At 34.8% G+C, this 60,948-nt stretch overlaps 2 protein-coding genes across 2 annotated transcripts; one reads left to right on the forward strand and one right to left on the reverse strand.

Annotated features, from left to right (window-relative positions):
* Positions 1–9,114: 9,114 nt before the first annotated feature.
* Positions 9,115–23,955, reverse strand: LOC137401601 (hepatic sodium/bile acid cotransporter-like). Its single transcript, XM_068088031.1, has 10 exons — positions 23,822–23,955; positions 22,986–23,161; positions 17,856–17,991; positions 16,983–17,134; positions 16,301–16,420; positions 15,891–16,062; positions 15,036–15,223; positions 13,631–13,807; positions 11,043–11,225; positions 9,115–10,018 (listed from the first exon to the last, which is right to left on the reverse strand). The coding sequence occupies exons 1-10, from the start codon at positions 23,895–23,897 to the stop codon at positions 9,866–9,868; spliced, it is 1,533 nt and encodes a 510-aa protein (XP_067944132.1). The 5' UTR covers positions 23,898–23,955; the 3' UTR covers positions 9,115–9,865.
* Positions 23,956–34,502: 10,547 nt separating this feature from the next.
* LOC137402807 (RNA-binding protein 25-like) lies at positions 34,503–57,977 on the forward strand. The gene is made up of 3 exons (XM_068089314.1): positions 34,503–34,613; positions 45,853–45,990; positions 57,699–57,977. Exons 1-3 carry the CDS (start codon positions 34,503–34,505, stop codon positions 57,975–57,977), a joined length of 528 nt encoding a protein of 175 aa, XP_067945415.1.
* Positions 57,978–60,948: the final 2,971 nt, after the last annotated feature.

A 60,948-nucleotide genomic window follows, 5' to 3' on the forward strand; every position in this document is an offset into this window, starting at 1 on the left:
TAGAACAATCAACTTTTGTTAGCTTTGTTCAAAGCAAGGGTTCAATATAATTCGAAAGTTTCAAGTTCACTAAATTAATATTTTTTGAAATATCGTCAAAATACCAAGAGCCCTTTTGACCGACCGATAAATTAAAAATGGCTGCTGACAGAACATCAGTTGCCAATGGCATACAGATTGAAATTCATAGTCTTGAAGGATAAAACATAAACAAAGCTAAAAAGTTTCTCATTGTCAGCAACAAGAGCTTTACATTAAAACTATTAGTTTTTCTGTTTATTACAAATATACACACTCTATCAGACTTGGGGTACTGCAACCATTTTGTTTATTCGGTTATCTCTAAAATATCACATCTTTGAAAGAGTGTGAAAAAATATTAACTTTACTTGATTTTTTTTCTCATGGTATTCCACAAACTTGTAGCTTTAAATTGATATTCAGTTCCAAAAGAATTGTATTATTCTAAGTGATCACATCCAATTCTAAGTATTAACAGTAGATGGAAAGTTGCTAATACAGTCTAGAATCACTGGGCCTGCTTCTATAAACAAGACAAGGTTTCAAAGTGTTAAGCTAAGTCACATTACCTGTTACAACTTATTAATTTCAAAAATGAAATCAGTCAGTGACCAGTTACTCAAACATAGTTGTTAGGCTGGATACTTGGCCACTTATTTGCGAAGGATTTTTCTCATGGCTTTAAAAATCCACACATGTTCTCTGTTTATACTGCCAATTTTTCTTCAAATCATCAAAATCCTATAATTCAGTCGAATTATGTTATATAAAAAAAATTAGGCGTCGTTATATATTTATCTAAAAATAAAATTTTATTAAAGATTGTCTGCAGTTGGGAATCTATAGCTCTTACTCATTTTACATATTACAGGCACTTAATTAATGCAGCATGTTTAGGTTCTAGATAGCAGTATTTTGTTAATTTCCAGGTTTTTCTGGTCGAAATGCTAAATTATTAATTTGGGCGCTTTTATGGAACTATCTGACTTTCCCTTGAGTAAATAATTAAAACGATACAATAGTAAACCATAAGTGATCTTACATCTATTCAGCACGCAGCCATAATTTTCAAAAAACCAACTGTTAGTTTTTAAGTAGTTGAAATTTTTTTGCACTTTGAAAATAAATAAAAACAACTACCCTAGCTAAGTGTTAGGCTAACAACAGATTAGATAGCCACTTAAACATGATTTAACTATGCTCTGTGACTTTCTAGACACTAGAAAAATATCTCAACAATTTGAAGCTTTTTCCTTTCCACAAAAACGTTAAAGCTGACTTTAGTACAAGTGGTCAAACAGCATCACCTGAGAGTTAATAGGCGGCTTGCAGTGTGCGCAATCAACACAATGAAACTTCCCAACATTTCAAAAATATTTTAACATCGTATCATTTTATCCATTCTAAAGCAGATTTCAAAATTCTGTTCAAACAAATTCACTATAGTACTTTGTTTGCTGCTCAACAAAAAGTGCAATATATCATGTGGTACTTTGAAAAAAAACTGCAAGTGCAAGCAGCATAATCAATTAAAACAGTTTACAGTTTTGTAAAATTGTCCCTCCCTCTCTCTCCCTCTCCCTCACTCTCTCTCTTTCTCTCTCCCTCTCTTTTTCTCTCTCCCTCTCTCTCCCTCTCTCCCTCTTTCCCTCTCTCCATCTCCCTCTCTTTCTCCCTCTCACTCCCCCTCTCTCTCTCACTCTCTCTCCCTCTCTCTCTCTCTCCTTCTCTCTCTCTCTCCCTCGCTCCCTCTCTCTCCCTCTCTTCCCCTCTCTCTCTCTCTCTCTCTCTCTCTCTTTCTCTCCCTCTCTCCCTCTCTCCCTCTCTCCCTCTCTCCCTCTCTCCCTTTCTCCCTCTCTCCCTCCCTCCCTCCCTCCCTCCCTCCCTCTCTCTCTCTCTCTCTCTCTTCCTCTATCTTTTTCTCTCTCCCTCTCCCCATCTCTCTCCCTCTCTCTCCCTCTATCTCCCCCTCTCTCTCTCGCTTTCTCTACCTCTCTCTCTCTCCCTCTCTCCTTCTCTCTCTCTCTCTCTCTCTCTCTCTCTCTCTCTCTCTCTCTCTCTCTCTCTCTCTTTCTCTCTCTTTCTCTCTCTCCTCCTCTCTCCTTCTCTCTCTCCCTCTCTTTCCCCATCTTTCTACCTCTCTCTCTCTCTCCCTCTTTCTCTCCCTCTCTCCTTCTCTCTCTCCCTCTCGCTCTCCCTCTCGCTCTTTTTCTCTCTCTCTCTCTCTCTTCCTCTGTCTGTTTCTCTTTCTACCTTTATTTCTCTCTCTTTCTTTCTCTCTCTTTTTCTTTATTTTGCTCTTCTTTCTCTCTTTCTCTTCTCTTTCTTTTGCTCGCAGCCAACCAGTCGCTTGAACAATGGCAGTCTTATGGTTTAGGCTTCATCACAGACTTCCACACATCCCTGTTTTCTACCTTCTCTGGCCATTTGTTTGTGTCTGTTTCCCTCAACTTCATGTTTTGCTTAGCTACATCTGTTTATCTCAGCCTGAGTATACCCTGTTTCCTTTTTTTTTGTAGAGCTGTGAATATATTAATTGTATTGGCAATCATCTTGCTCATTTTTGCATATATGCCTCAGCCATCTTAAGCTATCAAAATGGCCACCATGAAGGAGAAGCAAGCCTGTCTTAGGATTACGGTGTTCTTGACATTATCTTTCTAGGTGAGATTCATTATGCTGCGTAGTAGTAATTTGTAACAATGCTGCAGTTTTTATTATTAGTTAACAATATTATCACCTGACAATAAAATTAAAACATGAATAACAGATCTGTAACTTCTGAGTGAGTTTTTAATTATGTATCACACTGATATTGAGATAGGAATGACTGTACAAGATTCTATTGTCTGCTAGTGATAGTGTTGCCAGTACTATTAGCCTGCTGGTAGCACAAAACTGTGTTAATTAATTGGGTTAATTGTGTACTCTCTTGCAGCTGACAACAATTTTAGGTAGTTTATCACAATGTAGGTGCTTGTAGCTACTTTGGATATGTGTATAGTTTTTAAGATAAAACGATACCATTTATCAAAAGTTTGCAAAGATCTCTACTTTATGTTTGACATCTTATAGTAAGCTTATCTATATATATTTCAAAATTTCTTGTCATATGTGTATTTGTAGAATTGATAGTGCAGCTATAGATCTTAAAATTTTGGAATAAGGTTTCCGTACTGAAAAAGATTTGATCCCAGGCCCTGCTGTTGACCAGTCTAACACCCTACCCACTAGACTACAGAAATCTAATATAAGTCATTGTATTAGAGTAAATACCTAACTGCTTTGCGTACGATGCAGGTCATAGCATAGGTGTTCGCTCACATTATTAAACATACTGGCTAACAGCACAGGCCAATAGCAAAAACTCTCACTACTTCTCATTGTTTATAAGAAAAAACACTTTTCTCTTGATGTGTAGTTTGATAGTTAGAATGGCAAATGTTGTTATATATTAAATACAAATCTGTTTTCTGTCCAAAGACTTTTCTGTTACCCGGGCAACGCCGGGTAGCACAGCTAGTTTATTTATATATTGATAGACATCTGTGAGGGCAGTCCATAAAACTGAACTTCTAAAAAAGTTTAATGAGTTTTATCAGAAATTATTGAAATTTTCTATCCTTTTCAGGGTATTTTGATGTTTAAAGTGATCTGATGATGAGGATGTTTTGAGATTGGAGTTGACAAAGCTTGATTGCCATTAAAATGCACAGAAGAAAAATGCATTCAAACTGACATAACCAATTGCTAATTTTGCTATGGTTGATATCGGTTACTACATCCAAATTGCAACTGTATGCATGTCTATTATGTCAGTCTCGTGCAACTATACACTAGATGTCATAACCACACTTTTGCTAGATCTAAGCATTTAACCGGCATCAAGTTTTGATGGTTTTAATCTTAAATATCCTGGCAGTCAGATTACCCCAAACATTTGAATATCTCAACTGCTTGGTGAAAAAGGGGCTGTGCACGTTTTAATAGCATTGTTACACAAATATTGACCTTGTAATTTTGGCTTGACTTGTATGAGTCCGGTGGAATAAGAGCTCTCACAATTGGAGATAGGCCCAGTTGCAGGCAGCACTTAAGGATGACTGTTAATCCTGTCTACAGAGGCAGACATTTCTGAGAATCAAACTTCAAAAATCTGTCCTGAGGTCAGCTGACGAAAATTTATGCGGTATAATTTTTAGTTTAAAAAGTTCAGTTAAATTTTTAGTTTTATGCGTTGCACATTATGGTAGCCTAAGTTATTTATGCTTTCAATGTCGTCTGTGAGCAGCAATTAATAAACAAACTTTGGCTTTCAAAACTTAAAAAAAAATGTTTTTGTTCCTGTTAGCTTTATTAGTGACTTTTTTTTCAAAAATAAAGACTTCTCTTAAGATGCTGTTTAAGATTGCACTCACATATTGTGCAAATACAAAATTGGGCAAAACTTTTGTACACAGAGAAGACAACTTCTAAGATAGAATAATACTATTTTCCAATGTAGCCTTGATTGAACATTTGTTAGTACTCATAATAACTGCAAAACTAGATTGTTTCAGCGTAACAGAATCTTGAACCTTGAGCATATGAAAGAGAATTCTATACTTGAAGAATATCAGGCAAATCTGCTACATGTTTCTCTGTTCTAAAGTAATGCCTGCTTAAAAGGGTTTTATTGGACAGAAGGGGATGACTCTTTAAACTGTATTTTGCCCTCTGTAGCTACCATAATCAAAACATGGACTGTAACAAATAGTCTTTTGCATGTGAAGTTTGCTAGTTATTCTGTGAAACCTTAGCCTAGCAACAATGATATGACAAACAACATTAAATAAAATTGACCAACCGCTGGGTTACTACAAACAGCTGTGCACAGAGAAACAGATTATGTTTGCATCTTTACACTAGCCAAATCATCTCTCTTTGTGTAAATTTTGGTTTTTAACCTTTCACGTGACTGCTTCTATGAACATTAATAAAATATGATTTCTTAACAAATGCAAAAGTCAAGGAGCGAAAGCTATTAAACTGGTTTCTGGCATACCAGAACATTCTGAAAACCATATTTTTGAACTCTCTCTGGTAAGCAACAAATTGCTTGAAAGCCACTTTTAATACTTTTTTCGCATTCAATATTCTAACTAATGACAAAAATAGTTGGTAGCAAAACCAACAATTTTAAATTTATGTTAACGCTATGATTAGATATTAATATTATGTTCCTCCTTAATGAGGTCATGTACTTAAAATGGTGGTGAATACATATAAGTGAGTACATATCCTACACTTATATGTATTCATCAGTTCTTATATCAGTTGCTACATATTATGTAGCAACTGATATTTGCTAAATGGTTTCTCTGAAGCTTTATACTGACCTAGAAATTAACATCCGGGATTGGAAAGGAGCTGTTGACTGGATTAATCCCTAGTATGGGAATGGTTCAACATTATTTTATGTTATTTTGTTCTTTTGTCTTCTACATTCTTTTGGAAACACAAAAGTTTCCAAACTCTTTAAACTTTAACATTAAAACATTAAAGTATTAAAGCAACAGTTGATGTGTGAAAAATATACTAAATGGATTCAGTAAAGTTGGGTTTGGTACCTATGCCTAAAGCTTTGCACCAAAATTTTGATGATTTTGTTCAATGCTGAACTTTTGCTTTTTGCGTACCTAAAATGTTGCAGCAACTTTACACTGATCTCAAAAATGCCAAATTAGCTAAATTCTATAAATGACTGCGAAGGTCTCATTATGATTACATGAAGCAATGGATTTGTCATGATTCTTTTGCTCTATCAACTCGCTCTACGATCTGTGTATGTTTTCTACATACAACAAGACTAAACAACGCCTCTCGACTTAGAGCCACCTGGCAGTTGGAGTCAGAGGTCAAAACTTGTTAATCAGTTTTCCCAAAAGTTCAAAGAGATGCCAGATACACTATTTTTACGCTTGCATTCTTTGTCTATTTTGCTCATACGCGCTTTTATGTAAATATTTATTGTACCGCGCAGAATTCATTCATTATATTTAAGGTTGATGACCACTGAGAGAAATACTATTCAAAATTGTATACATTATCTAAAACTATAAAGACATCTAGGCCAAAATCATTCCTGTTGCAATTGAATTAGTACAATTTATTCCAGTCAAAAGTTTTCATGTTGGAGCCGACAAAAAGCAAACTAAAATCAAATACATTCAGAGCAAGCTAAAATAAAATACATTTAGAATAAATAGTCAGAAAGTTTGCATTGTGTGACTTGACTTCAGTCTATCTTAATTCTATCTAACCGTTTCTTGGTCAAAATTAAATGTATAGGGGTTCCCCGATGCCGATAAAACAAATCATGCCAAATGGAAGAAGAATAACATGAAAAATGCAGTCACGTGGTCTCTGCATCTAGTATAGATGACAATGAAAGTTGCGAGTCCCCAGTGCAATTCTCTAAATATGCAATTATTTTATTTTTATGTAAATTTAATGCCGAACAAAAGGCACTTGATTTCAGCCGGATCTGCATAACTTATCATGACAGTTACCAGCATGTGACCACAGCCTGTTTTCAGCCACATGACAAACTATAAATCAGGCTGTTTTGATGGACTGCTGTGTGAACCTAAGGCTAAAAGATCACAAAACAGAACATTTTGTTAAACCGATGTTGATGGTATGCAAAACTTCTGGCATTCAAGACAGGTATATATACAAATGCGTATTTGAAAACTAATTTGTAAACATTCTCTTAATTGTCACAGCTCTTTTTTGTCCCAGTCAGTAACGGCAAAGATTAGTGTACAGTTTATGACCATTATGACCCTTTGCTCACATCATAACATTAAAAGTGATATTCATTTTAGAGTGTGGTTGTATTAGAAGGCCTGATCAAAGTATATAGTTCTCAGAGGCTGCTCGCTTACATCCAATTAAACTTTAAAGATAAACTTGCAGAGGATTTTATTAGATTTCATCAGAAAGCATCGGTATTTTTCCATCATTTTTGGTTTTTAGATCTTTGAAGTGATCTAGCGGTCAGAATGTTTCAAGGTTAAAACTAATCACAAAAGATTATAACTCAATCGCGGTTAAAATGCTAAGAAGAAAAAGACACGCTCAGACTTTTTTAAAAATAATGTCACAGTTGTGGTGCATATCACCTATAAGTGAGAAATCTACAGTCTCATCCGCTTCCGGTACTTATATGTAGTCGATGCAGATGAGACCAGCATTTAGAGAGAAAAGTTGGCTTTTGTTGGCTTTAATCTTGAAATATCCTGTCAGCCAGATCACCATGAAATCAAAAACAATCGCAGATGATAAAAACGCTGTTACTTTCTGATAAAAATGTACAAAAATTTGGGCGAGTTCATTTTAACTATTTAGCGTAAGCTGAACTTTTTCTTAAAAATGTCCTTCCTCAATGGAGTTGTCTGCACAACTTAAGTATATTTTTACTGTTTTTATACATATAGCGTTTTGATGATTTGTAAGTTCAATATCATAGTGTCTTCAAAAATTGGTTGGATATCAAATAATTGATAAATATTTGATCTATAAACATGTAGCAAGTTTTCGTTTGATCTTTTTTATTATAAGTAGCATCAAAGTCAGTTTCTGGCGACCAAATTCTGAAAAATTGTTTTGCTAGTTGATGCAAAGTAGATTTGACGTAAGCTTCAGCAACTACATCTGTTTATTAAACTTTGTGAATTCCTGTCAATAAAACTTTATACATTAAGAATTCTTCCTTTTCAGGCTTTGGTTTACACTTGGTCAAGACATTTCGTGATATTCGTGTGAGTTGGTGTGAATGCTTTTGTGATTCACAAAACAACTGAACACCTATATGCATGAGCTAATGTTTCATAGATGTGAATGACCAGTTGTACTTTTGTGTTGATGCAAATGCCTGCTGCTTCTGGCATCCAAGTTTGTACAAGACTTGGTGCATGTTGTGTAAATTTGTTAAAAACAAATTTACACAAAAATTTTGTAGATTTTTTCAGAAAGTATTGTTATTTTTTATCATTTGCAATTGTTTTTGATATTTGAGATGGTCTGACTGCTAGTAGAACAATAACATTGAGTGAATTGACTGCTAATCAAATCAGGCCTGCTAATCATGCATATTTACCGATGAACTCGTATTGTTGTGAATTTTTATGAGCTGGAAGGAAGATTTGTAATTGGTAAATTTATAAAAATGACAGTCGGTGACAGCGGTGAATAGCCCATCACATTTCAATCACCTCTTGTAGCCCAATTCTTCAATGAGGTCAGCCAATTTCAAGTACGCATATGTATAGTAGTTTGGATGGGCGCCATGAGTACAGACAATTTTCATTAATTTTTCTTTTACAGGATTTCAAATGCAACAAATCTATGCAGGCACCAACGAGATTAGCTTATAAGTGGTGTGCACCCCTTCTCTTTCTTCATAGAGAGAGATAGTGTGCATCCTTGGCTTCCTTCAGAGGATATACTGCTTACAGCTGAGTTACCCTAGCCTTGGCACTACATAGCATTTCACTAGTTCAAGTGTTGCATGAACCCAACCCAAGTGTTACATGAACCCAATGCATCAACATGATATTCTCTTCTACCTTTATCCACGCCTGAGCAACTACCACATAAAAAACCTGGCTCACTACAGACTGTTGCCAGCTAGACGTCATTAATCACCCCGCTCTATTTAAAGCTAAAAAATGGGTAAACACTTTTTGCTACAAGTTATAAAAAACAATTCCTAAATTGATTGATGGTGGATTGGCAAAATCACCTGTCTGACTATCGACTACAAGTTCTTGTTCAAAAAAACTAGGCGACTGCTCAACGACAAGTAGCCGAAGCAATCAGAACATATTTAGGTTGGGCTGTAGTTCTTGTTCAGGGAAACTAGGCGACTGCTCAACGACAAGCAGCCAATGCAATCAGAACATATTCAGGTTGGGCTGTAATTTCTGTCCTAATTTCCCCGTGTCACTTATGAAAGAACTCTTTGAGATAGATAGTTGACTTACTCGTGCAAAGCTCAATCAAACTATGCAAGCAGCATACATACAAAGCATAAAAGGATGCCTCTGCTTTTACGAAATAGGTATATTTTTAAAATCATAAAAATGCTATCTGTTTAAATTTATTTTAATTGCAGTTCGCAAAAAGCAATAATATTTGTTTATGAAAAAACTGCTAAATGGCTACACAGAATAGTTGTCACTCATGGTACTGTGGAGTTGCTTCCCTTTACAACTAATCCGCAAGCTTGAGGTTAGCTCCATACTGGACACTTCTGATAAAAAAGTCGATAAAATGTAAAGTCTATATGCAATTGTTAAAAAACCTATATGAAAAGTTGATCAACTGTACAAAAAGATTTAGTCGTCTACTGTTGTCTAAACGCTCTAAAATTTTGCTGCAAGAAAATAAGATTAAAATTCTATTGTACAATGCTTCTGGACGAGTTATATGATGCAAATACAAATAAATACTTTCATATTTCACTTGCGCGGTGAATTTTAAGCTGTAATAAGGATAAAATATAAAAATATTGCGTAATGAATCCGATTTTACTTGCGGATCAGCAAAGAAGCTGAAGTAGAGGTGAGCTATAGAAGTTTATAACTGAAAAAGCTTGGCACATGCTGCCGAACAGATGATAATCAGCGGCAGCTATTGTCCGACTTTGCTATCTACTTGTTGCTGTACATGATAACTCTATGTACATGATAGCTCTATGCTCCAACTCTAGCCCGTTGTAAGTGTATGTACATAGATTATAACAAGGCTGTAGATAAGTATCCTATTGCTGATTTAGCGAAACTGAGGGTAGCTCTTCTCATTGGTTTAACAACTTCAGTTCAACGGCAGCGTTGCCACGACTACTGGATTCACTCTCAGTGCTGCCAAGATCTTCAATTGGAGTCTTGCTTTTTTTTTCCCCAATGAAGCTTTCGCTGTCTAGAGCTCTTTTTTCTAGTTTAGCTTTTCTCTAAAACATTACGAAATAAGGTCAGAGAGCGTGTCAATGGGCATGTTATCATAAATCACTAAAACACTAGGATTTGGCTTGCCAGCTTTTGAAAAGCTGAAAGGAAGTTACAGTTTATAAAGTCCTGCAACAGTGACACTGTTATCGTACCCTATAGTGGCGAGAATTATCATGTCAAGAAATTAGTTCTTTTTTACCAGCCATCTGATTTGGGACCAGCAAATCAGATGTTAAGATTTGTGATTGGTTACCACAAATTTTAACATCTAAGATTTAAGACATTTTGGGAGTATTTAGCAGGTTTTAAAGTCACAGTTTGTTACACATTGCATAAAAAATCTTTTTTGAGAATTTTTACAAAATTCAAGCAAGTAAATTTTTCAAACTTACAAGAAACATAAACAACGAAATTTTCTAGAGCGTTAGTTGCAAAAAGAAGATTACGTTAATAGATTTTAACAATGCTAAAGAATTGAAATTTTATTATTGCTTTAATAGGTGTTATTTTTAGTAATGCCAGGTAGAGCTTTATCATCTTATTTTAAGTTACAAAGAGAACTTTTAGCAGTAAGCAATAAAGTAATATAACCACAAAAAGTTTCTTGTAGGTTTGCAACTATTTTGTCATGACAGAATCATAAAAAAGTGGTGACGTTTGTCATTCATATGCTTGGTCAGCAAGGAGTGCTTAGTTTAATCATCTCTTAGCTTGGCCGCTTTAAGTTTGAAGGTAAATTAAAACTACTTGAGCTTTACAAGAAATAGAATTCCTATTTGCTCATGGGCTGACAACTTCAAATTTGAGCTGGAAACAACCAGTTGAAATAATTAAGATTATTACTGTCAACCGCAAAGGATAAAAAATAACAATACTTTCTAATGAAAGCTACAAAAATTGTGTGCAGGTTCATCTTTAAACCATAGTTGAAAGTTTATTAACTAAAAGTGGTCAATTGAAAGTTCAAATTTTACCCTTTGCAAAATCTGCCTAAAAAGTAAAACTGTTGTTTAAAAAAGTGATTACCTTTTTTATTATTCTCTGTCTGAGCATGTATATGGGTAGTAGGATGTAGAATGGCCATCCGGCTACTATGGTAGACGCTGTAGGTAGAATTAGTGCAAGATCCATATCTGGCTGTCCTGAGACCGACATCACAACGAGTATGCACACTGCAGCACTCTGCAGTCCTGTTTCTATTGAAATTGTCTGCAAAAAATATTGTTAATGTATCCTCAATAATACTGTATGGCATGAAAACGGAAGGTATATCTTGCACATGTTTGCCATAGCTGCTACATAGCTAGCAGAAATATAATCAAGTCTTTAAAACTAGGATAGAAAGTTGTTCGGTATTGTAATTCAATAAAACAAAATCTACAATTAGTTTTACAGGATTATGGTTGGTATTGATTGATATTTAAGGTATTGATTGATATTTAAGGTATTGATTGATATTTAAGGTAATGATTGATATTTAAGGTATTGATTGATATTTAAGGCATTGATTGATACTTAAGGTATTGATTGATACTTAAGGTATTGATTGATATTTAAGCTAAAGATTGATACTCACTCTCTCTCACTCTCTCTCACTCACTCTCTCTCATTCTCTCTCACTCTCTATCACTCTCTCTCTCTCTCTCTCTTTCTCTCTCTCTCTCTCTCTCTCTCTCTCTCTCTCTCCTCTCTCTCACTCTCTCACTCTCTCTTTCTCTCTTACTCTCTCTCACTCTCTCTCACTCTCTCTCACTCTCTCTCACTCTCTCTCACTCTCTCTCACTCTCTCTCACTCTTTCTCTCACTCTCTCTCTCTCTCACTCTCTCTCTCTCTCGCTCTCCTCGTTCCTCTCTCCTCCCTCCTCTCTCCTCTGTCCTCTCTCCTCTCTCCTCTCTCTCCCTCTCTCTCTCTCTCTCTCTCTCTCTCTCTCTCTCTCTCTCTCTCTCTCTCTCTCTCTCTCTCTCGCTCTCTCCCCCTCTCTCTCCCTCTCTCTCCCTCTCTTTCTGTCTCACCCTCTCTTTCTGCCTCACCCTCTATCTATTTTTCTCTGTCCCTATTTCTCTTCAGCTAATCTCTTCCCTCCCTTTCTTTTTCCCTCAATTACAAGCAGTAATCTGCCGTGAGTTTGTATTGATCATTTGTTGACAATGGTTGATAAAAATCCACTAAATCAAAATATGTCAACTCAAAAGCAGCTGGGCAGTCATGTGATGTGACCATGGACAGCTACTGCATGCATACCTAATTGACAATGTCTACGCATTCCACTCAACTGTTTCAAAATGTTCCACTTTTTGTCAAAGATATCTTTGTTCCCGCTTGCGTGTGGTTATTAGGTAGAATAATTGAAACCTTTCAACAAAAGCTGAAAGCTTTGTTTGCAAAAAAAACTTTATTAGATTTTATCAGAAAGTGTTGTATTTTTTTATTATTGTCAATTTCGTTTGGTGGTTGGGGTTGCCACTCATCATAACTACTAACAGATACTACTAGGTGAAAATGTGCTTTCTTACGTAAGGAATTTATAAGCTGGTAGTAAGCTCCTTTCATAAAATATTTCAAGGATGCTAATAACAACAGCTCAGAAGTAATACATGTCAAATTCACATTCACCTTGGCAGGGCGGCTATTTTCAAAAGCTGTATCCCATGACAACATCAATGTGTTTTCATTTAATGAAAGAAAAAATCTATTATGCAATAATTGAAATAATGTTGGACACGCGATTAATCAACCATCTAGCGACCAGTGACCAGCGACCATCAGCAGGCAGAGTTCGTTGATAACATATATGGACAGTGGCATAACTAAACTTTCAAATTTCTTGCTAAGGCTGATCTTACCAAGGAATTAGATCAGAATTAAAAGTACAAGTAGTCATAGTTTAACTGTGGTAAATCTTTCAAAAAATTTCGCCAATAACCAAATTTGTTGCCCATACAGGTGCAGCTATTTCATCACCATTCAGTATTATGTTATCGTTCAATTTTTCCTCCTTTATACATTAAAGCCTCGTCTGCTTATTTTGTAGCATATTATGTAAGTCTTACTTAATGTTGAAGTTATAAATTTTAAGCTTTTAAGAACCTTAGCTAGACTAAAATATTGGAATCGAACATCTAGCCATTTTGTCGTCCTTCGACAATATTCACGGTAGTTTCCTACCGTACATATTTTCGAAAGAAGCTACACTATTTTCTACTTTCTTTTATGTAATTAAATAATAAAAATTATTGACTTACATATATTATAGATTGAGTAATCATTGATACATAGCACTAGTACTATTTTCCCTAATATTCTGAAGAGACATTAGAGTATTGAACATCAAACCCAACACTTCAGAAAAATATAATCTTAGAAACCATATGACTAATGTGGGAAGATAAAGAACAAAAGATGGCATGAGGGTAGTGTGTTACCATAGCCTTCAAACTTATCGTATGTATGCGACTAGACTATCGTAGTTAAAATTGAATTGCATTAAACAAATATTGAAGCAGCTTCATCATTTCTCCAAGTTCTAGTTAAACAAAGACTACCTGCACATTAGGTTCTGACATTTGCCGTTAAACTAGTTAATGTCAAGGCTAAATTAGAATAACCAAGTTACCTTAATCAAGGGCCAGTCAAACCGGCAGATCCATGCCAAAAGGCCACCCAGCACAAATCCTCCGAATGGTAGCGAGCTTGCTGCCAAGATGAGTTCAGCATCAAATTCATAGAATATGTAAAACTTCACATAGATTCCGAGAGTGAGGAATGTGATAAGGGTGAGAATAAAGAGAACCTGCAAGAGAAACTCATCGTGATACACTTATGCTTTCTCATTCTAACTCATGTAACCTCATAGCAGCAATTATAATATAATATTATTACCCTATATTTTAATTAGGATTATATAGTTTTTTGTGTTTTATTGAATAATCCATCATAATACACAATTGTAGCTGAATTATTGTAACTGAGTTTGATATTATCAAAGTTTTGTTGAACTGGTGCTTAACAAAAACAAATTGAAACTAGAAATGATTATGCTCCTTTGACGTGTTAATTCTAGCAGCAATGGCCTGCCACAGTTGACCACTTGCTATGTTTGTCAATTATGAGAAATGTAATTTTTTGTAATGGTTGTGAGAGACTTGGGTGGAGGCATGCTTCATATTTATGCTAATATTCTGGTTCAGAAGAATAGTAAAATTTAATTAACATATTATTAGTAACGTTGGTTTAGCGTTTACTGAGTAGTAGAAAAAAGTAGCATCTTTTATCACAAACTTAGTAGAGAATCTATATAGCAGTTCTGATAAAATTTACTAGCTCAGCTTGCAGTGACCCTTGGGGTCATTTCAAAAACCTCTTAACCCATTGATCCTTTTCTAAGGCTGAAGCCTTGAGAACCTATGGCCTACTAATGGTTGTAGTTGCTGTAATAACAAATACAATCATGTCTGTGATTATCCATTGTCGGAACAATCATAAGTACAATTGAAATCAAAATCCCTTAAACCAAAATCTGATCTATTGTATTCAACTCTGTTCATAAGCTTGTCTATACCCTGATATGAAACACTAAAAGGTTTTTGACAAGCGATTAGCATTCTCACTTCAGGAACGGTGTATAAAGTAGCGTAACTCTGTTTGTAAGCTTGTCTATACTCTGATATGAAACACTAAAAAGTTTTTGACAAGCGAATAGCATTCTCACTTCAAGAACGACGTATAAAGTACTAGCACATGAGCAAGAAGCAATTTTTATTGCTTGCCAAAACTCATTTTCAAACTTCAAAGTTTTTCAGTGTTTATTCAAAACTTGTAAAGTAACACAATCGAGATGAGTAACAATTTCATTGGTCTAATAGTCCTTGTTTGATTAAGTCTGATGCTTCAAGTTAACTTTAGCATTAACTTTTTAAACCAACTATTCCATAGACTTATTATTAAAATTTAGTATGCTTAAAATAGGTTTATTGCATTGCTGAGGTTGTCACTCAGAATAATAAATACACTGAACTAACCTTGAGGCATTTCTTTATGAGCAAAGCTACCCGAGGCAGCTTGTATTTCATCAATGCTCCGATTGCTAGTGGGAAGACGATAAGTGCTAGACTCTGTAGTATATTCATGAATGGTAGCTCCACATTATCAACTCCTTCATCAGCAGGTATTGTTGCTCCGAGAGTATACAACCACAAGGGCAGCATTCCTGTAAGTTAACAATCAACAGCCACATTATTAAGCTTTTCAATGTTTTTAAACTTGGCAGAGCTTCAATGAATGGCACATTTGTTATGGTGGTGTTTTAATGTGGTACTAGTTATATTTGAATTAATTCTAGTTTATAAATATGCACTAACACTTTTGGCATTTCATCTCTGGGTTATGTAACAAAAGTCTAGCCTCTTTTTTGGCATAGGTTCAAACACCATTTAAGGCTACGTAAACTATTATAGAAGTCAATCACCCATGACCTATGACAGGAAACGCACATATGCAAGTTATTACATAAACGTGGCAGGCCTTTACGGATCATTTACGTTCTCACTGACTCTTGTTTGTAAGACACTAGCACCCTGGCAGTCTAGTGTACTAGCACCCTGGCAGTCCAGTGTGTTGGAAGAAATCATCAGGTGTAATACTTATATGTACAGCTATTTCAAAATTCAGGAAGATGGTAGCGTTGCACATATGTAAGTGCTTTTGGCTGCCAAACCAAAAGTATAGGTTTGAATATCATACGACCCAATATTGTATGCCAACATCCAGCAATGGTTTTGGGCAGATGAATGAATGGAAAGAATGATGGACACGACTCTTATTATATCAAAACTTGGCTTCTATAGCTGTATGCAAATCACTTTGACAATTCTTACCTAAACATGCAATAGTGCTTAGTGTAGTCATCGTTACACTGAGAGACAAATCTCCATTGAATAGCTTTGAGTACATGTTGCTGGTTCCACCTCCAGGAGAACAGCCCAATGTAAAGAATCCAAGAGCTTTACCTCCTGTGTAGCCCATCAGCCATATTATTCCATAGGCTATCTAAAAATAGAGACATTAATTCGGTTTTCAATTACTGCCATTTTATGAAAAGTTTGGTTAATTTGTCTTGGTTATGTATAAATCGCTATAATAACTTACATAAATATGTGAACAGGTAAATTCATTTTGTGAATTCAATTGTTGAAAGGTTTATTTACACACTGAAAGTATTCTTTGAGTATCTAAAGATCACACATAAAGAAGAAGATTGTCTATAAGCGGAGTTGAAGGCACTTACCAAAGGCATTATGGTAAACTGTGAGATCAAGGCTATAATTGGGGCTTTTGGCTTCTTTAAGTGTTCTTTGATAGTTTCAAACTCTAGATTGTTCCCTGTGGCCAGCATGACAACTGCAACCTAAAATAAATTTATATGTCATCAGAACAAATTTTTTTGTTTGAATTGAAAACTGTCTGAAATTTTCAGATATTTTGTCAAGGGAAAAAAAGTCTAGGGTCGCTGAAGCAGCTTTAGCAAGGCTAAAAAAGATCAAATACCTTTTATCATTTTTGTTCAAATGAAACCAATTTTTATGCGCTAAAAAGTCATTAATAAAACAAGTAGTTTTACTAAGACATTCACTTATTATACTTGTGTGTATATAACATACTTTAGAGCCTTGAAGAGTTTTTTGGTAAAAGGTTCATAGTAGCAATTTACTTGCAACAATTTGCGTTAAAATTCAATTATGTCAAGATACTTTTAGTCAAAAATGAAAATTGAAGCTCTTGTTTTGATAAAAACAACAATGGCTCACTGTTTTGCATTAGCATCCTGCAGTGGTACTGTCTGCGGCAATTAGCAATTAGTTGAGTGCAATGTTTCGTTAGCCAAATTATAAAGTAAAGCAAGCACACTCAGTCAAGATGATTTAAAGGTGGTGACATCTTTGATACTTGAAGCGGGAAAGAAAGCTTACCAAAACCATAATAGAGATGTTGTAGGCGCTGTCTAGTGGTCTGTATGGTCGTATAGATCGAAGCAAAACAGATTGCACATAGAGGACTTCCGAGCTTTCATTGACCGAAGCATAAAATTTCAGAGTTGAGTAACCAATATAGACTGCCTCCGCTGTAGAAAATACAAAAAATAATCAATAAGTGTGTACTTTTAAATTTGCTGGGTTTTACAGAAAACTTGAGTGTAGTTAACTCAAAATTCTAAGAAAGCAGGTGTTTTTAGAACCCATATAAATGTTTAACAAACAGAGAATCTGAGAAAATAGATCAATTTTGCAAAAGGTTTACCGGTAAGGTTAAAGGTTAAAGATAAACTTGCACAAAAACTTAGTAGATTTTATCAGAAACTGCTGGTATTTTTTTTTCATTTGCAACTGTTTCTTTATGTTTGAGGGGATCTGACTGCCAGAATGTTTCAAGATTCAAATCAACTAAAATTGATCACGGTTAAAACGCTCAGATCAAGGAAAAATGTGATTATGGCATTTACTGTCGCAGAGACCAAAAGAATAGAGACGCGCAACACTGTAACTTGAATACCAAGGCAGATATCAGGTATAGCGGTGACAGAGGCAAGTGACATAATTTGGCATGCATTCTTCTGCTAGCAATTTTACTGGCAATCAGATCATCTCAAGCATCAAAAACAACTGCAAACGATAGAAAAATACAGATAATGTTTAAAAAAATCAACTAAAATTCTGTGCAAATCCATCTTTAAGTGCACATTATATGTTGAGGTATTATTTATGCACTTGGGAAAATGCTTTCAAATGCTAAAAATGGCTATAAATTCTTTGAATATCATGTAGATTGCAAAACGCCTGACTCACTGTGAAATGACAGGTTGTAGCAGGTTTGAGAGCTTTGAACTTTTTCGAAACTGTACTCGGAAGTTGATGAATAATTTTGGTCGTTGGTAAAATTAAAACTGTTTGTCTCTTGGCAAGGAGAGATCATAACTTCACCCTGTAAACAAAAAATTGATCGTCGAGCAGCTGCTAGCCAAAGTATAAATGGGGAACAGATCGCTTCAATGCCATTTACATTCTGTCATACAACATAATTTTAAAAACCCATTGACCCACTCGCTGTACAAAAATGTAAGTAGCTTTGCACTGAACTACCCAAAATTGCTGGTCTGAGAGCGGCATGCTCGACAAATATTTCTTATTCAAATAAGATGGTGGCTTGCAATATTTGCTGGTAATTTGTTCCGTACCAGCATAAATAACATGATTGTAAAATGACATTCCTTCGTGATGGCAAATATCGGTGAGACCCTCATGACGTTGTTCATATATGGTGTTTGCGTATTGTACCCTTATTTTCTGTAAGCAAATGAAAATAAGGGCACGTCTACATTATACACGATGTTTCTATGATGTGGCTAGTTCCCAGGCTTGAGTCATCCACGATATGGAAACAGTAAAAACCCGAAAGTCAAGAGTTTTATTACTTTTGCCGAAACTTTCATGTTTGCAAAAGCTGAAGATGGTTTTTGCAAATAATGCACAGTCAAATACCGCGAAGCTATTCCATTTTAAGCCTTTTCTTCACTCAGCCATTCTTTTTTTGATTCGAGCAGTTCTGAAAGCACCACATATCACCTCTCACATAGAAATCTTTATCTTTTTTTAACATAGCGCCTTCGCTAATCTGTAACATGCAAGTAAAAATGTAAAATACTCATCGCATAAAACTCAATGTGCACACAACTCCAAATCTGCATCATTCGCGTCGCGGAAACAGGGATAGACTTTCAGCTCTATATCTTGTCTACGCTGTGTTTTAAAAACGTGAAACTAAAGTTCATGACGCTTGGAAAGAGTACAAGAAACTCTATTAAACTGCCTGAAACTTGACACTTTAGTATTTAGCCTGTGCAGGTAAATGCTATATAGGTTAGGAACATGTCCAAAACCACCCTTACAAGGAAATTCTTATATAACTAAAAAATTTGACTGAAGCTTTTCTCGGGCTCTGCTTGCTTATATAAGTAATTTGATTATAATAGCGAGCATGGATGGCCTAAATTGAGTCACAAAGCATGACTTGGCGCGATGTCAATTTTCAAAACAAACACCACGTGTTCAACTATTTGCATTTAGGAACATCTCACATATCAGTCCAAAGAAGGCTTTCTTTGCAAATTGATGTGTTGCAGGTTTTTTCCTTTGGAGCATTGAAATCACGTCAGTTCATCAGGATTTCATAGTAAAATAAATAGCTTTTTATTACATATTTGCAACTAAGTCGAACTAAATGCAAAAATAAGTTTTAGCCTTGAGCATTATATTCTATTGTGAAGTGCAATTTAAAGCCTGTGTTTTGAAACTAAAACCACTGTTTGTAGGCTGAGACAGAATAGTTTGGATAAATGCCTCAAGCTGAGTAGGCCAACTAGAACTTTTGTCTAGAAATCTTTATCACTTTAAACAGAAAAGAAAAACTATGTTATAAAAATGGTGGCCAAAAAAGCCTTGCAAGCTCGTTTTACTAACCCATTTAGGTCTTACAAGATTGATTTGCATTACCAGACACTATGCGTCTGCACTTGATATTGAGGTATGAATCTTGGCATTGTGACAAGAATTTTTCTGTTTATTGGGATGAAGCAATCATCACTCAAACCGTATAATCAGCTCAAAGCGGATTAGGCAAAGTTCTACAAAATGTATATAGCTAGTGCCGTACGCGAGTAACTCTAGGAAACATCTAATAGAATTAAATAAACCGCATTTTCTTGGTTGTCACATTGGGCTAGTGATACTAAAATTCTAGTCAACAGGTTGAAGCCTGGATTGAGATGATTTAGGGATGTTTTTTGTGACAGGAGAAAGCTCAGATTCGTAGTATGTTTTTATCCTATTTTTGATTACTGTAGGGCTACAAGGTTTTGGTGGCCTTACAGGTGATATGTTCTCAGTATACTTTTATAAGTTCAACTCAATCAAACTATTAATTCTCATAATATGATTGAAATATCTAGGACATTGAAAACTTACCAAGAAATGAAAAATGGCAGCCAGCTAGACATTAGTTTTAATTTTTTTCTTTTAAGCAGCAAGAGCTTTGCTCAAAACCTTTTTGTTTTCTATTTATGACAACTATACATACTCTATAAAACCCGGTGTACTGCAACCAATGTTTTTACATTTATGTCTAAAACGTCATTTTGGAGAGAGACGATGAAATGAAGACTATTCCTTCTATTTTGATTTCATTTTCTTTCAATATTTTCTATAAGCTCAGAGCTTCAAAATGATATTCAGGTCACGAGGTCAAAAGGAATTGTGTTATTCTAAGTGCTTTCACAGTCGAGAGTCTGTAGTTTTGTCTATGATCAGGTGAGTTGCTTCTGTATACAAGATTAGAGCTGAAAGTGTTAACGATGTATTTGGACAAGATTTTAGTAGAGTTTGCCAGAAAGTGTAAACACTTTTCTAACATTTGTGATTGTCACTGATGTTTGAAGAGATCTGACTGCCAGAATGTTCGAGATTAAAATTGACAAAACTTGATTGCCATTAAAATGCTCAGAAGAAAAATACGTGTGAAATGACATCACTAATAGCTAGTGTTGCAATAGTTGATATCAGCTATTGTGTTCAAGTCGCAGCGTTACGCGTTTCTATTCCATCGTCTATATTCCATCGGTCTCTTTGCACCTATAGACATCATACAGTAATTGCACTTTTGTTTTATGTGAGCATTTTAACCAAAAACATGTTTTATCAACTTTAATCTTGAAACATCTTGGCAGTCAGGCCACCTCAAATGTCAAAAACAATCACAATGTCAAAAAATATCGATACTTTCTGATAGAATATACTAATAATTTGTTTATGTTTACAAACAAACAAGTAAGTATGAATAGCAACAGAAATTCTACTAAATCTGAAACAGTTGAAAGAACATTTGGCACAGTGCATTTTTTGAAATATTTGTTGTCAAATAACTTCCCATCAGAAATCTCACATGATCTGATACACGGTAACGAAATTAGGAGTGACTTGTTTACGCTCATGAGCTGATGTAAGCCACTGGGTCACGTGTGACTGTTCTGTTAATCAGTGGATTACTGCAGTTGCCTCGCCATCAGAAAGACTCTAATAGCTGTTTTCCAAGCACATTGAACTAAGAAAATGTAAAATAATTACAGGGCTTGCATAACCAGTGTTTGTTAACTTTGAAGCGGAACAAAGCTCAAATAATCTGGCCCCAGAGATTCAAAGCTTCTTGCCGACTTCTTGACTGAATGAATGGCTACCTAGTTTATTTCATAATTTATTTGTTCTTCAAACTCACACTCCACACTTCTACAGAGCTCAGACACGTGTTCACAAATCTAGATTAATTTACTGGCTACCTCTCTTGTTTTATCGCTACCCAAAACTCAGTTTACCTGCCGGGTTGAGCTGATAGTTCTACATCAGTTTCCTGATAATCAAGTTGGTTTACCAGGTATGCTTTAAAGAACAGTAACCATTTTAAAAAAAATTAATTTTTGTTAAGATATTCTGTAAAATCTTAATACTCATGAAATTGCTTGAAAATGCTGTTCAGATTAAAACAGATAAGTTTTTCTTCAAAATTGGAAGAATTTTCTCTCAAGCACTTAAAACCATAAAAAATGATTATTATTAATTAGCATTACTAGTAATCTTGCAGTGCCCTTCGCTGTGGAAGATTGTCATGCGTAATAAGTAAGCACACAATTATTCGTAGATGTGTAAAGGTAGCAGAGTGGCACATGCATAGCATGCCTGGCTCTGAATCTATATATGCGAGTTCAATTCATGCGCTAACCAGTTTTTCCGGCACGGCTGCTCTTATTATAATAAAAATTGCAACTTCCAATGAGTAACATTTTACTACCATTCATAATGCTTGACTAACCAATAGTTGACATGGTGCCTAAGGTCGAACCACTTTAAAACCAGAATAACGTGGAGAGGTGCCATGGTATCAGTACAACCGTGTTGTGGTTTTGACTTATTCAGCACTTATTAGCATGGGTTTTGGCAAAGTTTATTGAGAGTTGGGAGTAGGAGGTGGACCTTAGGTAACCTATGAGATTGTTGGTATGTTTCATTGGCTCGACCTAACTGAACTTAGGAAAAACCACAGAGGGTAAAGGTGAATAAATTAGTATTTCACGAAATCTTTTATGAATATCAGTCAAGTTAAACTATTAGAATCTGTGGAAAAACCTACTTTGTTATAGTAACATAATACCTACACATTCATTCACTGTTTACATGAGGCACTTGAACTTATGGACCGAATATAGAGCAAAGGTCATAAAACCGTTTTTAACCGGCTCTAAGAACCTGATCCCCTCGATATCACCTGAACATAAACAATGTGCTCTCAGGCTAATTTTAAGTAGAATTTATTCGCTATCTCCAAAAGTTGCATGACCCATGCTGTTAATTCTAAGAAGGAGGTACTTACTGGAGCCATTATCACAGTTTCATATGTATAATGCATATAAGGGTTTACTTGCAGTATACATGAGATCGTTTTGTTTAAATATGGCCATGTATTCTTTTTTCAATAAAATGACCAACATAAAAACAGCACATGCAGAAAAAAAATTAAAATGCATTTATGAGACTGTTTACTGCAAGAAAGAAACATATTATACCTTAACGTCGTTTATAAAAAACACCACCGTTTTTTATGGTTAGGATTTTGATTTTGTTTCTATTTTCACAGTTACCGCTGTTATTTGTGTCTTCCGATATTTAGGCTTGTGTTCAGAATAATTTTGGAAAAGTTCTTAGGTCAGTATGAACTAGATTTAAAACAAAGAATGATGCTAGCTTTGTTTGAAAGGTTCTGGTACTCCTTTTCTTCCTAACTCTGCACAAAAGTTACAAGAAGTTAGTAACATCAATCGAGTAATTTTTTGCTCATTAATTTATTTAAAAAGAATTAGGATACGTCAAACTTACAAATATCTTGGCAACTCCGGTGTTTGAGCTCTCTATTAATACAGACAGATTATGAAAGCTCATATCCGTGATCAGTAGAACTGTGTTGAGAGTAGGCTCATTGCCATAATATGTTGTTAGGGATTTCTCCTCAGGGGAGATAAGTCTAAAGGTATCCGTTGCATTTCCTTCTAGAACTGAAAGAAACAAAGAAGCCAAGGTTAGCAAAACATGCTAGAAAAAAATAAAATTTGTATTAAGTTGGTATAAGTGTGAGCCAAGTAAGAAGTTTTGATGAGTGTATGTTGGCCAGACATTCAATGTTTCCATGAGATTGTTAATCCGCAAGTGTTTATCATCCAAGAGATGAAAATAGCATAATTTGTCAGTCAAACAAGTTTTGTTACTCACAAGTTTTTACAGCGTGTTTCGTGACAGCAAAAATTGAGGCGACACTTTTGAATGTTGTACAAGTGCCGCACAAGCTATTCTAGCTATAACACTTTTCGCATTTTAGTCATTTTTATTTTGATATAAGCAGTTTTGAATGCGCTGCTATATCCTCTGACATAGAAATCTTAATACTCTTTCAACAAACCGCTCGCGTTAATCTGCAACTCGTGAATGTCTACCGAAACGCTTATAGCATAAAAACTCAACGTGAACACAACTCCAAATTCACATCATTTGCTCCATGGAAACATAGTAAGGGTAAACAAGCCTCTATTTAACCAAAATGATTCTCGCAAGAGTCTAATTGAGTAATGATGGTTAAACCCGTGTTTACTAACTGCTACAACTTGTTGCACTCAAGGTTAAGTAAAACAAAGCTGTCACAGAAACTACTGAAAACCTACCTGGTAGAGTATCGGCAGTGATTTGATACACACTGAAAGTTATCAGTAAGCTGATACAGATCCAACACCTCGACATTTTGCCAAACACACCTTGATGAAAGCTACGTGGAAATGTTTCTAAATGCAACTGAAGAGCATATGTATCTTTAAATATGAAACAATGGACACCCAACCCAGTCAAGCGGAACAAGGCGGCTATACGCAAATTGAAATTCTGTCATGCTAAGCTTGTTCAAGCGTACAGTACCTCTTGTTGATTAATATTCAAAATTGACTGGACCTAGCTGGTTACTCTTTCTCTATGCAAGTGTTATATTTCTCATGACAAATCGGCCATAATTGGGCAATAGCTGCTGAACTGGAACAGACGAAAGCGAGCTAAATTCAGAATGAGTGTAATTTAGGAAGTTCCTAGATGAGAGGAGGACAACACAGATGCAATAAATAGTTGGAGTAGAAGCTTATTGGTTGATTCAGGTTGTTACTCTAATCATTTGTACCATCTTGAGCTTCCTGAATGGGTTTACCAGTTAGGATTTACCACTGGCGTCATTCCTCGTAAAATAGCTGTTTTTGGTTGCCAGAGTCCTTACTTTATACTGATATCCTGACTATCAAAGATAATTTTAAGTTACGTCATCACAGATTAGGCATCTAGTAGTATACTTCTACTTATAAATTATCTCATAAGTATTCTTCACTTCCCGGCTTTTTATGTGAATAAATTCCAAGTCATACTTCATGATAAGTTGAACTCTCCTGCAAACAAGTTTGAAGTTATCCTTGTTGCCTTCTCACCCTCTCATGTTCTAGAGTCTATCAGGTCATAAGGTCATCACTGGGTCATTGGTCAGGTAGCTAATTAGCAAGAGCTCAGTCATTCCCCTTTATCTGCCAATAAATCAAGAGCTGATACCACCAGTTAGCCAAAGGCTAGTGCCCCGCTTTGTAGTATTCCTGTACTCACCACAGTTATGGTGAGCCCTCAAAAATTGTGCACCAATTTTTTATATACATGTACACAGGATGTAGGCCTATAGTAAATTACGTATTGTATGCTTCATAGTGTGAGCAAGTAATTTTTTTAAGATGGGGTATGAAATTTGATTAGCTTACTGCAAGCACAGGCTGGGCAGTTTTCTATAGAATTGTCAGTTTCCACACTGACAAAGCTTCTTCGGCTGGTGGGACGGCATAAACATTCTGTAATCAGTAACAAAAATGCAATAAATATATGTCATTCTAAAGCGTATCTATTGACAGCTTCCAAATTGGGGGTTAAATAGATTGCGAGTGTAATTTTAAAAACGAATAAACATTCAATAAAGGCACAAGTACGTCAAGCCAACGATTCGAAGCTTTGGTTATGGAAATTAAAGATTTGCAATGATCAATCGATTTTACCCACTTCCTACGAGTGAAAATAATTTGTAATCATGACTCTAATTTACCAATAAAAATTCGAAAAAAATATTATAGCTAGGTAAAACGGCAGATAAGCTATGAAACGATGATTGGAGATAGCAAAGAATTATCATTTTATTAATTAGTATATGTATTTATGACTATTAAAAATATTACATTTACTCAAGTATAGAAGACTAAGTTAATTTACCTCCATTCTGTTTTCTTCTGCAGCAAAACGCTGCTGACGCCTGTCAGCTTTGGCCATAGGCTGTCTACTCTAATCTTTTACTAAAAGTTGCTCAGATAACTCTGAGTAGCGGTCGCTCGAACTTGAAGCCATTTTAAAACTATGTATAGCTTAGTAATTGTTGAAACGCGTTGAATCTGTAACGCGTATTTAGAATGAATTCTCTAATTAGGGGAATCTTCGAGATCACAGACAACGCGTTTTACGAGTGATAACATTTATTACGGCCTATATAAAAATTTCACACATTTTCACACCTCATATTTATTGCTCATGGTTTCGTTTCAAATACCTTGCTTGTGACGTCACGAAATAGGCACCCGCTGGAACATGAGCTTTTTAAAAGAGGGCCTCATTCAAACGCATATATCTCTGGACAGGGTTGGTCTACAAAGACAAAAATGGCATCAAATTGTAGCTGATGTTTTAGCCTTTTATGGGTCCTAATTGACTTTTTTGACGCAACTACATCTTTAAGGTTATAGATGTCGTTCTTGCCATCACTGGTGTAAATTTGTTGAAAGTTCAACTCTAAAGATTCAAACACATTAGGCTATTTTATCGCGTGCGTCATGAGGAGCGTGGAGATGTCGCTTATGTTTCTCTAAACACAGTTGAGTGACTCACCGGCAAACCGTAATGTGGGCATGCTCACAAACTGCCACTTAAATTCTGTATCATTAGTTTCTTCGAAGTTGGTAATAAATTTAAGTCAATAGGGGGCCTTTTAAGCAACGACGAAAACAATTTCTGTTTTTGTTATTAGGCCTTTTTCACTTTCATGCAATGTTCACTACAAAAAGACATAAAAAGCAATTAGTATATTTTTAATAGCAATATTTTAAGGTTGTCATACATGTATATAGTTTACTTAATAGTAGTTTTTTTATTTATAAGATAATAAATATTTACTATTCTCAACATGGTCAACCTGCTCCACAATTGACTCCCAAGTGTTGTTTTTCAACTGGGCTCTGTTGTAATTTTTGGGTGTTGTGTCATACAGGACTGGGTGTGCTCTTATTAAATATATGATCAATTAAGTTTTCGTTTTGATGATGTTTTAATGGGAACAAATTGGTAAAGATGTTGTTGCTGTACGTTGGTGAACATCGACACAAAGATATTCCCAGCCATAGAATCGCAATCTGGGAAAAACCAACCAATTGAAAGACATTTCCTCATGATAGCGTTGTAATAGAGAATGTCTAGCGTTATCGCTCTCCATGAGCTCGCTGAGCGAGTTCGAGCACAGATTAGCGCCACACAGCACGATCTTGCACTAGATATCGCCTAGTTCATTTGCACCTTTAGGCTGTTGTTTTCAGGTTAGGTGTTCTAGACCACGAGGCCTCGGCTGTTTCACTGTCTTTCGTAGTGCTTCAGGAGTATTTGCTTTCATATTCTATGGTTTGCTATATTTATGTATAGTACTTGTACTGTAACAATAGTGCTTAAATGTGGTGCTTCAATCATTGACACTTTCGTTTAGCCAGATGATGTTACATAAAGCTTGCTAAGTATTTTTCACTCTACCTCAATATGCATTGTAGAATAAAAGTAACGCTTATATTAATTTAATTTTATCGGACCACCATCTGTGGTCTCACTGCTATCATCAGCTAAAATCTCTAAGTTTAGTATCGCTTAGAAGTGTTTTATGGTAACAACAGCAAAGAAAATAAAACAATTAGGATGACTACTCAAACTGCACCAAGCAATAGTAGCACCTACGGGTATTACGTCATAAGCCTTGATTCAAAAGAATACACATATTTATAGACACGCGCAATTATAGCTTGAAGCAAATCAGAAATAAAAAGTCAAAGTGTCGGACTTAGTAATGAAATCATAAATGATTCAAACAATTCATATTCTATAGAATCATAGTACAGGCAATATGTTTCAAATTAAAGTTTCACTACTCCTCGTAATAGATGTTAATGTTTTTAAAGTGCAAGCGTGGTTTTAACATTATTGATTTTATCAGGAAAGGAGTTACAGAATATTGGGTATGTATACTTACTGTAGATTGTACTTCTGTCTCGGAGAGTCTGCTAATAAAGGATAAAAGAGCCTCAGGAGTTAAACTCAGACTGTCTCTTTTGCCAAACCATCAATGCCAGTTTGTTGGCTGTTACCAACTCAACTAAGGTTCTGCATACAAGTTTCACAGATTTATCCTAGATGACAATGTAACACAAAAGATGCAAGAAGGGCAGCAGTTACTATGACGGAGTTTGCATTCCTTCAAGGTTAGAAAACTCTCTTATACTATTCAGTAATCTACTTACAAATAAGAATATCACAACATGGTGGAGCTAATTAAATACCATTACGTCTCTCATACGTGTAATATAAAATCACATTCTAGCTTTTTTTATTTAAATGAAATGGTGTTGTTAGAGCACACTTCAACCTTTCAAAAAAGATCTTACCTATGTAGTACTTAGTAAAGGGGCATATCATTAAAAATAGCTTACGTAATGTGTATATATAATTGTACGTATGTATGTGCAAATGTGTGCGCGTAGTACGCGCCAGTACAATGGAATTAAGGCCAGTGGTATCAAGTTAATATTGACGTATAAAAGCTATTTATTGCTTGTTGATTTCACTGATGTAAGTAAAAGGAAAACCAGACAAACTAGTTTTAAGTTACTCTTAAATTGCTGCATTTTTCACGCTTGATTGAATTTTCATACAAAGTGTCGGCGCCCTTCTCAAGTGAATGAATATTCTACTTTAGGCAGCCAAACAAAAGGTATGTAGGCAATGATGAAAAGTTCAAAGACAACACGACAAGCAGTTATTCAGGCGTACACTAATTAACCCTAATATTCCCCAGTTTATCGTCTGTGATAGTCTTATTACCGCAGAAGCACCGAAAGAGAAGCAGACCGGCCTGTCCGAAATGATCTTCTCCATTTCAATTATAAAATGAGCAATTGGTTTTTTAACATAACCATGAAACCAAACAAAATTCACCAATGTTTTAATCTATGTAAGTAGGTATGTGCAGGTGAACGTATGTACGTAAGTATGTATGTATTCATGTGTGTATTTATGTATGCAAGTAGCTACATATGTACATGTTTGTATAGTTATGTATGTACATGTGTACATGTATTTACATATGTACTTATATACATATGTACATTTTATGTTTGTATGCATGTAAATATGTATGCCTATGTATGTACTTATATACGAATATACAATGTATGTACTGTAGTAAACAAACTCTCATTCACCTAGGGCCTATGGAATAGCCATGAGATCATCATCACATTAATGAAAATATAATAGCTTAGTTAGTGATGTTTGTTTATATAACTTATGCTTGTAGATTGCACTGATGCTGCCTATGAAACAAATGGACCATTTTAATCCTTTTTGTGTATTTTTAGCTAAGCTAGAGAGATTCATAGCTCTTGCATTGCTATTTTGCGATAAATTGTATTTTTGCTTATCTTATAGCCAACAATGTATAAACTCTGCTGATTTGTACTAAGCCATTTTATACCAAGCTACTCTGCTAGTTGGCAGCATGTAGTTTTTAATATTTACGCTTTATCAACAGTCATAGATTGACATACAAGTGATCAAGGCTTTCTACTGCCTCACCTGGGTAGAAGGCCAAAGAGGTTTACAATTTATATTATTAGCAATCATTCATGTAATTGTTGTAGCATTTGCATATTATAGAACTTATATATTTTATTGATTTTATATTGCTTGGGAGTGTGCAAATTGCCTACTGATATAATCTTCTATAAACACATGCCAAAAATTTTACCGCATTATGTTACGCTTTTATTTTAGTTTTCACGATTTGGGTTCCAAATTAACAATGTGAACATGAATCAGTTGGACTCAGTTCTTTAACCCGTAAGGACAGTACATGTACATATATACCTAGCCTATGTACATATGGGTGTGTAAGTATACAAGTATGTACATACATATTTATGTGCATATGTGTGTACGCATGTCTGTATGTACATATGTAAGAATGTATGAACTATGTACACACATACATATCTACGTATCTAAGCATTTATGTATGTACATAGGTACATAAGTACGTAGGTAAATATTTATGTATAACCTTTATTAACATGGGAAATTATTCAAAAAGCTATGTTTTCCTTTGGGGTAAAAACATGAGATGACAGAAGTCCGCAATTATAGAGTGAGCTGAACAAACCTTTTTGAAAGTGATCTAATATTATTGCAGATGAGTCGGGATAGTGAATTGAAGGTTGTAGTAACACAAAGTTAATCAACTAAAACATACAATGACGGGTGTTTATGTTCATGCTGAGCAGTTTGAGAGAGTTGCATGTCTTCACAAACCAGCCTTCACTTACAACTAAGTCTAGATATCCCCTCCCAAAACTTGACATGAATCACTTTTTCAAATTTTGTCTTAGCATATTAAATAGTTTCTACCAGAAGACAAAAATAGGGTATCAAACCTTCTCAAATGGATTTTTAAAGAGTTGATAAACTTCAAAGTAAAACTAGTATGTCATAAAATTACATAAAATAATGTTTTTTCAACTATATCTAGTAAAATCAAGACAAAGTCATGCTACATATAGTGTATCAATCACCTAATCCAACACTTAGCTTTTGCATGGTCAAACATACCCTCTCGTTCCTGTGTCTGTAAATTAAGGAACCTCGTAAAAGTACTAAAATCACAATTTTTTAACAAATTTTTATAGAACTCTTCACAGATTAGTAGTTTATTAATTGGTTTTTGCATACGATTTAATAAAGTTTCTATGCACCATTTCTGCATCACTTTATATATTGCATTTTGATGCCGTATGTAATTACATGAATATTTGTTTTTGCTTTTTGGTTCAGGAAAGAGTTTTAAAAAATATGCTGTTAGATATTCTTAGATGTACATCGCCTCCAACATGCATAGATTCGAAACACAAAGCATAACGCATGTGCAGCAGAGCACATTGGTATGTCGAGGTATGAGCATTATATATAGGCATATATAGGCATACATAGGCATATATATATATATATATATATATATATATATATATATATATATATATATATATATATATATATATATATGTCGAGGTATAAGCATTTAAAAAGCTGTAGAGGTCTGAGACAAGTGTGAATTTTCTTTTCACATTTTGAAGAATCCTAGAATCTATCAAGACCACAAATATATTGGTTCAAATTTTTTTGTTAGAGAGCAGTTAGGCCTACCTAAAATCTTTATTTGACCACCAATTTTATTTTAACGTTTTAGAAATAATGCCACTATAGAAAAAAAGTTAAAAAAATGAGCGCTACCCTTTAATTGAATGCCACCTCTAAAATACCGCAACTTTATCATTTATTATATTTGATCTTTATGAACTCAAAGTAAAAATCAATCAGGAAAATTTTTCTACAAAAATGTTATAAATAATAACTATATTACATCAAAAAACAATTAATTTTTTCATGGTTGCTTTAGTGGCTGCCATGTTTTTAGTGACGGTGTACCTGAGGAGATCGATCGTTATGATCATCAGAACTACACTCTGATTCGAAGCCACTAAGGTTCGAATTTGACCCAGCGCTTCCAGATTTATCCATAAGAATGGCTGGCAACCTGATATGAAGACTTGAGAACGTTTTGATGAGTGATGATAATACTCTTTAAGAACCGCAAGCAAGATAATAACATACCTTGTTGTGAATTCAGTTTTTTAACTATAAAGTGTTTTGGCTTTTTTTCTATACTTTAAAGCGACACCATCCATATATGTATTAATTGTATCAGTCTCATATGTTTTACTCAAAGTAGTTTCATGTTTGACCAGGTTAGATATTTTCATGTGTATGAAAAACCGTTTGACAAAAATGCTGACTCTCATGGCATTAATATCACCCTGTCCAAGATAAGGTGCAAAATATAGACGACATTAGACTCAATCAACTCGTAAAAAGTTTGAATTTATTTGGCTTAAACTCTGACCTGTCAGTGGCAAAATACAAAGCTACCCTTTATTTGAGCGTAACCTCTAATACAATGTCACCATAGAAGAAGTGTTTAAACATACCGCGCTATGGCATTCAAATAATATTTTTAGAGTAATTCTTCAATTTTGAAGGTTTTGACCTCAGAAAACTGCCAACAAGCCATTAAAGGTTGCTTTGCGCTATCACACGTTATTAGGTACAGTTCAATTTTATGCCCCATTAGAATTCGATCAGATATGATGATCATGCACCAATGAATATAAATTATTAGCATGCATGTACATGTAAGTAAAAAGATTTGTAAGGTTTGTTTGCTGATGTACGTACATACATACACAGTTTTTCATCTAATCATGCAAGTGAAAAACTTGTGTAAGGTTTGTTTGTTTTCATCAATTTGATATAAAAATCCATTTCTTACTTTATACTTGAAACGTATGAGATTATTTTTGACAGGCCGGTTTGCTTTTTCTTTAGTGCTTCTACGGTAATAAAACTATTAGAGACAATAAATTGGTAGAAAAATAGGGTTGTTTGGTGTACGCAAAGTAGTCGCATGCGATATTTGAACTTTTTAGCAGAGAGTACATACTTTTTGTTTGATTGCCTTAAGTAAAACTCTTGTACTACTGAGTAATACTCTAAGACACTTTGTACGAAGGTTCAATCAAGTTAGAAAAATGCAGCTTTTTAGGAGTAAAGTTACTTAAAGCTGGCTTGCCTGGTTTCTTTTAACTTATATCAGTAACATCAACAATCAATAAATAGCCTTCATAAATCAGTATAAGCTTAAATCATTGGCTTGAGATACATTCCTCTGGTTTGTTTTATCTTTTAGCAGTTAGGAGTGATTTTATTTCAAATGTTTTGAGCAGAGCTACGACTATAAAATATGTTTTAATCTCACTCTTTTAAGATCGCTAAATAATGTTCTACTTTGTGTTTTCTTCTTACAGCTTGTTCTGGCAAGACTTTAATTTTAAAATTTTATAGACCGTTTTTTGTAGCATACACTGCACACAATAAATATATAGGTTTTATTTCATTTTTTCCAAGAATAGCTTCACAAAAATAGTGACGGTGAACTGCTGCCCTTCCACGTATCACGTGTCAATTTCATTTAGGACATACCATTGTAACACTGTTTGACAAAATCCTAGTCGGGATGGCAACAACATACAAATTTGGATTGCTGATTTGAATGAAAGAGCAGCTCTGGTCTATATGTTTTCCTTGTCACCATCACAGGGTTTTCTAAGAATAGAGCCATCACCTATTACTTCTCAGCCAATCTCACTATGCCATTCCTATCTTAATAATACATTTAGAATGAGAAAACAAAATGAACACCCTAGCGAACGTTTTGGGTGTTTGTAAAAAGTACTAAAGGTGTGTTTATGTAGCATCATTCTGTCTCTACACTCAAAGGTTTAGTGTTCTATGTACATGAAAAATATGCTCTCAAGTTTTAAAACTTGTTTTAATTTGGTTAAACAACGTTTTAAAAAAGTCTGTGCAATGTACTTGGTGTTTTCACATAGAAAGGCATGAACTAGAAAAATGAACACATGGCTTGCTGTCTGTCGGAAATCGACAATGGCTTGCATCTTAGCGATGCATGCTTGGATGCATGATATTTCAGATTATGTCAAATGTTTCCTGCAAATCATAATAATCAATATATGAGTGTTGAATTGTGGCAAAAATTGTGATGAAGTTTAATGCACATTCTCTAAGGTGGTCATTATTTGATCTTGGATAATCCTAAAACGTAGGCCTAGGGTCTTTTCTTCAGACCATCGTTGATGCAAGATAGGCTGTACTAACAACTACTTTATCTTACAGCTAGTTAAAGTTTTATTCAACATAACTAACAAATAAATTTCAGCTAGTTTGACCACAAGCTTTGATTGAACTTAGACTTGCAAGGCTTCACAAAAAAGAAACAAAAGCTTTGTTCTAGAGACCACAGAAGCCAATGAGTTTGTTATTAGCTTATCTCTATGATATGATTCTCAAGTAAGACAAGCTTGAATTAAGAGCATGTTGTTATCGTACACTGTGTCATTGTGGTTTTAGATATACGTCATGCCTATTGTAAACATACAAAAAATTTAAAATGTCAATCATTTTAAAATTTAAACTCTTCAATAGAACCTTTGTTACAAACATATTATGTCAAAGGCAAGATTTTAAGAGAGGCGGACAAAATGCAGTGGTTTTGTGTTATTTTGTGCTGTAATGTTTGTCATAATCAAAATTTATCACATTAGTTGAAACTTTTCATTGGCTTGACTATCAGCTGCTCAAATAGCTTTCCCAATATTCAAAAATATACAGTTGAGTAAAACCTACTACTCATACAAATTTGAGCAAGAAATAAATTAGGTTCTCACTTAGCTCACCTTAGTGTGAGTGTTTGAGATGTCAGCATGTTTTATAACTAAATCTGCAAGTCTTCATCTTAACAATAAAGCAAAACCTGCTACAGAAAAGCTTTTCTGCTTTGAGTAGATTTTGGAAGCGAGGAAGTTCTTAGCACACTTCAGCGCTGAGAGAATTATGTGAAAACCAGCTTTGACTTAGAAAAAGGCTGGGTAACTAAACAATAGTGTCAAGCTAGATGGAGCAGACCTGCCCAATTTTACGAAACACAAGTGTTTGAAATCTCCGTAAAATGATTAGCTTGTTTTTAAAAAGATGGTAAAAGAACAGTTAGAAACCTCAGCAACATAGAAAGAAAATCAAAAGTATTTGCTCCGCACAGAGATTAGCCTAGATATTTGCCGAAAAATCCCAAAATGTAGGCTTGTGTTTGCCAAAACAATACATATCAGATAGTGGCTAAAATTCATGCACTGCCACTGACTCATGTTTTGTCTGAATTGTTTTTGATAATTAGAGGTAGTTACAGGGTACACAGAAGCCAAAGACTATTGAAGTTGTACTGAACTTTAACTTCTAGAGGGCTATATCAAACTACACGCAACGTTTTATTCTTTACGACATTTTCATAACATGGGAAAAAAAGTGAAAAAAAAGAAGATTGAAAAAGAAAGAGAAAAAGAAAAATTGAGGAACAGAAGAAGAGAAGAAGAGAGGGAGAGAGAGAGGGAGATGGAAAGAAACGTGAGGAGAAAATTGTAGGCATTAACTTAGAGATTCAGATCCAATATTATTGTCAACAAAAAGCAATAAATTTAGGCCAGATATCAATCATACACACTAGTGGCAATTAATATAGACATGTGGAAACCCTTTAATGAACTATCACTTTTTTGTATTATTGCTTTATCTAATGATCGTTAGGAACTGCCAAGTATATCCTGCAACCAACGGTCAACAGATAGTTTAATCACATCCTATACTACCACGCAACATGGTTTATTGGCAAAATTCCATAGTTACTTGGCTCACATAACTTGTTTTGTGCGGATCAGCGTCAATGGTGACCCTTTTGTGTTGTATCTAGCCAAATAAGGAAACTCAACAACAGCAACATCGATACGGAACAAAGATTAGAAGTGTTTGCATCCCATACCAACGTAACAGAGTTTCAAAATATTGATCTACATGTAAAATAGTGCTAATTTTTACCAATTGCAGATACTTATTTGCTGCTAATAGTTTATCACATGGTGATCAACTGTGGAAGTTTAAAATTCTTCACTTTTGCTTTAGTTTAGTGTTCTACAGGCTTCACTGTCTTGTCTGTATTACTTGTTACAATTACAACTAGGTATGCCCATTGCTTGCTGCAGACATCAATCGTGGTGAGTATCGGTTTACCTATCTTATCAATCGTTGTCTCTAACGTGGAATTTAGTCTCATTTTTTATTATTTCAGATGTGCTTTTTTATGCGAAAATGTACTGATCTACAAATCAATTCCAAAAAAAAAATGTTCCATTTTTAGGCGCCATCTGATTTATATTTACTTTTACACTGACAATCCCATATGTAATAGCTATTTGCACAACTATTTTTAGATGTGGCAAAGTGCTTGACTGGTGAAGTGGTAGCGTGCTTGGATGGTAATGTCAGTATCTGGGTTCATTTTCTGTGTTGCTACCTTTTCTCCTAACGTTCTTAGCACTGCTTCAGAAAGGCGGACGGGTAAATGAACGGACACAGCTCTTATTATAGTAAAGACTACTAAGCGAGATGATATTTTCAAGTGTAACAACTATACATACAATTATTCCACAATGACAGTAGATGGTCGTTTAGTGCAGTTGTTGGAGTGCCGGTCTACTAAACGAAAGGTAGTACACACCGAATCTTGTACAACGGAAATTTTGTCTAAACTTTTGGTTTTGGCTTTGGACAGACAGACCATGGTTGTATTATGGTAAGTATTTGGTATTTGTCCGCATGTGATCATAAAGGTATCTCACGCTGTGTGAAAATCGGTATTGCATTCAAGTTCTTCCTATACGGACACATGCCTTGACACGGGCGTCAGGACACATGCCTTGACACAGGCGTCACGCAGCCAGTCCTGTACTTAATATGTATTTTTCAGAAACATGATTTGCTTGCCAGCCTAGCATAGCACTTCGTAACAGGCTTATCTAGGTGTAGCTACATTATCACTGTATGGAAATATAGCAAATGACCTGCTTTTAAAAACGGTTGATCCTATACTTGTGGCTTCAACTTGCATTGACCTTACTAGCAGGTGTCACTTTTATAAGAAAAAAATTAGTACATAAATAATATTAGTCTGTTGGGCTTTGCAGATTACTGTCATGCTGCACAGACTTTTGTATCACGGTAACAGCGGCACAAGTACAAATTGGTCAATGCTTATTTTCTTACTGATAGTATTTTACCTTAAATTGCCTGCATAATCAAAAGCAGTTTACTAAAAAGTACAGACAAAAATAACTTAATACAATACTGGTAATTCTTTATAACTGTACTTCAAGCATTTCTGGAAAATTCAAAATACATTATAAATTAGCAAATGAACAGCAGCTCACGTCATTAAAGTTTATACTGATTCAGCTTGAAAAGAAAATAAAATTGTTAACGGTGCCATTTGTTTTGTACAACCTGCTTTCACATATGCTATGGCACTATTTACACCGGTTATGCTAAGACGTGTAACAATAAAATAATGTCAAATTCAAATTTAAAAAACTTTTGTGTAACTTTTTAAATTCACCCTTGGTCAGTTTTAAATTTAGAAAAACAAATGCTGAGCTGAAACTGTGCTGCATTTAGACTCGTGTCTATCAACCTTGATCACCTTGGGTAAAGTCCAAAATATTTATCATTCTTTAATAATATGGGTCTAGTTTTCTGGCTATTGGTGGTAAGCAGGATTGAAAGCAAGCACTCATATGAAAAGACTACAACTAATAACATCGATGATATTTTCACCATACGATGAGCAGCCACAGATCGAAATGAATCTATTTTAAGCTCAACACAAATTCAGTTCGGCCATTTCTCCATAAGCCAAAACAACCTAGCACAAACTTAAAAAGTGGGTTGGAAGTTTTACTTGGCACGCATTTACCTTCATTTACGCTTACCCATTCTAAAGGATGGTCCATATTGTATTGCCGTAAGTTGGAGTTGTCTTTTTGGCATTTATTATCGACCATGTACAGCGTAAACCGATAGCATCAACAAAGCAACATGTATATGTCGGAAAAATTTGTAGCTGTCAAATTCTGTATAACGTGCATCGCTCCGGCAATAGTAAATTGCGGCCACAGAAAGCTTGATTCATTTCTGTGTTTGGTAGTTGTGGCGGGACTAGTATTTAATTCGAGCGCATGAAAATAAAGCTGTCTTTTCGATGAAAAGTTAAAGAGAAATGTGAGAACACTACATCATAGAGTATTCATTAATGCAAACACGGATGGGTTTGTGATAGCGTGAACATTGTTATCATTACCGATCACAGAAGTATTGCGGCATCACCGCTGAAATATTATGATATAGTGTGACAACCAGCATTAACACAACCTATCACACGCAAATACCATTGGTTGCCAGTATAGTATAGCGCTTGAGCACTGCTTAAGAATGACTGCTACCGAATAAAATGCTTCATAAAACCATTTATTATGGTTTCCATAAATATTGAATGCCAACTTTTAAAATGTAGATGACAGCCAAAACATGCTATTGGCGTTGCATCACAATGAAACCAGCTAAGAATGTTTACAGGAAAAAAATGTGGAGTGAGCACTTGACACACTGCACCATACCACAGGCTATCTAATTCTATTGTGATGTATGATCTGCTTGGTTGTATGGAATACTATTGTGTTAAAAATATTTTGTTTAAGCGTTGCAGATACACATTTCTTTATCAGTCCTGAAGTTATGTAGTAACAGCAGAATTTTTAGCATTCACATTTGTAATGCATTTGGAAAAAGTTTATTTTGGCCTTTTTGAAACAGCGCTGATTGCTGGCATCTATCAGTGACAGCCATCAATTGCAGTGAGAATGACAGCTACTGCTTCAACATCAATATTTTGGTGTTGCTGTTTTTGACGATGTAACTTTTGGATTTAATTATTTTAGAGCAGAAGTTTAAGAATAAGTTATTGATCTTATATGATCTTAACGAGTTTTATTTTATTATATGTCATTGAATATCTAAGTAATTAGTTTACTCATGTTAGTTTTTGATATGTACGCATTTGCATTTTTCCTTTTCACCTTTTTTGCTATGCTTATAATCAATAGATGTATTTATTCTAAAAAAAATTTGTTTTATTCCTTTCACCTAAAACAGCTCCTGCAGCGACTGCAGAAGAATTTTCCACAATTGGTAATGATCTGGCAATAGTTTACTTTAAAATGTTTAAACTAATTCTGTTCAAAGCATTAAGAAACGATGCCTAAACTGCTGCGCCAAAACGACTGATTCTCAAAAAACTCCATGGTCAAAAATAGAGATATCGAAACCCTGGAGCCAAAACATCAATGCAAAGTAGTACTATTAAAATCTTTTCTACCTGTCCCTACCCGCTTCCACTTCTGCTAAACTTCTGTAATCATTAGTTCACCTTTTTCTACCGTTTTATCCGTTTCTGACTTTTTCATTGTACAGTGGTGTGAAAAATAAACGAACCACCTTATAAAACTTGATCATTGCTAGCGTTCAGCGCTCTAAGTGATTAAATCCCTCATTAAGCTCTTGTTATTGAGTAGAACCTATACACAGTATACATCAAAAGAAAGCTTAGAATGAGTAGAACTTGATGAAATTAATTTTAGCTTAAAGCAACAATGTTAGATAAGTTTTAAAGAGAGTCAAAGTTAGCAATTATTTTTGGCATTTTCACTCATTTTGAATAAAATTAAACCTCAATTTTATTTATGTTCCAACTTAAAGCAGTGATGCTACTCAGATCAAAGACGTTGTGTGAAACAATCCTCATGTCATTACGTTTTGCACAACAGAATAATTTGTCTTTGAAGTTGCTAACTTGCTATAAAAGTGAACTTCTAGCGTTGGTAGATTCATTCAGTCAAACCTCGACATCATGCGTCGTCATCTTACCGAAGCAAAGCGAGCAGTCATCGTACACCTTTACCAGGAACCGTTTGATGGTGTTACAAACAGTACTTTTAGCAACCTTTACTTCTTTGGCAATCTCCCGCTGTGATTTGCCTTCCTGGTAAAGGTGTACAATGACTGCTCGCTTTGCTTCTTTAAGATGACGACTCATGATGTCGAGGTTTGACTGAATGAATCTACCAACGCTAGAAGTTCACTTTTATAGCAAGTTAGCAACTTCAAAGACAAATTATTCTGTTGTGCAAAACGTAATGACATGAGGATTGTTTCACACAACGTCTTTGATCTGAGTAGCATCACTGCTTTAAGTTTGAACATAAATAAAATGGAGGTTTAATTTTATTCAAAATGAGTGAAAATGCCAAAAATAATTGCTAACTTTGACTCTCTCTAAAACTTATCTAACATTGTTGTTTCAAGCTAAAATTAATTTCATCAAGTTCTACTCATTCTAAGCTTTCTTTTGATGTATACTATGTATAGGTTCTACTCAATAACAAGAGCTTAATGAGGGATCTAATCACCTTGAGTGCTGAGTGCTAGCAATGATCAAGTTTTATAAGGTGGTTCGTTTATTTTTCACACCACTGTATAGCATTGACCCTGACCTTCACTAGTTGTCCTTTGCAGTTGAGTTTAGATAACCTGCTAGCAATGATTTTTTTGTCCAGTCCTTTAAGGTTGCGATTTTATAACATGCATGTTCACCAAGTACTAATTAATAACTGACAGCTTATCTCAGTGAAGCTCTATCAAACCAAAAAGCATTAATTTTAATTACCACTTGGCAGGTTAGTCGTTTGGTCAGATATGTAGTTCTTAGTCTTATGACAAAAAGACTCATCTTGAATCTAGGTGAAATAAATAGGTGGACACCAAACATGAGCTCACCAAGCTAATTACTTAGGCAGTGTCAAACCTACGCAGCAGCTTGAAGCCCTTTTGGAAATTTTACTAAAATAAGAGCTGTGTTGGTTTGTTTGACCATCAGTCTGAAGTCAGGGATGGATGTTGTTAAAAATTATCAAATCGGGCAGCTTTTTAAACTAATGCATTCAGCTTAGACGCCAAGTACGCTATTAACTACACCGCCTTGCATATTTTTAGTACAATTGCACACATACTTATAACATATGACGACCTCTATCAATACGCCAGACCATTAAGGTACTTTTCTTTATCACGACAAGAGCTGTGTCTAACTATAAGAAGCCATGGTTAAAGGTTGGAAAAAACGATAGCGCCATACAGGATTGGAACTCCAGTCCAATCCTGAACTCATGGTCAGAAAACACTGACCACTGCACCAACTGGCTGCGCACTGATACTTTAGAATAATTGTACACAAATTTATTGCATTTGATGATCTCTGGAGGCACACTATACTGCCAGGGTACTATTACTATTTATTTAATATATCCGGGTTAATGCAGACTTGCTGTTTTACCGTCTGCACCTATGTATAACAAACTGAATCTAAGTGGCTAGTTTAACATTGCCAAGGCCGGCAGTGTAAGCACTGCTATTTTATGTGCATTTTTACAGGGAGCCAAACACAAAGTTAAGGATTTACACATAGTTGGTAACTAAAAAACCCTGAGACTAAGTTGTAAGAAACGATTTAAACTTCATATATAACCAACTGTAAATGTGACCAACTACTAAAATATAGGAAAACATTTAGAATCTTATTGAAAATGAAAGAAAGCAACTGATGGAGACCTAGAGTTGACCTTCTGGCTCTAGTAAAACATCTATAGAAATACAAAAGGGAAAATCTGAGGAGTTCGTCACTAAAGGCTAGTTCATGCTATATTGGTAGCATGTCGGTGTTAATCACACAGTAATTCAATAATCGCCTGTAATAACAGTGTTCAAAGTATTAAAGAGCCATCCGCGTTTACATCAGCAAAATCTACACGACATAGTACTCTTGTTATATAATAAGGCCATCGAAATGACAAAATACTAACTAGTCCCTTACGAACTGTCATATAAGAAAATATGGATCCAGCAATCCCCGATGGCCAATCACCATAGTTAAAGTGGTGCGCAGTGTGCAGGGTGTTGTGGGTGCTTGACAAACTGATGGGGAATTTTGACAGCTGAAATTTTTCAAACATCACTAATTGGCCTCAACAATGCCATGGGTTTTCGATGCACATATTCGACAAATAATAGTCAAGAAAACCACGCTCACATATTCTGTCATGACATGAACCAGCATAAAAACACGCGTTTTCAAGAACAGATTTCTACTGGAAAATTTTACTATCCTTGGCGAAATTATTTTCAGCTCAATAGAGACATAAGACCAGACATTTGTGGGAAAAGTTTGAATTTTGCCAAGTAATGATAAAGGGCTATCAAAATCTGGTTACTAACCCAGAGAGTACTTTGGGTTCTTTCGGTCTCATCTGCTGTTACCACTACTGATGAATGCAACGGAATTGATATTGTCCTTTGAGCTCCTGCTAACTGCAATGATTCTAATGTTCCTAATATCGGTGATGTGTCACTTAACCTTAGCCACACAAACTTAAATTGGTGTCATCTGCAAGATAGAAGTTTTTGAAGGTGTTGGTTAGCTGACTGTCAAAATTATAAGTCAATGCTAATCACAAACAAAGATTTTAGGCTGCCGGAGTCACAAATGAGATAAGGACCGTATAAAACAAGGCATGTTGCATACAGGCTTCCTGATGCTTGTAACTATCTAGCAGTTTATATCAAGGAGATAGGAAGTAACTTTACAGTTTTTCAAAAAGTACCTGGGGGACTCACCAACATGGTGTTTGTGACGTCTTGAGTTGACAACTATGTACACAGGCTCGCACCTTGACTAGCTATCCTATTTTGCTATGAGCTCTTGTCTCTATATCTTTTCTCTTTTAGTCAAATAATAATACTGCATGTAAATAAAACAAACAGGTAGAGAGGTAACTAAGTACAGAAAAGCTTACAAAAAACATTATGATCCTGAGAATACAGTTTACCTGCTAGCATCAACTAACACTACCATATCTTTGACTGACAGTGCGATAGACTCACCATTATATGTTACAGCTGACTTTCATTCATTCTACTATTTTATTTTATTGTTTGATTTTAACATTAAACTGATAAAAATTATATCCCTTATTCTGTGATGATTTTGTACATTTTACCAGAACACAGTGGTGCAGTAAAATATAGTTCAGGATGTAGTGTCGTCACAAGATTGTTCGCATTCTAATTAGGATTGCATACTGTATGCCTATGTTTCTCTGATGTTATTTTGTTACTATGCAAGTTTTGTTATCCGCAAGATATAAATAGCAACAACTTGCAATTCAAGCGAGCCAATACCAATTTATAGCATGCAAACTTTTATCGAATCATTTTAAGCCTTTTTTGCACTTCAGTCATTGGTACTTCAATTTGACGAGACAAGAGCGCACCACTTTGACCTCTGGCATAGACTGTCTTCATTTCTTTTACAAAGCGCTCATGTTTATTCACAACATTTAAATGTCCATTGAGCTACTTACCACACAATAACCCAGCGTTCACACCATGGGAACATTGTGTGGAACTACCAGACACCTGAAAACAACAATCGTAGTTCCCTTTTATGTAACTAGGTTACTAAAAAGTTAGCACAGATTACAATACTGCATCTCATTTCAAATATCACATCGGCATATAAAGTAAGTCTACAGATCACCAATAAATTTAATAGTACTTATTTTTATGCTGAATTTGTATCTTTATTTGGAGGAGACTAATATAATCATGAATTTTTTACAAGAGATTCAAATTTTTAATACCAATGAAGTGGTTGCCTGCTAAAAAATATATGGTACTTTAAGGCATTCAGTGAAAAGTGTACAGTTTTTAGTAAGAACATTAAGAAACTGTACAACTTTGCAACGGTTTAACTGTGCAACTGTGTAATTGTGCAACGATGTAACTGTGGTCTAGCCGTGCCACTGTGCAACTAGGCTACTGTACGCCTGTATGACTATATGACTGTACAAGTGTGTAATGGTTGTGCGACTGTGTGACTGTGCGACTGCGCAGCTGAATGATTGTACTACCGTACAGTCGTACGAAAGTACGACTTTACAACTTTGTGACTTTGCGACTTTACAACTTTACGACATTACGACTTTGTAAGTTTAAAACTTTAAAACGTTATTACTTTGAAACTTCAAAACTTTAAAACTTTGAAACATTAAAACATTACAATTTTAAAACTTTAAAAGTTTCAAACTTCACGACTTAACGACTTTACGACTTTACGGCTTTACGACATTACGACTTGGAAAGTTTAAAACTTTAAAACGTTATTACTTTAAAACTTTCAACTTTAAAACTTTACAACTTCACGAATTCACTACTTAATGACTTAATGAATTAACAAGTTAACGAGTTAACAAGTTAATGACTTAACAACTTAATGACTTAATGATTTAACGATTTAATGACTTGATGACTTTACGAATTTACAACTTTACAGCTTTACAACTGCATAACTGTAAAAGTGTACAACTGCATAAATGTATAAAACGTAAAGCTTTGCTAATGCAAGCAATGCTAGAAATAGCATGACTTCACAGCAATGCTTGAAAAGGTATGCTATTTCCGGCATTGCTGGATTTGCAGTAACACTTATGAATTATTTTCATTAGGCTGCTCTACTTGCTTCATTATGTCATCTGTCACGAAGTTGCAAAAACCTTTCAGACGTCGTAACCTAATAGATTTGGTCTAAAAACCTTCACTCATTTATGTAAAAGCTAAAAATTGGGCAGACTTAGTTTTTTTTATATATAACACTATATCATATATAATGTTATATAAGATACATTTGCGGAATGTATTATATATAACAGTAATATACTGATGGGTCTTGTTACAACATCAGGATGTTTTTATTGCAATTCAATGTGAATCACCTTACAAGGAAATGGTACCAGCTACAAGTAAACATATCTAGCAACAGAGTTTGGGATAGAGTAATATTGAGGGAGGAAAATTAACCATGTATGGATACAGCTCTGGCTATTAACTAACAGATAATAATGAGCTGGTAAGATAGTAACTCTGTCATTAGCAGATAATCTTGAAAATTGCTAGTGCTTTTGTAAGCTCATACCTTGTTATCAATAATCAATAATCAACTACTAAAAGTTTGTTCAAGTGTGCGCATGTTAGTGTAGGAAGGCAGGCGTTTGCACATAAATGTGGAGAGGTCTATATGAGAGGTGCCTGAGATGACAACTACAGTGTAAGTGAGTATATGTGGATGTACCTAAGCGAAACCATCACAAAGGCTGCCATGACTTAGTGTTTATTCTAAAGTATCTACTGAGATAAGGAATTATTTTCAGTATTTTGTCACGATTTTGGATGCAGTTTGTTGTATTAATGTTCAAAGTATTTGAGCAAATAAAGAAGTGAAGGAGACAAGTTATGACAGCGATGTAATAAGTTCTTTGCATCATAGCACAGCGAGTTGAGATATGAGCCCTTGTGAGTAGCTGGTAACTTAAAGCAACATAGACACTCTGTCAGAGAGTACAACAGGCACATTTTGGAGGCCCTCCAAACATCTCACATTGTTCAGTTGCCGCAGGGGCACTGGAAGATTGTAGAAAGCTGATCTGTGCCAAGCTACGGGCACATGCTGGTCAGATGTGCAGCCGTGGTGTAATATGTAAAACGCTGTAGGTGATATCAAGGAAATTATTAAAAAACTGAGTCTGAACGATGGATTTTAGATGTAAGATTAAACGAAATGCCACCTTACCATTAGATTGGTATGCAAAAAGTTTGGCACTGGATTTTTTTTTGTTCATTTTGTTGTTGGTGGTCACTTTTGATATATATGAATAAATCTAATTTTTTCATTGCGTGAGAGATTGCGTGTGCGTGAATGTGCGTGGGTGCAAGAGTGTGTGTGCCACTTTGCAAATACTTTGCATTTTTCTTGTTTTGACCAAATTTGTTCAAGCTTTACATATATACGCTTTGCGCTTTCCGCTTTTTGCCAAGTTGCCAAAAATATTTGTTTGAAATCTTTGGGTTGCTTCTGAGTGTCGGAGTCTCAAACACTCACCTAAATGAAGACTAACTAATTGAAAAAATTTGGAACATGATGGGGCCACTGCTACCTAAAATAAAAACTTTATAACTTTTGTTCAATGTTGCCGTGTTAATCACTAAATTTGTATTTATTTAAAGAATAAAGCATGAAAATATTGTCCTGTAATTATGGTGTCACTAAATAGTTCAAGTCTAAAGGTCAAAGCATGCAGAGGCTTTGTCCCGCATATTGGCATGCTATCTAGCTAGCATTGACGTTAAGATAGAACGCATAGGAGCAAAATAAAAACCAGATGCTTCCACAAATGCAATTATCAGTGACACGATTTTAGTAAAAAATTTCTAACTACTCAAAAAAACTATTTTATCCTTCACCATAAGTCTTCAGACCAAAATAGAATAACTAATAATGAAAATAATGAATAAGTATTATTGGCAAAGTTGATCTCTCGAGCAGATTAAAAACAGGGAGAATCATATGCGAGTTAGAATAAAGCTGTACTCAGCATTGTATTTGACAATTCTTCTGTTTCCTCAAGCCATTGTCTAACTTTTTAACCGCCGGCTGATATTATGTCTTGTTAAAAATCCCTCAAAGACTGATCAAGATGTCTGCTTAGCAGAGGCTGTGCGCATTTTTAAGAGCATTGGTGCACAAGCGATGGCGTTTAAAAGATCTTGAAAAAGATCTGTTTCTGTGACCTTGAATAGACCTGTCTATATCTAGTCTTGCAACCCCTCAGTCGGCACGGACACCTCGCTAGCTAAGGAGTTGCATACATGTCCAGTTGCAGAGAGCAGTTTAAAGTTGGCTATCATTACCAGTGAACTTTTTGGGAATGGAGACCCAACCTGTCATTTACAGGTCAGGTGTTCTGGACTACTACATCACAGCTGCTGTAGCTTTAATATCTGTGATAAATCTAGCTGCAATAAATGTGACAAAACTCATTAAAATATAATTATACTTTCTGTCGTTTGTAATTATGTTCATATTTCAAAACTTTTCAATCAGTAAATCTGTATAAAAGAAGCCTTATGCTGATAGGACCACCTGTAGCAAATTGCTAAGGGTGGTCATTATTCCTTCAGGTCATTTCCCTGACCACTATAAATATGGCAGATGTTCTTTTTAGGTCAAGCTTTGGCGACTATCGAGATTAAATGCTGGTACTAAAAGGAAAGCCGTCTGGGAATTCTGCTGGTTAAACCAAAATAATCAAATATTTTACTAGGTTTCTTTCCTAGTTGCCCCACAAATAAAATTCTTCTCAGTAAAGTCCTAGTTTGAAGATAAAAGGCTAAAGATGAATTTCTTATTTCTAGGATAAATACCAAACACATTACCAAAGTTTTTAGATTGCACAACTGATTGTTTATGTTTCTCATGACCGCAGCTGTACCTAAGTGGTTTATAATGCTGAAGTACGTCATCAATCAGCCCCCTCTTATAGTACTAATGTGTGACGGAGAGAACCTCATACCCATCTGCTTTCTATTAAGCTAATTTTTAAGCATTCAGTGGTATGAGAGGTGATGCAATGAAGCCCATATGGTATAAATAGAATTAGATATTCAACTAATTTATTTTCATGCCTGATTCACATTATTTCATAGACCATTTTTTACTAGGGCTATTTAAGAACAAGTGAGGCTCCACCACAAGGAGCGCCATTAACAGAGCTGATAATCTGTTCTTAGCCAATCTTAAATTGATCTACACTGTTTATTGACATGCCGTGCTTAGAAACATTAGGCAAAATTATCAGTTATTAGAGTACGCTAACTTGTTCTACATAAGAAAATCAAACAGCAATCACTTCGCTCCATTATTTTGGCTAAATGAATCAATTGTTTTAAAATTGAGCAAGTTTAGACCGGTGTCTGCTCACTTTCTTAATGTTTTTGGTCAGCATAATATAAAGATTTTTTGAAGTTCATTTCTTTGCATTCAAAGATTGTTGTCTTTCAAATACATCATTTCTACAAGTATAAATAATTTATGCAAAGTTTAATCTCTATATTGCATTCAAAATTCTAAATGGCCTAATGTGCGAAGTTGGCGAAAGTATTCAGATTTGATTTCAATGATGAGAATCTGATTGTTTGCTCTAAAACTATTGTTTTTGCTTTTGCCACGCTTGAGACAGAAAATAGCATTTAGGTTTATCTTCATTATATATGTTAGTATCCATGCAGTCTAGCTTGTAATAATATATTTTTACTCAGTAATACTTCAAGGTGGTTGACTGCTGCAGGTGTTTGAGGGACGGTCTACCAAAGTGATAGCCAGAGTTGGAGTCTTTTTGAAATCAACTTTTTATCCTAACCTCTAACCCTGGCTTACCGCCAAAAAATAAGCAGACAGAAGCTCTTCTTATTATAATAAATATACATTTTTATTTTACTTTATTCTAGATATATAAAATATAGTATTTTCACATTGTAGACCTTGCTAGATAGAAAAAAATCAAAAATGTAAATATATATTAACAATAAAAATGTGCGATCCCTATAACTCACCATAACATAATTGTAATTGTGGACCCTAAACCAAGTGAAAGTGATAAGAAAAAATGAAACGTTTTTGATATGAACCAATAATACTACAGCTACTGTGCAGCAATTAGATTAAAAAGTTAAGCCTAGTTATTTATTTGTTGAAGGGCTAAAGAGTGTGTTTGGGAAAACCTTGAAAAGAATTATGTCATTTACATGTATTTTACTGTTTGTATAATGTATGTAAAATCTCTGTAATGTAAACAATTTCGAAAAGTTGTTTGTTGTGTTGTGTGTTGTAAGTTGTATGCTGTAAGAGCGTCTATTGTTTTCTATGGTTTAAACTGCTCTAGAGCTTTGCAAAAAGTTGTTTTCATATTTGCGAACAATTTTTGTTACTCTACTGTTTGACTACACCTCTGTTTACTATGACTGCACCTCTGTTTACTATGACTGCACCTCAGTTTAATATGACTACACCTCTGTTTACTATGACTACACTTCTGTTTACTATGACTACACTTCTGTTTACTATGACTGCACCTCAGTTTAATATGACTACACCTCTGTTTACTGTGAGGTTCTTTGTTCATTGTAAAATTTTATCTTGCCATTGATGGCCGCTTGTCTATTGTCGCATCGCTGCCAGTCAGGTCATGACCCAATGTGCTCACTGCTTTAATCACCTTGTTTTTAAAATTGCCAAATGCTTCCATATTACAAGAACATTAGTGAGCCTTTTACACCGGAACAACTACCACAGCCACATAGAGTTTATTACTTTTCCAAACCGCTGACCGTGTCCTCACAGTTGCAATATACTCTGAATCACCATTTTCCTTTTTGTTTTTAGCATAGGTTTTATCATTCTTGGCATTTCAGTCTAACACCTCAGAGAATGAGGTTGTACAGAATTTCTGTTTCTGTTCACTTACTATTACTGTTTTTAATATTCACCCAGAGAGACATACTTATACATATTTACTCAACCACATTTTAACTCTCTCCTGGATAAGGTGATAGAGGTATGTACTCATTATAAGTTTGTTTTTATTCAATATTGACTTTTTAAGATTCTTCAAATATTGTTTTAAACATTTGATGTCATATTGATATTATATGTACTCTTGTTATCATATAGCATTCTTGTTTGCTTTATTTTATCTTTATGTTTCATATTATAATTTGTAGTTTTACGGTGTCTACGTCTATAACAGCAAATAAAATTATATATAACAAATGACACCCGTTCGAAACTCCACGTTGTCTCTGGGAGGGCAGTTACAGTTTACTATGACTACACTTCTGTTCACTATGACTACACTTCTGTTTAATATACATGTAACTACACCTCTGTTTATTATGACTATATCTCTGTTTACTATGACTAACACCTCTGTTTACTATGACTACACCTCTGTTTACTATGACTACACCTCTCTTTATTATGACTGCACCTCAGTTTAATATGACTACAACTCTGTTTACTATGACTACACTTCTGTTTAATATAACTACACATTTGTTTATTTTGACTACATTTCTGTTTACTATGACTACACCTCTGTTTACTATGACTAAATTTCTGTTTAATATAACTACACATCAGTTTACTATGACTACACCTCAGTTTACTATGACTACATCTCTGTTTACTATGACTACACCTCTGTTTACTATGACTACACCTCTGTTTACTATGACTTCACAGCTGTTTATTATGACGGCACCTTAGTTTAATATGACTACACCTCAGTTTACTACGACAATTTAAATCTTTTTTTCATTTCCTATGATGTAATAAAGGAATCTGTATACGCCATAAGCATGAGTTTGATTAACTTTAGAAATAGAAGTACTTTTGCATGATCTACTTCATTAAACTCAATTCAAAACTTAAAACTAGCCATCTCAGCGATGTTGGAAATTGGGTCTATACAGGTTATTATAGCTTGCTAGCTACGCATTGACCTGAGTACAAATAGAATAGAGCGATCTCTCAGCTGTCGCAGTCAATAGGAACCAACACTGACCAAGGATGAAAAGCGAAAAGCCACTTAGTAGTGTCTGCCCTTCAGACATTAAATTCAAAACAGTACATATTTTTGGGGCCAATTTAAATGAAAGCAAATGTACTTCATAATTAAGGTAATTGGTTTAGGGTGTTATACTAAGCCTCAGAATACATCTGTAAACTGATGCGCTTTTTTCGATAAAAATAAAGAACATTCAGCAAGGAAAAATCATTTGTACAAATATTATTTGCTAGTGTAGCCTTAGATAATCAGAAAGCTAGTGCAGCAATGCTTGTTTTGCTGATCTAGGTGTTAATCAAAGGGGCTCACAAATTTGCAGTTTGCTTTTGTTTTATTTAGAGTATTTGCCAGTTTTTGTTTTTAAAATTTATCCTACCTTAATGTCACTTGGGATAGAAATAAAGCTATGTAAAATTCTTGGAAGCTCAAAGGCGATGAAAGGTGAAGGAAGAAGTAGCGGAGAGACTCAGTACAAACATTGACAAAATATGTGACGTCAGACTTGGGTAATCTACCTATAAAGTCTGATAGGTTTTAAAATGCTGGTTTTAAAATTTAAAAAAGCTCTACTGCCCACGGAGATATTTTTCACGTATTTAAAAGGGCAACAAAAGTCTGCCCAAAAAGAAGTCATCAGCGGGAAGACAAAGAATAAACTAATTTGAACTCTGTACACTTTGCATATACTCACTTGCATGATACATGAATGCCACCTGCCAGTAAAAACGTAGCAGGAACTTATAACCTGTTGCTGACTTGAGTTTTATTTTGGTAATTTTATTTAAAATTTTAATTCATAAACATACTGCACGTTTTTTCTAGTGTTCAGTAAAAATTATCATTTTAAAAAGGCTGCACTCAGCCTACATGCAAGCATATACACTAGTAAGGTTTTTTCTAGTACCGTGATAATTTGAAAAAATGAAAGTTTTAGCCCAATGCATTTTTTCATGATAAATATCTCAACACTTGAAAGGCCTTACTACTTTTTGACACTTTTTTGACAATTTTTATGATAAGCACATGAAAATTAGTGAAGGATCAAAAAAATGTCAAGCCATCGTACAATGTTATTTTTCAACTTGCAATACATCAAAGAACTGAGTATACTGAGGTGTGGAGCTTTGTATAAAAATAATATTGCTATCAAGTTTTGAAAATACAAAAAGCGATGTTTGCTTTTTTCAAACCAGTTTTTATTTAACATCATTGCTGACTAATAGCAGATCCTCTGCACTAAAACACCTAGACCGTCAACCAATGGTTGAGCTTCTACCACATATTGACCAACAATCTTAAATAAAATTATATAAAATTACATTTATAATATTATAGTAAAGATTTAGACTAACTTAAGCTTACCGGGGTTGCTCGGGGCTTACTCAAATTTATTGGGTAATTATTTTTATCATATGTGCAACGCCAGGCGCAAAACTATAATAATATAGTATTTAATACTGCATTAGATCAGATTATACTGTATTATTATATAATGCTGTAGTATACCATACCATATCATATTTTACCATATTATACAGCATGATATTATAGTGTATCGTATAATGTTTTATTTAAACAGTATAAACATTTAGCCGTGATCTGTAGTAAAGAGCTACTATTAAAATAATTATCACACATATTTTCATTCATATATTTTTTTCTTGTTTTGCATTCTTTGAAAGCTTCTATATGCTTTACAACCTTAGAGTAGTGGAAGTAAAACGTTGGCGTTTTAGTAGTGTTGAAAGAGTGCTGGAGGTAAGGTCCAATGTCCAGTTGCAATGTCCAGTTTTACCAGCGGTCACCAACATGAAGCCTGAATGGAGACTACACACACACTAACAATAAACTGTATCCTTACAAGTCATCATCGATGAACAACTCAGAATGGCATTAATATAGTTTTATGACCCAAATCATAGGCAATTTATGGTTAACAGCCTGTCTGAAAGATAAGAAGACATATGAGCTTTTAGTATTTTGCGTTGAAGAGCAGCATCCTTGTTTCTGAACCCTAATAAACATTTCTCAAAGATGCTGGTGTATAACATCCATCATAGGCAAAACAGTTTCTGTCCCTTACTGTAAATTCCTTAGCTAAGCTGTAATGCCAGCTACCTGATTATCCCTGATTTGCCTTTTTAGCTTTCTAAGTACAGTAGATGATTCTACGACATAAATAATTTGAGAGTTTAAATTCCAATGATGCTATGTTAGGCGAACAGCAAAATACATTGCCAAATCCATTTCAATATCTTCACAAACTCACCCCTTGGCCCTTCATATACAGAGAACTAAACATAATTTTTCAATTGTACCACAACTGCAGTATATTTTTGTGTGTTCAGTTTTTCCTCTTTTTTCTTGTTATTTTCATTGCTTGTTATGTTCATTGCAGTGCGTGATTACAGTACTTTCATCGTCAGTTAGAAGGAGAGCACAACTTCAATGTCAATTTACATTGATTTTTTTACTTTTTTTACACAGCAAGGTTTAGACTTTTCTTTTAGACATCGAAAATTCATCTCAGAAGACAAATTTTGCTGAGATGCAAAATTTGTCTCCTGAGATGAATTTTTGCATACAAAAAATTCTCTCAGGAGACAAATAAAACATAAAATTGGAAACTCATCTCTGACACAGCTGGTGGCAACACAAAGACAGAGGCGAAATTATACGTTCTTATATGCCAAATTGCCTTCTGGAACAACTATTCTAACAGTATAGGTTGCTTTTTGAAAACTATTGAAATTTGTATAAAAATATCAGTGTTTGCCTGTCTGTAGTTCGTCTGTCCAATTATAGCCATAAAATTATAGAAACAAAAATTCTGCTTCACACTAAAGTTAAACTCAAAACTTCCAGTTCTGCCGACAGATACGCTCTCAATCACACCACATGTCTAATAAGCCATACTATGAAACAGTTGTACCCATCATACTTATTACATCTGACAATCTTTGGTGTCGTTTGGCAAAAATTACACAATTCGCTTTTCAGTAGCATGCTTGAAGTTTAAGCTTGTGTGGGAGATCACACAAAGAAAAACTTTTAGCGTCGCTTCAGAGGAACAAACATGACTCTTATTATAGTAAACATTTAGACCAGCAAAAGTTACTCAAATTTGCTGGTTACAGAAACTTGGGCAATTAAAAATAAATTTTCCATGCAAAAACCTTTTGATTACCTGTTCAACACAAAAGGTTTAGCAAAAGTATTTATATTTGTAACTAGAAAAGCCTTTAGTTAGCAAATAAAAATTGCAAACACCAAGCGTATTAAACAGTTTATAGTTACTCTTGCACTGCGAAATTGTTCACTTGTTTTGACAAACTTAATGTTTGCCAACAGATGGCTGACTCACACTCAGTATTTTGGAAGTAAAAATTAAAGATTTTGGCATCAAGATTTAATCTAAACTTTCTTGAAATTAGCCAAAATTGCATATTAGTAATTGTTAAGAGTGGTTGCCCTCAATGAAAGTGTTTATGGATTTTTGTCATAAAACAGTGTATCAAGTGTATCAATGTGCTTTAAAAATGACTCGCATGCTGCTGGTTACCTGATCAAATACTTAAAAAATTTTTTACTAGTAAAATAATTTATTCTAGTATATTACAAAAATTTATGAAATACGGAGTAACATGCAGCAAAAATATGTTATAACGTTTTCTGTTTAAATTATTTGTAATTCAGGCTCAATAAACATGATGCAAGTTTAACTGCGTATTCAGAGAAAGCTGACAGGAGCGATATATTGGCTAAGCTTGTCTAAGTTTTCAAGTACTTCCTTTATTAGATTGACTTTGTTATTGCATAAGAGCTCTCGTAATACAAAATCGTTTACGTAGAAAACGTTTTGTGTAACATTGGTAAACGATTGCATCAGAGTTGATCGTAAGCATTGCAAGGTTGATTAATAGGCTTCAAACTGAGAAATGAGGAGCCAGTAGAATTACTAGCTGTATCAATAATATACTAACACTATGACAGCTCTGAACAATAGATTTATAAATAGATTCGTATTTCTGAAACTCGTTGAATAGTTAGATAGTTGATTCGATTCTAGCAGTGACAATCGGAGCAATGAATCGTATTTGTAATTTAAAAAAAACAGTGTATTTTGTTTGCAAGTAACTAATTATAAAAGTTATGAAAAGAAATTTTTTTTCTAAGTGTTAGGTGTAATGAGTTTCTGATAAAAATCATCCTGTGCAACTTTGTTTAAGAGTCTCCCACAATGCATTGTCATGTGTATTTTGTTTAGATAAAAAGTTATGTAATGGGATGTTTTGAAATAAATTTGGTTACAAATTTTTCATTGAGTAACTTAAAATAAAACTGAATTTAATTACTATTAAATTAAATTACACTTAATATTACATTAAAATTGGCAAGTATTGTGAATCCTTGCTAATTTTAATCCTACTTATCAGCAATGTTTTCAGGTATTTTAACAACTATGCTTTTAACTTTTAACTATGCTTTTCAACCTATATATACACACAAGGCTTTTTGGTGTTAGCAATTTTATCTGATGATTATAGCTTTGCAATATGAAACTACTAATAAAATAGTTTTAAAGTAAACCTGACCTTTCATCTTGCTTATTTTTATATACCTAAATTTATGCAAACATGTATAAACAAATTTTAAATGTATATGCATGCTCACACACAATTACCAACTGAGGTGATTTGGTTTTTAGACGGCAAGTTTTGGTGATTTTATATTTCACCTCTTTCAATCTACATGTACTTTACGGCTATGTGTTAAACTTGCTCCAGTGCTTCCGGAAGCAGACTCCAAGGCAGTCAGAAATGACCAAGAGATATTTTGCAGGTTTTAATATGTCATCTGACAGGGCTCTTCCTTTAGTAGGAAGATTGCTATGCACAGCCTGCCACTGACATGTCCACTGACATACCAATTACTACCTTCTCCAATTGACCAGCCCCTTAGTAGGATTTCAACAAAAACTAATCACGGAAAACCAATTCTGCTGTCATTTTTACAAGTTTATCATGGCTAGTAGCAGACGTACGGAGTAAAAGGCAAATATTTAAAAGAGGATTATTCAGTTTTTGCTAAATCATTTGACACAAATTTAAAGTTTGTTCAAAACTTGGAAAGATTGATGAAAAATTAATAAATGTTGTTGTAGAAAAAAACTCACACACACGTCAAATCTGAATTAAACCCTAAATCATTTGGCGTCCTGACAGCTCAAAATCCAGTGATTATTTGAAAAGTGAGCAATAAAACTGACCAGAAGGCACGAGATTATTTTAATGGTACACACCAAGCACAGCGACAGCTAGTACTTTGAACTATTATAAAATTCTACATTCTATCCTGGCATTCTAGTGGTTTGTGAAAGATTGCTAGGTTTGTCAATAAAACGCAGAAAATAAACATCTGCACAAGAATTCTAAACTCAGAAGATTAAAGAGTGACACAGTGGTTAGCAGTATTCGTTTACCAAGCATACTTGCCAAGTTTCCCGGTTCAGCCGAGACCCTCTAGCTTTTTAAGTCAGTCTCCCTTTTGCACAAAATCTCCCGTTTTCCTCCAGCTTTTTCAATAAAAGTAGGGGTTTAATTTTTTTACTTGTTGTTTTCCCTTTGTTGACTAGTTGTGAGCCCTCATCATCATACAAAGTTATCAAAAATGAAACAGATCGCTATAAAACCGTATGTTTGCCATAAAACCTGGGCTATTTATATTTAGCAACATTAATGTCTAACAATTTGCTCTACAGTATTTCATCAATAAACAAAGATTATACACGGAGCTGTGACATATCGTTGGCAAACGATATAGTAGAGTACCTAAACATTGAATAAAATTGTGGAAGGGCATCCTATGTAGGTTCCAATGAAAAAAAAAACTTCAAAAAGAATTTTAGGCTTCAGATTCAACTACTACATTTACCGTCAATCTCACACGTTTTTTCTCAACTACTCGACAAGTATGTTACCAAAGTATTAGCCACAAGTTTGAATGTCTCACGATCCCAGCTTCTGTCAACAGCCAATCATGGCTTTAGAATAATAAATGTTAGTATTATTATAGTGAAGATTATACAATCAACATGTAATAATGAAATCACTAAATTCAATTTAAACTTGGTTCAGAGAACCTTATAGAGAATCAGCAGCAAGTTTTCTGCTGGCGTTGGCCATCGAGAAAGCTCAGCGATCTGAACTTGTTTGCGGTCCTTGGCGTACGTTGTAGAATGTCGCCGCTAGTGAGAACCATTCACAGGCATCCAACGCAACCTGAAGGCATTGTACATACAATTTCCATGATTAAGATTTTTTGGTTAAATCCGTATTTCCAATTATAGTAATGGAACTAATATGACCTTGTTGCGGAAACATATGTTATATCTTAACTCTATGCGTAAAAGTTATTGTTGTCTAGAAGCAAACAATTCTTTAATTTCGGGATCACTGAAGGTACGGTAGGCGCTGAGAACATAGAGCCTCCTCAGGTACCACTGGAGGTCACAGGCACACCACCGGCTGTTCTTGGTGGGATGAGAACCAGGCTTTAGAAGCAACTCTCAGTGAGTCATCAATTCAAACAAATCATTAAAGTTAACGATGTTAACGATGTGTTGTACACTTGGAAAACTGTTTAATAAAGTTGCAAAGATGTTGTAAATATTTAACAGGTTGCTACACTGATAAAAGATTCATTTCTGATTTTATCTCTTGATTTTGCGAGTAATCATAGATTCTATACCTTTTATTAATGTAAGTATGCTGTGAGTTTGTGTCCATCTGTCAAAATTTTGTTTTGAATAACTCTTTCCTTTTGTAGGAAATTCTATTTGTCAGCAACTTTTGAGTCTCCGCTTTTCCATCTCGTCTTTTATCTTATCACGTATTTATTTAATATCTATATTTCTTGACACATTGCTATCCTTCTTAAGACCTAGCTAGCTTTATGTTTTTTTTTACTTTATATCTTCCTGTCTTTCCTCCTTTCCATTTTCCCATATTTCATTTTCCCATTTGCTCATTGCCCTATATTTGCAAAACCTTATTTTTTTTACTCTCCCTGTCCAAAAGAGTCAATATTTTCCAATGATTTGAGTGAACAATTCTCCCACTAGTTTTCCTAAGCCCAACAGTTTGTTCGTTGTTTTTATGCATTGGTCTTTTTCTCTTCACCAACCTTGCTTTAACTCATTGCTCTAGATGAGTTTACTTTTTTAACTTCTATATTTAGCAGACCAGACAACGTCACAGTGTTCACTCATCTTTGAAATGACATTTTCTTTCGCTTAGATTACTGCTACACCTTTTACTATTATGCGTAAACCACGAACAACAACCGCTTACAAATATAAGTGTTGCAACTTAGATGAGAGCATGTGTACTTACAACAAAAGCTTGAAAGGTTCTATAGCATCGCTAAGTATTCAATCACCAACCCTTGCTTGGTTTGTATAGAAATGCTTAAAGCATAACATGCTTGAAATAAACAGGAGTTCTGCTTTCATTTCTTGTACCACACTTCCACCTTTTCTAGCTTGGTTTTGGCTACAGCTACCATTTCCTATATTTTCCATAACACATTTGTGTCTACAGAATGGATCATGAGTGACCACCAAGACAGCCTTCCTATTTACAGCTCCTTGAAAAAGGGGAAACAGAATCGACTTAGACTAAAATGCAAAGATGAAGCTAATTGTTATTTGTTTTCTCAAAATAAAGTTGAGAGAACTAGATACACACAAATGTCAAGAGAAGGTCAAAAACCTAGTTGTATGAAAGTCAGTGAAAAAGCCTAAACCATGAGACAGCATTGTCAAAACAATTTAAAGAACAGTCAAAACTGTGAAAGAAAGAGAGAGAGAGAGAGAAAGAGAGAGAGAGAAAGAAAGAGAGAGAAAGAGAGAGAGAGAGAGAGAGAGAGAGAGAGAGAGAGAGAGAGAGAAAGAGAGAGAGAGAGAGAGAGAGAGAGAGAGAGTGAGAGAGAGAGGAGACGGAGGGAAACGAAGGGAGACGGAGGAAAACGGAGGGAGACGGAGGGAGACGGAGGGAGACGGAGGGAGACGGAGGGAGACGAAGGGAGACGGAGGGAGACGGAGGGAGACGGAGGGAGACGGAGGGAGACGGAGGGAGACGGAGGGAGATGGAGAGAGACGGAGAGAGGCGGAGAGAGACGGAAAGAGATGAAGAGAGATGGAGAGAGACAGAAAAAGACGGAGAAAGATGGAGAGAGATGGAGGGAGAGGGAGAGAGACGGAGAGAGGCAGAAAGAGGAAGAGAGAAAAAAAGTAAAACAGAGAGACATTGAGTGAGTGGGTAAGCGAAAGAAAAAGAGACTTTTTTCGACGTGGTGCATAACCTACTAAGCTAGTTACTTGGCAGTTCTTATCTACCTCTCAAAGGTTTTTGGAGTAGTTAGCATGACTACTTCATGTTTTTGTACTGCTCCATGATAAAACTGTGAAAGAAAGAGGTCACTTCCTATGCTTGGTTAATCAGTTATGAATGAAGCTTTTTAAACATGATGGTGTTAGAAGCGTCATTACAGCATCGAATTTACAAAAAAAATTGTGGATTGTCTTGACTTCACAAAAGCATTACACTCATTTAGAGTTTTGAGCAATTCCAGCCAGCATTTCACAAAGCGGTTGGACTCACGCTAACCGTTTCCCATTTTGTTATCACGGTGCCCGGTCAAATGAGTTGCCAAGAATGAAAAGTACATCCTTTTTGTTATCACTTTATTCATTCGCCTGCTTAAAGAATGCACTGTTAACTGACTCAGTCATTATAACTAACTTCTGGCAATGTAAACTAAAGGTAACTTGGCTAACACCAAAACAGCTTGGTAACCTTGCGACTGCTCAGGACATCAGCAAAGAAAAAGCTTTCTCCATGAAAGCCAAATAAAATAATTAACAAAACCTCTTGATAAATAACAATAGTTGAAGTGAACATCAAACAAATTTTTTTATAAAACTGTTAAAAATAATCTGTAGATATTTCATTCCTATTTCTAATATGACAGATTTTCATCTTTATAGATCACATCTATGCCTGAGTAAGACTCAGTTCTTAGTATGGTCTCCTGTTTATAAGATTTGTATAGAACCGGTTTATGTTGCTAGAGTGATAGTATTTTTCAAGGCTTCTTTATAACTTGAATTTGTAGTCTAGAAAAATGTGTATTATTAGAATCATCATGAAGCAATCAACTCAGTCAAAATATTCTATCGCAAACCAAATATAGCTGTACTCTTTTTGCTTTAGACAGCTTCTAGTGGAAAGCAACTAAAAAGCCTTTGTTTATCCATCGTTTTTTTACGTCCTCACCCTGTTTGCACATGCACTCGCCCATGAAAAGCTGTCATCTTTGTAGAAAACGATCGTCATTCTCTTGATTAATAGTATTTTTTGGTGTTGTTTTGAAACTAAAATAAAAAATTTGCAAAACAAAAGCATTGTTTGCAATAATTATTTGCAGAAGCTTCGTGTTTTTAACGATAAAAGTTGTCCTTAAAGATGGCAGACAACTATAAAATGACGGCACAAAAAATGAAGGATTGCTGGTAAATAAATTTTTAAAGCTATATTTTGTGATTTGCAGTAATACCGACATTTGTTAATTGTACGTCTTTATGCTAAATTGTAACAAACTGTTATAACTCCAGACTCAAAACTTACATTTCGATTTAATTTCGATTTTCATGAGAAATATGCACATTCTATTAGATTGAATTGCAGTTATTCAATAGTGAATTAAACATACATCATTCATAAAACATCTTTCATCCCTCTGCTCATCATCTGCTGCTAACAGGGTTCTTTGGGTTTCAATAGTGTTGTATACAGCATGCTCAGTCAGACAAAGTCAGAATGCATTCTAGATGACACCGATGCAAGCAAGATCTCTGTCCTCTTTGCAATAGTTTTCATCGTCAACCTGTATATCTAATTCTTACTGAGATTGGTTCCCAGATCAGCACAATGGTTGTTTATAAGACATGGCAGCTTGCGTTTACATAAAACTGTACCAACAGTAATTGCGCGATCAAACTATTATGGAAGCTAGAAGTCATTTAGAAAATTGATGTTTGCCACATAAACTAGAGTTACTGCAGTTATTCCGCTACCTTTCCAGTTTTGGCTTTAATTTTCTTCTGAAATATGGTTTTTTGCTCAAAATCTGAAGCCACTGTCAGCAGCTAACAGCAATACTCACCGTGTAGATTTCTATAACCTGTCATTAGTGCTTTATGGTCCATATGAAAAGCAGTCTATGAGGAAAATATATGGCTTAAAACAGTTAACTTGTATATATAATAGAGTATACGATTTCGAGAGGCTCTCAACTTCTATTACTAAAAACACTCATTAGCAGGCTAGTCAGAGTTCTGCATATGTTTTTTGTTTGAAAAAAAACAGTTTTGCGCAAGTATAAGAATTTGATTTTAAAACTTTTTGACATTTAGTGGAAAAATACGAATACCAAATGCAGACCTAAGTTTATCATAAATTGACAGATGGGTGGAAGCAATCAATCATGACAACTTGTTTACCAATTTTTGCAATCAAGGAAAAAACTGTTGATTGTGTATTTTTTTCCGTTCAGTTCAGTAGGAGTTCAACATAACATAGATTTACTTTAAATATTGCAATTTAAAAATTCACAAACAGGAAAATTCCAAAAAAGAGGTTTACTCATAGGAAGTGTTTTATTTGGCACATATTAGTAAGTTTTTATTAGTGTGTTGCTTGTTTTTCATAGACTGTGGTTTATTGAATTGGCTTGATTAAAAACAACTATACAGAGACATTTATGCGCCTATGGTAAAGTACTTATGAGATTCATACTATATCACCAAACTATTTGTTTTATATATTCATGTATCTATGTATTATGTATTTATATATTATGTATTTCAATGTATTTATATATTATGTATGTTCGAACAAACCTTTATAACAACTGACCCGGACTTTAGTTAGTCATATATTTTAGTGTGTTGATTGACTCCGATTTGTTAAGTGCTGTCCGGTACGAGTTATATGACTATATAACTTGAGCTATGACTTATATTTTGGAATCTATAACATCTGCCAAACCAGTCGTCAGCAGTATCAGCCGGTATCCGCCCTTTTTATTGTCTATAAGAAGCCCCAACTTTGAGAGGAGAAGAATTGGTGGTGGAGTCACTCAGAGAGTAAGATCTGATACATATATAACTATACGGTTGCGCTCCATGGTTTGGAGACTATGTTGTTATCAGCAATAAAAGAACT

The sequence above is a fragment of the Watersipora subatra genome, chromosome 8 (assembly GCF_963576615.1).
Source record: "Watersipora subatra chromosome 8, tzWatSuba1.1, whole genome shotgun sequence".
In the NCBI taxonomy this organism is placed as follows: domain Eukaryota; kingdom Metazoa; phylum Bryozoa; class Gymnolaemata; order Cheilostomatida; family Watersiporidae; genus Watersipora; species Watersipora subatra.

Excerpts from the sequence above, each read along its gene's own strand:
- LOC137401601 (XM_068088031.1), bottom strand. The coding sequence starts at position 23,897 with ATGTCGAGGTGTTGGATCTGTATCAGCTTACTGATAACTTTCAGTGTG. Across the intron at positions 23,162-23,821 it reads CACTGCCGATACTCTACCAG|TTCTAGAAGGAAATGCAACG; the intron begins GTAGGTTTTCAG and ends TGTTTCTTTCAG. Across the intron at positions 17,992-22,985 it reads CCGGAGTTGCCAAGATATTT|GGTGAAGTTATGATCTCTCC; the intron begins GTAAGTTTGACG and ends TTTTGTTTACAG.
- LOC137402807 (XM_068089314.1), top strand. The coding sequence starts at position 34,503 with ATGGGAAAAAAAGTGAAAAAAAAGAAGATTGAAAAAGAAAGAGAAAAA. Across the intron at positions 34,614-45,852 it reads AGAGGGAGATGGAAAGAAAC|TCTTGCAACCCCTCAGTCGG; the intron begins GTGAGGAGAAAA and ends GTCTATATCTAG. Across the intron at positions 45,991-57,698 it reads ACCCAACCTGTCATTTACAG|ACGGAGGGAGACGGAGGGAG; the intron begins GTCAGGTGTTCT and ends AAACGGAGGGAG.